General features: G+C 38.0%; 1 protein-coding gene across 2 annotated transcripts; it reads left to right on the top strand.

The window, feature by feature from the left end:
• The first annotated feature begins 14,246 nt into the window (after positions 1 to 14,246).
• Positions 14,247 to 65,147, top strand: ccdc85a (coiled-coil domain containing 85A). 2 transcript variants are annotated; one of them, XM_034003110.3, is made up of 5 exons: positions 14,247 to 14,365; positions 14,665 to 14,873; positions 22,072 to 22,984; positions 62,516 to 62,573; positions 63,436 to 65,147. In XM_034003110.3, the coding sequence occupies exons 1-5, from the start codon at positions 14,302 to 14,304 to the stop codon at positions 63,449 to 63,451; spliced, it is 1,260 nt and encodes a 419-aa protein (XP_033859001.2). In that variant the 5' UTR covers positions 14,247 to 14,301; the 3' UTR covers positions 63,452 to 65,147. The 2 variants fall into 2 exon arrangements, with proteins under 2 accessions (XP_033859001.2, XP_033858999.1); XM_034003108.3 differs by having other exon boundaries at positions 14,247 to 14,873.
• The last annotated feature ends 6,942 nt before the right edge of the window (positions 65,148 to 72,089 follow it).

Here is a 72,089-nt window from a genome sequence, read left to right as displayed (position 1 = left end):
CTGTTGATGTTAATACTGTATACTGTAATGACCATGGCAGAAATGATAAGGGTTAACGGTGGCATTATAGTAATTTGGGAGTCCTGAGCCAAATAATGTGGGATTAATTTATATTGCCATTGTAAATAAGAACATATGTGGTTGATTAGTTGTTTATTGAGTGACACAACTGACAAACCTATTTTAATGCATTAAGCAATGGTAGATTAAGCATTATATAGAATAAGACTCATGGAATTAGATTTTTTTAAATCTTGCAATGTTGCCGTAACATTGGTTTTAATACTATCCAACTAGTCACATATATTTAATGTAGTCAAAGCTCACAATGGAGTAAGCAAATGTTATCTGTGGTTGCTGGCAATCATTTTCTTCAACATCTGCAGTCAATTGTTTATACACTGACAGCTTGAAATTCAACAGATGCTGGTTTTATTTTTAGACTTGTCTAAAAATGGAGAGTGACGTTACAAATTATTTGTTTTCCATAAAATTGAAAAGAATCAGGTTAGTTTTAGTTTGGATCCCTGCTTATACTTTAAATGTCATTCTGCTTCTACTTCAACAGCTAATATTTCATTAACCTTTCAGTGTTATGGAAGCTCCTTTGGAGAAATGTAACGGCACTGTTTACTTTGACATGTGACCTGAGAGGGATGGCATTATTGTGATGATGTTTTTGGTTTCCATGAGGAAGACCTAACTTTGAGGTATTGTCTTCATACTCGGTACACAACTATGTTCTGTGATTCTCTCAGTGAGCTTCGATGGTGGCAGTAATTTTACAAAGCTGTACATTTAAGTTTCTGGGGAGACAGAACACCTAGTAATTGTCTTAAATAATTGGTATGAAGCTGAATTCTATGATTGTCTCAATTAATTTCCATTGCTAGTGTTGTCCAGTAAAAAATTACCTTTTCACTGCCACACTGTTTTAACGTCTGACCATATCAATGATACAGACCACACACTTTGAGAAACTGGCTTTACTGTTGGTACATAGCTGTTTTCTATGATTTTCTTCAGTTAAGTACCTTTTACTTGTGCTAACCATTCTTTTAACCACTGGCCCTAATAATGCAGATATTTCATCTATTTTACTTCATGTTTGTAAATAACTCTATCAAAGATGTCATTTAGTCACCAAAATAAATAGTGTATATATATATATATATATATATATATATATATATATATATATATATATATTAATCTAGCTTCTTATTAACCTGGGGTTATTAGCCACTGTACCAATTGTATGGGCTTTGTGAAACTTTGCAAGAAGACAAGTGAAATCAGTAGCAACTGCACTACTGGTTGTTCTTTTAGAGCCGCTGTATAGAAAGCACTCTTCAAGTGCACATGCAACTGAACACTTTTATCAATAAGGAAGGAAAGCAAATGAATGTGATTTAAAACAATAATATTTTAAAATACTAGTATTACTATTTTTAAAAGAAAGACAAATGTTACGACTAAATACATTATAATGCAGTAGCTTTAATCAACAGACTGAATTATGAATTTAATTGTCCAGTTTGTGATAAGCTAGGGTTTAAAGAGTAAGGGGTTCCAAAAAATATAGCGTTACACGTCCCCACATGTTGCTACAACTGTTTAAATAACGTACCTGTAATTTTTCTTTTCATTGTTAACATCCTGACAACATTTTACACTTATAACTTTAAAGTCTGTTTCAAAGCTCTTTTCAAAATGTCTGCTCTAGTGCACTGATGGTGTAAGGATTATTTCCCACATTGTCAAACAGGTAACACAGCAAAAAACGATCCATGATGTGCAACGGAACAGAAAAGTTAGAGCTAGAGCTTTTCTGCAGTGATTTAGAGGACAGCTCTCAAACCCCTGTGCAGTAGAGCGGACATTTTGAAAAGAGCTTTGAAACAGACTTTAAATTTATAAGTGTAAAAAGTTGTCAGGATGTTAACAATGAAAAGAATAATTACAGGTATGTTATTTAAACAGTTGTAGCAACACGTGGAACCCCGCTACTTACTCTTTAAATCTCTGCTCCTTATAGCCATCCCTACAGTGGCTTTGAAAAAAGGAGTACAAAACAAATCAAACAAACAACTGTGATAAAGACAAAGCATGTTTTTTTGGGGCATTTTAGCAGTGTTATTTCTGTCATTTGATTTTCCTAAAAGACACTTTTAGGATGGCAACACCATAACTAAAATGCAACTCAGGATAATGCCAAAAACATTGTTCACCTAGCTCAATTCACTTCTTTCCTTTCTTATGACCTCCAGGCTCCAGGTGCTGCAGGCAGGTCAAGCCATCAAACCTGGCCCTCTTCACTCTGGAAAGCTCAGTCATCACAACTCTAGACACTGCCCTGCACTTGCGTGCTGCCCCCTACTGGAGACAAAGTGGATATTCAGATTGCTGCCGCCACTGAAACGCAATAAAACATTACTCCCACTATAAAAGTACTGCTATCAAATTTATAGATAGCAAAAAGTTTGTCCAAAACTATAACTGTAGGGAACAGGATTTTAATTTAAATACTGGGATTTGTGTTTTATTGCACACTGTGCAATACAAAAGGTGTGCTGTTTGTTCATTATAGCTAAAATTAATTGCGTGCAATTTTGAATTTCTTAGAAATCACTAAACAAAAAGTGTGAATGTCCAAATGCACAGCAAAGCTTTAATTTTGTATAAAATGAGAACGTATCTGTTATACTGAACAATATGAAATTAGATTTTAATTAACTGGCGTTTAGTGCATTTGTTGTTGCCTATGCTCTGCTTTTGTAAACCAACCTGACTTTGATTAAAAATAGGCATGAAATAAACCAAACACAAGACTGGAGTTTCGTCTTTCTTTCTATTTTGTTGTTTAATCATATTTTTGACTTATTTATTTATTTTTTTTACCAGGTTGACCTATAAAAAATGTAAACATCATAGACTATCTCAAATCGACTTTTCTCTGCAGCGATAATGGAACCACACTGGCAAAAACACTTTGCTGCAGCTGTCTCACTCAAAGTTACTATAATCTGAGGTCTGGCTGACTAAACACTTGTGCCTCTGCATGAAACAGTTTCAGGGCTGCATGTGCTTCACAGCTAGTGGACAGATAATTGATAGGCATTAATAAATTATACAGCAATAAAAATGTCTCTAAAGACCCTGGTGCATAACTCAGTATTCACCGTGTTTATGGAAGAGGTATATTTTAAATATCAGTTTTACCTGATATTTTACTGAGCAAATATAAAAACAACCTCCCAATATGTGCAGTTCCAGCGCAACTTCTGGTCAGAATGATAAATGTATCTCATTAACAAGCCCCTAATAAGAAGCCTCCACTAATAATTAACCAGAAACAGTGCTTTTGTTTAATTTGTGTTTGAAAATAAATACATATACAGTACACATCAAACCCTGATAACAATGGAGTTTCGTCTTTCTTTCTATTTTGTTGTTTTATCATATTTCTGACTTTTTTTTTTTTACCAGGTTGACCTATAAAAAATGTAAACATCATAGACTATCTCAAATCGACTTTTCTCCGCAGTGGTAATGGAACCACACTGGCAAAAACACTTTGCTGCAGGATTACAACTTCAAGCTGTACACTACTTTGGTCCTTTTGTAAAAAAAAATAAACTGCTCCATCTAGTGGACCATTTTTAAATAACCATTGAATAAAACATACCAGTATATTATTATACTTTTTATTAATAAACTGCTCAAGCACTATTTAAGACAAGCCCTAAACAACAACTCCAGAGGCCTAGTTCACCTGCCAGACATGCCTGCTATTCCTACTCTCCCAGAGCTAAAGTCTGCTCTGTGTATTTCTGCAGCTTGAACTGTGCAATGAGCAGCCTTACTTTAACCCTAACTCTAACTGAAATCCTAAACTCAACCCTAATCCCTAACTGTAACCCTGACCCAACCCCTAACATAAACCGTAAGTCTTGCCCTTATCTACCTTCTAGTGAGGCAGAACTATGCAAACCCTTTAACGCTATATTTATTTTATCCTTTCCATAATCTAACGCTGTCTCTCATTCTACCGCTCAACTCTATCTCTATCCATGTACCTCTTTTTGTAAGTGACCTATATTACCTAAGGAATTTACATTTTGCTTTGCAAAATTGACTCCAAACCTTCCCGCTGCTGACCTTAGCTGTGTTCCAGAAGACCTGTCCATGAACCTTGCAGTCATACCTAACAATCTGAAGGCTAATGATAGGATGCTCGTTTTATTGTTTACTGTCCATTTCATATTTCCTTTCACATACATTGTTTTACATGTGTAAAACATTCATCCTTACAAGTTAATTTCACAGGGTGAGAGCCAGGATACCTGCAGAGATGTCGCCTGACTTCTTGGAGAGCCGCCCACCGTTAGGACCAAGCCCTCAGCAGGACGAGGGATGAGAGGACTGTGTCGTAATGTGGCTAATTCCAAGGCTGGGTGCACGGCACCCTCAGGGTCATAGAGTTAGTAAAGATTGAAAACATATAAGAGAGGGCCCAACATATAGAAGGGGGGTCCCCGCCGTTTGGGGGACCAGACACATAGGGGCGATCCCCTGCACATGATAGGGGCCTGAGAACCTAAAAGGAAGAAGGTGGAACTCGTTGAGAGCTGCCCTCGATTAGGTGAATTTTAGACTTCCAAAGCTGGGGCGGAGACGCACCCCCAGAGAACCTAAGACGAGAAGAGAGCCTCGTGTTACGAAGGAAGAGCTCCTTCTGCGAGATTAGCTAAAATAAGCTTAGATTCTCAGATTGCGAGGGGAGCGATAGTGCATGAGATGCTATAAAGGTTGGGTTTGGCCGGGGGTCCCCTCTGACTCACTGAGAGAACCTCTCTCGTGTAGTTAAGGAAGCGTAGCTTGCACAAAGGTCAGGGAAGTGCGACTCACTAACCCCCAAAAGGATAGACCCACGGCTCCCCACTAAAGATCTATATGAGTGCAGACAGACAAAAGAACCGCCAATGCACATACAAAGAAAGAAAGAAAGAAAGAAAGAAAACATTTAACAGAACAAAGAAGGTTAGTAACTGGCTCCCTACTGACTATGTGAAGACTCTCCAGTCGTCCCCACTCCGGACATACTAGCAATAGACTGATGTGCAGAAGATATTTCACATGGGGAAGAATGTATAAATGATTCAACTGCTGATGAGGTCCAGTGCCCCATATTTTTAATTAGATGCTGTTTAATCTTTGCTCTTGCTGCTGATGTGGCTGAATGAGGAGTATAGAATTGAGGGGGAAGTCCTGCTCTGGAAACCAAGGTAGACAGATGAGATGAAAACCAATGTCTGGATATAACGGTCCAGCTTGATGAACAGGGGGTCAGAATTTGAAATAGGTTTGTGTTCTGCGATATATTTCTGCATGGAAGCATATGGGCATAAAGGAGAGTCAATTTTTGATAGCTGAATAAATTGACCTTGCCGAAACTGATCCATTTTGGAAATGCGCAGGAAGAGGATACAGTGTGAATCTAAGATGAGTGTGAGATCACTGCAGTGAATATCCAGCATAGGAAAGCTGGCAATAGAAGGAACTGCATATTCTGAGCATCTTAAAAAAAACCAAAAATGCAGTTAGACATATAGTTTCCATTGTTAGGTCATCAAATATAGAGAAGCAGCCTTGATGGAGAATTGAAATCAAATTGCTCAGAATATCTATAGAGATAGGTAGGCAAAGGAGAAGCGGTCAGAGAGCGAGGAGTCAGACAGCTGATATTGATAGGAGAGCTGGGGAGGTAATGGACATCATGCGAAATTGGTATGGTATTCCTGACAGATAGGATTTGATTGTAGTTGGTGCAAGATGTAAAGAGTCCTTTGTGTGCACTATAAAAGACATAATCCAGTCCTGGTTGAATGGGGTTGGATTCATCCTGCTTTGGGAGCAGAAAATCAAATCGGTGGTCCAGCCGGTGGAATAAGAGGATCTGGTGGAAGGCACGAGTGCTGCCGCCATGTATGCTTGCGCTGTATTGAGTTGTCCGCTGATAGTTGGAATTAGTTGAAAATTAGCTGGTTGAACTGGGGTGTCACTGCTGGAGTTGGCAGAGCTGTAGGGACAGTTAAATCTGTAAACGAAAAAGAGCGTCAGCTGCATTATTATAAATGCCCGGTAGATGGCAGGCTTCGATTAGAAAATTATTTGATACTGAAATCCATATTAGTCGCCACAGTAGTTGCATAATAAGAGGTGAACTGGAACAGCCTTTATTGATAATGTGAACTGTAGATTTGTTGTCCCAAAAGAACAGTATTGATTTCTTTGACCAAAGACCACATAGATATGCTGCCGTGTCTATTGGGTAAATTTCAAGAAGAGCTGTGGATTTTAGATGCAGTGATTTCTAGTGGCCAAGCACTAGAGAACCATTGATTATTTAAAAGACCTCTGAATCCTGTGAATGAAGCGTCCATAAATAAAGCCATGTTGTGAGGTGCTGAAATGAAATCATCATAGAATATAGACAGGCTGTTCCAATGCTGTATGAGAGCAGACCACATTTTAATGTCTTTCCTAGCTGCTGATGAAATATTGATGTAGGAGTCCAAGTTTTTTGCTGTCGATGAAAGAGTAAGTAATCGAGATATAAATGTCCATCCCTGGGGGGATAATGTGAATCGCAAAATTGAAATGTCCCAGCAAAGAGGGCAGTACACGTTTCCTGACTGTTTTACTGATCTGAAAGTTCCGAATAAGAGAATGAATATGGTCGAGTTTAGATACGGGAAGGCTGGCTTAAAACTGTCCAGTATGATTCCTAGAAATTCCAGTGAATGAAGTGGGATGATTGTTTTTTCTTCTGAAAACGGGAAGCCAACCTCTGAAAATGAACTTTTAAGATTGGTGATCGCTTCTGCTGGCGGATCTGAGGAAGGAGAGATCAATAGGCAGTGTGGTCCAGTGGTTAAAGTCCAGGGCTTGTAACCAGAAGATCACCGGTTCAAATCCCACCTCTGTCACTGACTGACTCACTGTGTGACCCTGAGCAAGTCACTTAACCTCCTTGAGCTCCATCCTGTGGATAAGATGTTAAATCAATGTCCTATTGTAAGTGACTCTGCATATAATGCACAGTTCACAGCCTACCTCTGTAAAGCAATTTGTGAGGGTGGTCCACTATGAAAGGCGCTATATAAAGAAAAAAAGAGAAAATCATCAAGTAGGTGTAGCAAAAATGGAACATGATATGAATTGAGAAGTATCCAGCATAAAGCCTCTGAAACAGTATCAAATATTTTTGGGCTGCTGCGGCAGCTGAAAGTTAACTGAGTAGAAAAATAGAATTGCTAACCAGGAGCTGCGACCTGCCTATTTAATTGAATGAATTGCATCCAATATGTTAATGTACTGTAAAGAAAACTGATCGTGAGGAATGAGCGAATGATGAGACGCTTTTTTCCTTACATTTTCCGAGTGCCAATGCCGATGGGGTTAATCCTGAAGATTGGAAACGGGGGAGCTGCAAAAGGGCCAACCATAAATACTTTTTAAATCTCTTTTTGAATAAGAGACTGTACTTTCTTGGGCTCTTGAATAGCAGAATTGAGGTTTTTGCTTTGGAAGGAGGAGAGAGGGATTTGACTGACTCCAGTTGAAAAAATGTTCTCTAGTCCATCGATTAAATAAATAATGAAGATCTTGTCTGGATGATTCAGAAGTTTTTGTTTTAAAATGGAAATATTTATGGGAGTGGAGACTTTAAGTGTTGGAGAGAATCACTTTGGAGCTAATGGGCAGATGGCTTTAGAATGGGTGTCCCTGCAGAAACTGCACATATGGATGTTTATGCACTGTCTGAAAGAGCATATACTGGAATTGAAATTATTACAGATTTGCTTTCCTCCTGCGAATCTGATTCTTCACCCAAATTTGTCTTCCCTTGTAGATTGCTCAGGTGGGGCTGAAGAATGGATGGGCTTAGAGATCGAGATTCTGTTAGAGAAACAGGGAGGAGTAGTGCAGACTGCTGATCTGGAGGAAGTTGATGCTATGGCAGCTTTCATGCAGAGATAGTTTGAGAGGCCAGTGGAACCACAGACCCCACATGCGTTGGCTCTGAAAATCCTGTTGAATAGGTCTAAATCAGGTTGTGCCCAGTCGATGATGTGATTATCTGTTGCCTAAATAGCTGCTGCTTTTGCTGAAAATGATTTGTGGTAATTGAAAAACGTGGTCCCTCCATATCTGACAGATGGCTCTACTATGTAGAATTCGTAAGAATCCAGTTCTTGTCTGTGGTTTGGGTATGCTGAACATAACACATCTCTTTATATAGCGAAGGCAAGGATGAATTCCCCCAGATTTTTCAGTAATCTGGGTTCTCTGGATTTTAGCGTGACTGATAAATCTCCACAATCCACCACTCTATGGTCCAGAAGCTTGGATGTAGCCATCAATTTGAGAAACCAGATTAACGTCCTTCAATTATGCTTCGCTGAATCTGCTGGGATATTGAGTCATGACTAGCAGTGGTTGAGGCGGCGGAACCATATGCTGTGGCAGTTGCAAGGTTGTAGATCGGAGGCTCAACTGTAGGGACCGGGGTTGATATCAAACTGGAAGTAACTGTAGCTGCTACAGAGGTGGCTGCAGGAGTTTACTGCAGGAATGGAGGAAAGCACTGTAACTGCAGAACCTTGCTTCTCTTGTTCGATGTTGGACACCCATTTATCCAAGTTGGTATTGACTGAGGATAAGGTATCCGCGAATGGTTGCATGAATGCTTTTATTTCGTTAAAAATCAGACAGTGTTCCTGCTAAGTTTCATTGACTGGAGCGGCTGCCTGCTGGCCTGATGTGCTGACTGCGGGAGTGGCTTGCTCTGAGACAGTCTACCAGCTGTCTGACCTGGGCCGCTGAACAGCCGAGTGCGGCTGGGGAGTTTTCTTGGGTGGAAAAATGGGTTCTGCCGAGATGGAATTACAATACAAAATGAAAAGAGATTCCCGATTGCTCCCTGCTGCGATCTCGCTGCCGTTTTTGAGGAGGGTCTTTATGAGTTTGTTGAGTCCAGTCCTTAAAGTACAGTCGCTGTGGAGGTGTATCCTGGGCCCGGATCCTCTTAGATCAACAGGGATTGACTCCTTCAACAGTGGGTCGTGGTATGCTGTCCTACTCGGGAGACACGTGTTCGGATGTTGCAGAGACACCTGATAGAGGGAAGAGTGGTGGGGTGATCAGCCCCTGGATTGACGCTGTTGGAGAATGCTCTGATACGGACATGAAGTTATCTTCGAAACCAAAAAACAAAAAAAGCAAAACGGAAGTATAGGGTGTGACTAATGGTTTAAATAGGAAGTAGATATGATTGATGATAGGAGACCAAAAGGTAGGGAGGAGCCTAGCTCCCACCCCCCAAACCAGCCTAATAGGTTAACATGTAATGCTTGTTGAAAACAACCACAAGCAATTTTTTTTTTTTTAATCGCTCCACCTAGTGGACCATTTGTAAATCACCATTTGATAAAAACAATTCCACCAGAAAATGTATTTATTAGGGCTGCAACAAAGGGTACATTTTGACCTTCGAAGGTTCGGAACACACTACTGAAGGAATGTTCGAACCTTCAATGATACTCATTTGATGTCACCATAGCTACTTGTTTATATTTGATTGAAAATCCTATTATTTTACAGGGAATCTATATAAATGGAATAAAACATTCACATGTAGTTTAAAAATATGTTATGTAGAACAGTAATCATGTTTTTATAATTTAAATGAAAATAAAAATACATGTTTATTTACATGGAATTGAGCCTGCTTGCGATATATACAGTACGCTTGCATTGCAGCAGCACCAACTGCAGCGGACAAAGCTTTATTTAACAGTCACCGTTCCAAGCAGGTTATCAGTTAAATTTTACTACTACTAAAAATATTAATAATACTAATAATAATATGAACTTACGCTTGTCAAGTGACCCCAGAGATTGGTTATGCCTCCATGATACGAGTCGCTTGCACAGTTTGCATTCATGTTTCAAACATATTCTACCATAGCACCTCTCTACACTGTCTTGTACACTAGGTATTCATTACATTTTTTTTTTTTTTTTTTTTTTTTAAATAATTTAGTCGTTGCCAATTAGTTTTTATTATTTTCTCCCCAATTTGAAATGCCCAATTATTTTTTAGGCTCAGCTCACCGCTACCACCCCTGCGCTGACTCGGGAGGGGCGAAGATGAACACACGCTGTCCTCCGAAGCGTGTGCCGTCAGCTGCCCGCTTCTTTACACACTGCAAACTCACCGTGCAGCCGCCTCAGAGCTACAGCGTCGGAGGACAACGCAGCTCTGGGCAGCTTACAGGCAAGCCCGCAGGCGCCCGGCCAGACTACAGGGGTCGCTGCTGCGCGGTGAGCCGAGGACACCCTGGCCGACCTAACCCTCCCTCCCCCCGGGCGACGCTCGGCCAATTGAGTGCCGCCCCCTGGGAGCTCCCGTCCACGGTCGGCTGTGGAATAGTCTGGACTCGAACCGGCGACGTCCAGGCTATAGAGCGCATCCTGCACTCTTGCGAGTGCTTTTACTGGATGCGCCACTCGGGAGCCCCCCATTCATTACATATTTTACTGAAGCAATACAATCACTAGAGGTATGAACCCACTGCTTTGGATACTTGGATATCATGCACGGCAGCGGTGCCATGTAGAGTTGCTACTTATATGATTTGGTAGCGGATTTTAATAACAACTTTTGTTTACTTAATATGCATTATACAAATCAAAAGATCGAATTTTCTGGTCTGATGCCACCACTGCAAGCCATCCTGTTCACAATCCCCTAATCACTAATGCATTTAATAACTGTAAGTAAACTATTTTTGGAAAAATATGCAGACAAACTATGGTAAAATCTACCTTTTCTACTGATAAAATCAAAATAAACAATGGTATATTTTCATGTTTTATGCATGAGATTTTATTTGATATTTTTGTTTTTTTAATCCAGTGAGCCTAACTAGTCGCAGTTCGGTGCTAAATGCTTTGGGAACTATACAGTGCTTTTGGAAAATCTATTTAGCATTCTGATAGTGATTGTAAGGTTAGGATTAGGTTAAATATTTGGGGTAAAACTGTGATTGAAGGTTAGGATTAGGTTATTATGTAGATGTTTCTGGAAGCATGGATGTTACTTGGTTAGAAGAACAAACAATGTACTTATTAGCCCCAATTGTGTCTTTTTTAATCTGCCCATTTAAAAAAATAAAATAATGCAATGTTACTTTAATTTTTTTTTTAACTAAATGGCTAACATTTTTTTTTATTTGAATGATAAAAAAATACTTTCAATTACCAATGTTAGGAAATACCACCACTAGATGGCACTTAGGGCCAAAATAAAGCCCAGAGCTTGCAGTAAAACAAAATCAGGATCCTCAATAAAATCTAGCCATTATTATTTTTTAAATGGTAGGGTTTTATTTCCATTCTTGGGCAAAGTGAAATTTATGTGAAATATGCAGTTTAAAAGAGAAACGGACATGTATAATCAAGTGTTGGTTGCAATTAATGTTTTAGTAAACATTTCTCTCTATTTTTTTTGTTTGTTTTACAGTGCACATGGTAGCCGTTATATAGTAGAGATGCCAACATACTAACATCGAAACCTCCTTACTTTTACATTTTGTGCTTGGCTGTAGCAATGTTACACTGCTGCAGCAGTTGCTCTCCTTCCCAGATACTATCTCCTGAGAGGATTATCCAAGCATCCTGTGGATACCTGTTTTACCTCCTGTGCAGCAGTAGATTGCTCTGAGATTCATAATACAGTAAAACAGCCCAGGATTACAACGGGGGGGTGAAATGCTTTGTTGAACAACAATGTTTTAATCTTTTGTTTGAAACTAAAAAGGTGTTCAGAACCCTTGATCTTGTTAGAGAGAGCAATCCAGTGATTAGATGAATAGCAACCCAAGCACAGCCTCTGAGAGTGTATGCTGTGTACGACTGGACCAGATCCTTAAACACCTAGGTAGTGGAGGCTAGACAATATTGTACAAGTACCACCATTTAAATATATATACAGTATATATACAGGTAGTGGACAAGAAAATGGAAACACCTGGGTAAATAAGGGACACCAAGTATACTGAAAGCAAGGGCTTCCACACATGTGTGGCTCATGCGTTAATTAAGCAAATAACATCCCAGCATGCTTAGGGTCATGTATAAAAATGCTGGGAAGGTCTGGTTGCCTATGGCTAGCATGGCTGCAAGAGGAGACCTCAGTGACTTTGAAAGAGGGGTGATTGTTGGTGTGCGTTTGGCAAGAGCTTCAGTGACCAAGACAGCTCAACTTGCTGATGTTTCAAGAGCAACGGTGTCTAAGGTGATGTCGGCATGGTACTCCGAGGGAAAGACATCATCAGCAAAGGGCAACAGTGGGCGGAAGCGCATACACCAGGATTGTGATATCCATGCATTAATTTGAAGTGCAAGGCAAAACAGGCGAGCAACTGCAGATCAATTGACTGCATATTTCAACCTGGGGCGCGAGCAGCCAGTTTCATCAAAAACGGTCCGCCGAGAACTCCACAGAGCGGAATACCATAGTGGCCCAACGCCCTATTAAGTGACTTTACATTGGTGTTTCCATTTTTTTGTCCACTACCTGTATATATATATATATATATATATATATATATATATATATATATATATATATATATATATATACTGTATATATATATACCTGTATATAAAACAAAAATACAATAAAGGTTAAACTCGCTGTTGTAGATGCTGATTTGTACACAAATGGTTTAATTTAATTTATTTTTATATATTTAACCAGGAGATTTAGCCGTCAAGACTGGGGCCTCATTTACAAGGGGGGGGGGGGGGTCTAATTCAATCATCACAAAATTAGACCCCAATGTCATTTTTATAACAGTTTTATAACTTTTATAAGCTATGGCCAAATATTTTGCATCACCAGGATTGAGACATAATAAAAAAAAAAAAAAAAAAAAGAAATTTTATGAACATAATTTAGATATTTTATTTAACATCATGTAATCAAAGAAACGACACAATGATATTGCAAAAGTCTACCAGAAGCCAAAATAGTATTTCATGCTAGGTTTCGAAATGTCACATTTTCAATTTTTGTCAGTTTTTCGTTAAGTATATGGAAAACTACAAAGCGGTATGTAATTCAATATGTTAACATAACATTATTCAGTAGGTTTCATTAGACTTTATGAAGCAAGATGTCTTAATTCTATAAGGTGATGCAAAATGTTTGGCCATACCTATATATATGTGGGTGTTGTTGATTTACCTTTACATAAATATTATGAATACAGTAATGTGGGTCTCTCAATCAAAACTCTGTTGCATTCTGAAACAAATCTCCATATAGAGGTACAGTAACTGAGGTTGGGTTGCGTTATTTGCACATCAAGCCCTGGAGGACCATCGCTGTATTAAACTATATGACTTAGAGGTGGTTATTTTTGCTGGAAAACTACTGATTAACATCAGACATGTTATACTCTACTGGGAGATGTTAATGTTAACCGATGCTAAAAAATGTATTTTCCTCATAATAGCTTAAAACTATTACTCTTTAACTTTTATTGGGCTGAGAAAATACAATACAATACAATTGATAAACTTTGCATCCTGGTACCTTTGAAATATAATATATGCATATCTACATATTCCAAATTGTGTAAAGTATAAAATGCAACCAAGAAGCTCAAAGATATTCAACTGAAGAAAAGGGTGACTCGTGATAATATTACTTGTGCTAATAAGGCTTTAAAAACCTTAAATGACACTCCTTTAAAGTCATTGAAGCTAATAAAATGTTTTCAATAAATACATCCACTATGCACATCTTTTCAATATATAGGTCTCAAATGTGCAGTTTTGGATAGCAAACATGTATTTTCATTTTAAAACCTGATATCTGGTACTACACTAGGTTAAATAAATGTATGTTTGCAATCCATGCTTTTATACAATCTTCTTCTTGGGTGATTTCACCTGGAGCGTGAAATTATCCCCACTATATTAGCATTGGTATACTGAATCATTGACACTGCTTACCAAAAACATGAATGCAGAATGTGTCCTGCATGAATTCACCAGGTGGCGCTTGCTAACCATAAAACTTTCCCGAGTTGAGATGTATATGAATGTGTTCTCTCCGTGAGAGAAAAAAAAAGAGCAATGCCTCAGGCTTGTGTGCCAGTCTGCTGTGTCTCTCACTGCAGTCACGCTGTCTCTTGCTGTTGCGGCCAATCGACTAACCCAATGCATTTGCAGAGCACTCTGCCGGCACACAGTAGGAAAGGAGGCATGATTAGCTCGCCAGCTGGTATGGCTTTCACATTCTCAGTAATCACATTTGACTTCCTAAAAATCAGAATTAGCCACGTGAATTAAACATATGTTTTTTGGGGGTTTGGACGTTTTCTGTTTTTTTTTGTTTGTTTGTTTTTTTTCTTATACATGTGCTGCAGCAGGTAGTTTGGAGACTATTTTATAACACAACTGGCATGTGGACTTCAGCGAAACGCTTGAGAAATAATAACTAACAGGATCAGTGAAGGCATTTGTTGTAATTTTGTAATATTTCCATGGAACGTTTTTTTTTTATTTCTTCAACATCATAAGTAACAATGTCGAAGAGCACAGAAGGTCCAGCAGAAGACCTCTCCAAGGTGTCGGACGAGGAGCTGATGAAGTGGGGTAAGGAAGAGTTGATACGCAGGCTCCGACGCTCAGAAGCCGAGAAAATGGGGATTATGTTGGACCACGGCAACTTGATCAAGGAGATCAACCGGAGGCTGCAGCTTCATCTGAACGAGATTCGGGGACTCAAGGTACGGCATGGACTGTATATAACTTCTTATTATTTAGACATCTTAATACTGTACATTAAACCTCAACGGCACAGTTAATAACGAGTAGGAGGCTCTTAAGCTAAATAAAAAGAAAGAAAGAAAGAAAGAAAGAAAGAAAAGAAACGTCCTTGTTTGGCAGATAGGATGGCATAATCACTTATAGCAGTTCGGTTGAAATAAAATGCAATCAAACGAATAAAAACACTTTAGGATCGTGAAAACATCAACAACACACACAAAAATTGAATGGTTGCCTGGAACAAATTAAATAGGCGGTGGTTAGAGCACTGCGATTGAGGAGGTAGGGGGCGACTGTGGTAGAACCTTAAATGGAAGACTTTGTTATTATAATTTAAGATGCTATTATTTAAATAAAATCATGTAATACAATAATTTAAAAAACTGTATAACACACAATCAAATAAAAAAGAGGCTTTGAAAGTTAACTGAATGATATATTGGCGTATAAAAGTCAATATTTTTATTTTGTCAGCCAAAAAGCTTACAGGGTGAATAAGGTTAAGGTTATTTGCATATTATTATTATTATTATTATTATTATTATTATTATTATTATTATTATTATTATTTATTTCTTAGCAGACGCCCTTACACTTTCTTGAGTCCCATCACGTTGGTACTGGTATAATTCTTGTGAAAATATGCATTTGGAACTAGTGTTTCTGGGATGACATTCCCCAATACAGGTCAATGGTCCATCTTTTGTGACATTTTGCATAGTATAAATCACTTGCAGTGTGTAAGGACTATAGTTATAGCAAATGCCCCTGCACAGCTGTTTTTTTATTTCAACATTCGACAACATTCTATCAAATTGTAATCTTTTTCACATACTGTTCATTGTTATTAAAATATGTATTTGTTGCATTTGATTTTATTCTAATATTATGGGTAGTTGGGACAAATAATTTGGAGTAGCCTGTTTATTGAAACCTTAAAAGTTCAAGTTAAGGTCAAAATCATCTTCTATTAAGAACTGCATTTGCAACAGATATATTGTGAACGCTGTTAACCAGGTTACTGTGTTAAATATTTCAGTTTATTTTACACGTCTGGCACTTACAGTGCACCTGAAGCCCAACTACTTCAGTGTGCAGATCACATTAGACTAGAAGTAGGTTATTTTTTTCCCCAGCTTAAAAAAAAACAAAACAAAAAACAAACCCTTAGCAGTTTGTTGTAGGATGTAGTTAATTCACGCGACAACCCATTTGAATGAACCTCTGCAGTTGGGCAGCCTTTTTATAACACAGTGGAGTATTCTAAAATAGCACACAGAAGTGTAGCGACTCCTAGGTACAGGGGCCTGCCATTGGGAATTACACCAACAACATTACAGTTAAATAATGGATCTTACAGCAGCACTGGATCTTTAGAAATAGGGTAGACGAGGTCAGGTAATTCAAAGAGGCAAAACATAGTGTCTCATCAAATTCAACAATTTATTTAGCCAACACATAACATGTGTTAAACAATCATTAGTGGTACAAATTACTAGTCAGATGTGGCTTCATGGGTTAAGCAACATTACATAGTACTTTTAAGGCATTGCTTCACAAGCTATGCTATATAGTACTTGTCAGATATTCCTTTGCAGCTATACAGCATTATATAGTACTTGTGAAATATTCCTTCACAAATTACAGTGCTACTGTATATAGTTATTGCAACCAAAATACAATTCTATATAATAAAGTAAACAGAGCAAGGCTAAATGTTTAATAGAATACAAAACAACTCAATATAAGTGCAAATCAATTTCCTTGTTACAAAAAAAATAAATAAACTTACATCTTTAGCCACAGCTCTGCTAGGATTGTGATGCATAGAAAATCACATTTTAAAATACACGAAACACATACCTGCATTGGACAAGAATCCCTGTACATAATTAAAATATCATCAGTTCAGTCTGCCTATAAAATCTGACATTTCTCTCAGATTTGATAGTTCTGATCTCTTTTAAAGTAACTTGTGCTTCCCAGACAAGGCAGTCTTGGTATACATGTAACCTGTCATAAAAGCAGTCCCACATTTTGTTTCATTTTATCCTCCCCACCCCCAGCAAATTACAGCAGGATCATACCCCTGTTAGCTTTCACAAGCAGGTTTAAATATCCCTGGCTTCCTGTTCCTGAGAACAATACTAGAAGCCCATTGGCCAAACTATCCTGCAGGTAATTAATTACCTAAGATTTCATACTCCTTTGTCATGGCTTCAACATGTAATTTTTAAAGTGACAGTGCAACAGACTAAATTAAAATAAAATAAAAAAGTGTGCAAGCAATTACCTTATAAATATTCATAAGATAAAATACATAAATAAGGATAAAATACATAAATAAGGGCGTCTGTTAAGAAATAAATAAAATAATAATAAATAAATAAAACAAGTGGGTGCAAATACATTATTCACACTTGTTAGAGAAGGGAGGGCAGGAACGGTATGGTTAGTGTGGGCAAAATGAACCTCTCCAGTGGAATCTGGGTGATTGTAAGGGCGTTGTTTTACCTGCCTGGTTATAAAAGATAAAAGCACTCTGGAAAGTTTGTCAGGCCCCAAAATGCTGTTTAGATAGTTAGCCAGCTTGAGACTGAAGAGTAGAGTCTGAGTGTGAATAAAGCTGAGAGCACATGAAAGAAAATGGAGGTGCAATGAACTGACATAAGGTAGAGTCTGACCCCAAAGGTCTTTATTCTCAGATTTCCAGCGCTGTTGCTACACACAGTCACACATTTAACCCATTAAGTACCAAGTCAACTTGCAGGTATGCTCCAAAAAATTACAAAGTAGCCTGTCTTCAAATGAGGACAATGGCACTTAATGGTTAAGACAACTGAAAAAGAGAAATTGTCTTTGAGTTTGGTTGAAAATAACAACCCTCACAATCTTTAAACCATTGCTCAATATAAGATTTTCAATCTCCAAGAGAAAAAAATAACATGCTGCAGAACTGAACCCTGCATGTTCTGCAAGCCCAGATTTAACCAACACAATACAAATGTATATAATGAACTGGTTAGTAGTGGTTAATCCAATGGAAATGCTAACTGTTTTCACATATTTTCTTTCCCGTTGAATTTATATTTGTATTTTTACCTCCATTTTCATTCTCACTTTTACCAGCAGCTGATGTGGAAATAACATAATATATATAAAAAAGACATGACCCTCAACACAGCATATTACTGTAAAAAGTGACAAAACAAAATGTTGGGCCAAATTAAAAAATATGTCTGCTTCGGGTTACCCGACCGTCCTTATTTTTTTCTACCCTAAATATTTTTCGCTGATAACGGGCTACATTTTTTTCGATATTAATCTGAAAAATTGTGCGCAGCCTCGTTTTCACTCATGCGATTTTCCAGAAACCTCGTGCAAACAAGATCTTCAGTTTCATATAAATTGTTGGCATCCGAGTACCACCAAGTACCGGTAGTTGTTTTGCACTATGTTTGAAAAATGCGACCACATCACGATTTGCCACAAGTCATTATGGATTGTCTTGTAAATACTGTATTCCGAAATTATTACAAAATGTTCAGATCAGCTGGATAACTTTGAAAAGTCCTCACGGTTGTCATAAATAATTTTCCTGGATTGAAAGCACTTAGATGTATGTGTGTGAACTGTAAAAGAATACTTTAGCATCAAAACCATTTCAGATGCCTTTCAAATACTGTTCCATGAAAAAAGTTAAGCCGGTAGGTAATTTATTTTAAAGTTCCCTAACAATCTAATTAACATACACACATTTTAACGTCCATTTAACTGCTGTCAGCTACTTTTGTACTTGTCCAACTACTAAAATGTACAGAAATATCTGAAAGTGAAAGTAACTCATTTCTTACTGGTAGGCCATACTGTATTACTGTGATAACAACTACGTGTTTTTTTTATGTTGTCATCTCAAAACATGTTAAATGTACACAAAGCCAAATATATATATATATAGATCAGCTATGTGTTGTCATTTAACGTGATAAAACACACAATCAGAATGATTAAACAAACATCCATTTAAAAAAAAAAAAAAAAGACTGCTATTATTATGTTTCAGTTTTGTACTCATAAAAAGCCCTTACAGGAGCAGCCTGTCAGCCAGTCTATCATTAGGGTGGGCGAACAGAGCGTGATCAAGTTCATCCTCTCATTCTACCACTAATACAGTGGAATAGTTGTATGCCTTTGTGTTATGTAGGTATTCACTTCAATTCAGGCCACTAGATTTCAGTTTACAAAAGCTTCCTTATTTTGAAAACTAAACACTGACAGGTATGCAAACCCACTTTCGCAGTCAGCTATGCTCGCTGGAAGTATTTTTTGGTTTAGTTTTTCAGCGTCTTCATGCACTGAATCAAGGATTATAATCCTTGCACTGAATAATAAACTAATGTTATGGAACAACCACCCCTAATGTTACCATGGCGACCACCCCTAAGTAACGTGAACAGGATCTAAATTAAGTTCTGAGTTATTTGGTTTAAACATCAGTATTAGTAACCGGACAACAAAGAAGAAGCCGGGAGGTGGGAACGTAATTAAAATACAAAAAAACAATTATGTAGCCTAAAATATAAAATTACCTTGACAAACTGTTTTCCCAGTACGCAGAAATATCATTAAAATAGCCCTTTCACCCTTTGCAGGAAATTAAATCACTGTGAACACATTTTCAGAAATTCGCTCATATCACTAACATGCCTGTATGTAGACATGTCACAAGGACGGCCGGAGTGGGTGGCGTCAGACCAGAAACAGGAAGTAATACACACAGAGACTTGGGGTTTTGGTGAAGCTGAGCACGTGATCGCACTCAGCATTTAATAATTAACAGACAGAACAGAAAATAAAAAGGTTGTAACACAAAACAGGATACGGCACTTCACGCCAAAATAAAAGAGACAAACAAAACGGACAGACACTAATAAACAGGGACGAACAAACACGGTGAGAAACACTTATTATTATTATTATTTTTATTCCTTTTACCTTCTCTCTCTCTCTCCCGTTCTTTCGCCCTGAACACCCAACCCCGAGTGAGTGCTACGTGTCTCTATATATACTATTGTGCTGGGATTCAATTATTAATTAATTATTCACTTGAATCCCAGCACGTGAATGAATTACGTGCAACCCCGTGCTCACATATTATTACATACTTTAAATGCACGTGAAGTGATAGTGCAATCCTGTGCCTAACTACAATTATACATTTTCAATCACACGTGAAACACAGACCCGTTTATATCCCGTGTACCAATGCCTATACAACAACATTTACACACAACACGTAACATACAACACAGAAATGCACAGAAATGCACAGGGGCGGAGCACATTGCCACAAGACATTATTCTTGAAAATGTTTCTTTGTTATGGCTTATCCCAGAAGGTTGAGATGCAATGTTGGGTTTATTTACAAAGATACATATTCAATATAGAACACAGTAAAACTTTGCAATCCAAACGTGGGAAACAGCGTCTTGGGAAACAAGAACCATTTATTAAATACCAGCATCCAAGTTACTTCTGCCTGTAACAGATGTATTTTGCAGAATGCTTTAATTCAGCTCTACAGGCAGTGTTCTGCAGCGCCCAGTGCTGTGCTGGGAAATCACGGGGGGGGGGGGGGGGGGGGGCGGGGTTTCAATTTATTGACTTTCGGATTTGCAATGTTTTTTAATGTGTACTGTATGAATACTAGTTCACTTTAACCTGGTTAATCCAACCATTTTCATTTGTCAAAATTGAAATATGACAGATTTCAGATATTAATGTTGCAAACACATCATTGCAAATCATGTTTGTTTAAGATAAATAAGGATGCATTCTTTGAAAAAAAAAAGCTGTTTAGAGTCCAAACACATGTACCATGATAATATTAAAGCTAAAACTCTGACTTGTTTCACTTAAATGTTAATTGCCACATCTATTTTGTTATTTTCTGAATTCCATTAAGGTTACAATTATTGCAGATTTGTTATTTTTAATAGGAGACTCATCTTTCTTTTTTTTCCCTCTACTACAAAAATTACTTTATTTACAGCAGACTTTTTACGGCAGTGTTTTTTCACAGTGTAGAAAAGAATGTACTGACAGTGTCGCAGTAATGATGCTGCTATATTTTAGTCCCAGTGGTTTCATTCCTTAGAGCTACCTGCCTATAGCATAAAACAAGGCAGGTGGAAAGTTTGAAGATGCACCCTCAAAATGAGACTGAGCCAGCTGTGAGGTGGAGAAAGGGGAGATGGTGGGAGAATGAAGCAAGATGACAGTGTAACTAATGAAAGTACAACAGGGTTATTAACAATGTACTGTAAAATAGCACTTGCCACTTTTATCATGCTCACACTGCTTATTCAGGAAATAAAAAAAAAAAAAAAAAAGTTTTACCTTCCTACCTACCTACCTACCTACACTATTTTTTTTTCCAGCGTAACCCGAACCACACATATTTTTTTCTTTGGCCTTGGTAAAATAAAAGAGAACATGAATATTGCAATATTGTGGCTTCATGTGTATTTCTTTTAGTCCACATGGTAGTTCAAATATGAAGTGAAGTGGGTCTGTAAGTGATAATATAGTCATGTCAAAAGGCTGGGCATATTGATTCTGTTGACGCCACTGGCTGCTCGTTGTCTCCAGGGCATTACTGTCAATGAGATTGTGCGTCTTGGTACTGTAGTGTTTTCCAAGATATAAGTCCAGTAAAACATATACCAGACGTTTCAAAAAAGAGTTTCCTGTTGTGACTGGTGGTAAAAGTATTTAACTAATCTTTCAGTATTTAACTAGTCTTTTGTCGATATTCAAGGAATTCACAAAAGAAATGCAAGTCAGGCCACATTTATCAGTGCGCTGCTTTATATTATGGTGGGTTGTTTCTTGCTGCAGAATGTTGTTGGTAAAATGGAAAGCTCCAGAAAAAAACATCCTAATGTTTGGTGCTATATGCAATACTGTCATTTTTTCTCTAGCTGTCACAAGCTGTTTATTCTTAAATATGAAAATGTAAATAGTCCTTTTTTTTATGAACCCGTTATTGATATTGTGACAATATTATGGAAACAGCTTATTGCACAATGTTTACTTAAAATGGTTTATTATATTAATATTTTTTTTCCCTGTTTTTTTTCTTTCTGGATCTGAAGGACATAAACCAGAAGCTGCAGGAGGACAACCATGAGCTGAGGGACCTCTGCTGCTTCTTGGATGATGACAGACAAAAGGGGAAAAAAGTGTCAAGGGAGTGGCAAAGACTGGGGAGGTATAGTGCTGGGGTGATGCGAAAAGAAGTGACCTTGTATTTGCAAAAACTGAAGGAGCTTGAGGTGAAGCAAGAGGAGGTGATAAAGGAAAACCTGGAACTGAAAGAACTTTGCTTGATGTTGGATGAGGAAAAGAGTGCTGGTGCGTGTAGCCGCAGTTCAATAGACAGCCAGAATAGCCTGTGCCAGATATCAGCAACAGGCACTGGTCTACTGAGGGATGTGGGAGATGGGAGCAGTACCTCCAGCACAGGAAGCACAGACAGTCCAGACAACCTCCATCACAAACATCTAGCAACTGGCAGTCCAGAACACCTCCAGAAATCACGAAGCGAGGGAAGCCCAGAGCACCAGCAAAAAACTAAATGTAGCAGTAGCCCTGATCAGAAACATCTGAGAGGGGCAAGCCCAGAACAGCACAAGGGCCTGGGCAGAGGGAGTCCCGAGCATCAAAAGCTTACCACCAGTGCCAGCCCTGAAAATCTGCAGAAACACCTTCTGAGCAGTACCAATAGCCCAGAGCACTTCCAAAAGCACAGAGGAGGTGGCAGCCCCGAACATCAAAAGCACAGCAGTGTTAGCCCAGAGCATCTGCAGAAACAAGTGGTGACTGGTACGCCAGAACATCTACAGAAAGCCAGGGGAGGAAGCCCGGAACAGCTCAGACATCAGTACAGTGGGAGCCTGGAGCACCTAAAATACCCAGGTGGAAGTACCAGCAGGGAAGGGATGCAGCGAAGGCAAGCCCCAGACGAAATGTCGCCTCATCACAGGAGTATATACAATGGGATGAATGGTGGGTTGCTAGACCTACTGAAACCTCATTTGCAAAGACTACAGGCACACAAAACACAAAACACTAAACAGTGACAGTATTTCATTTTAACATGTCTGGCTTTGAACCCTGGAACTGCCAGCCCTCAAATGGGGTCTGGTATTTCTTGGGTTTCTTAAAGACTGCAGGAATTATTGTTTGAACTGCAGCAATAACATTAAAATAGTACCTCAGACCAAGTAGATATGGGATGAATAGCTGTATACTAGGGTGCTGTCACTTCTTTCTTTATTTTATTTTATTTTATTTTATTTTATTTTATTTTATTTATTTATTTTTTTAAGACATACGGCAGAGAGTTTGATAGCCGGGCAATTTTAATATGTTATGGGGATTTTACAGAACTAAAAATCCCATGAGCTGTAATTAACATATGTGAAGTGGACTATTACATACCGATAAATTAAATCTCTTAAGTTTCATAAATGTATTTATGGGATTTTAATCATAAGTCTATCATTTTTTAAGGGAGTAAGAATCAGTTGTAAATGAAAATCCTAAGAGGTGAATTCATTTGATATTGCTGTTTTAGATAGCTGGCTTAAGTAAGAGTGCCTTACCAATTTTAGTTATGGTGCTTAGATTTAATGCAGTTTTGCATTGTATATTTAAAGATACACTGTTTAAAAAGAACAGTTAAAAAGCTTCTCTAATTATTTACTGCTAATTATGTGCCTCGTTTATACAGCTGCACTTGTTCTTTTTTCTATATGCACCTTCATTTTTAGTGTTCAGAATACTTTGAAGGTTACTTCAGATGTTTTGCTGGACATCATTGCTATGTTAACAGCATAGTCTACTGATCTGAAGCTAGAGCAGTGGTGGATTGTGTTTTCTTTCTGATTCATTATCCCGCCTGATTCTGGTTATTATACATTTCATGTAAACTGGATTAACAGGGGATCTAGAATCTGTGCTATAAAAAGTTACCCCCATTGCAGTGGGAAAAAAAATAATATAGAATAAAGTATTTGATAATGCTGTGTAATTTAATTGTTCACAATGTTTATTGCTTCACTTTGTACTAACGTAGCCTTTGATTAGTAAGCTAGAGTAAAAAATATTAACGCACAAACTGGGCTTGCTTCTCATCCCCTACTGAGGTTAATAACGATTTTGAAAGGAAAAGTGTAGAGTAGAAAGAAAGAAATGGATTACCGGTACAGCATTTTTATTTATTTTTTATATTACTTTTGCCTTAATTATCATAATAAGGTGATTTAGATAAGTTGGCCGTATTATATTATCAAGGTTAGGCTATAGCACTGTTTACAATTTTATTATAATACAGTAGATAATTTATAAACAAGGAGGCCATTTGGCCCATCAATGCTTGCTTGGCTCCTTGTAGCTGATTTATCTTAAAACTTGAATCTCCATTACTCAGCATCAACAACATGGCTAGGTAACCCATTCCATACCTTCACCACTCTCTGTGTAAAGAAGTGTCCCCTATCCTCTGTTCTTCACTTTAGAGTTTCCAAATGTGTCCTCTGGTTCTGGTTGCCATGCAGAGAGTATCTACCATGGTTAAAGATTTTAAATACTTCAAATCAAGTTATTTTTCATGGAGTCTTTGCCATGTGACATCAAAGTATTTTAAAAAGTTTGCTGTTTTTTAAATCAGTGTAACACCAATTTTTCTGCTCAGTTTGAAATTCCCAATTTGAAAGTTGCATCAACCAGCAACCCACTTATCAATCATGAAAACTGAAGATCAACTGGTGACCTCTGTCAAGCCAAGTGCTTATTTTCCCATCTTGAGCCCAAGCAATGGGTGTTACCAAAGCTAATGAAGCCTGGAGTCAAGTGTCCAGCATACAAAGTCTCCACCTTGACATCTGACCAGTAAGGGTCGCTAAAGCCCAATGAAGTGACTTATTCCCAGACAATGTGATTCCCTAACCCTGCTGGAGTCCAAAGGCCAATGCAGCGCTTTAACTTGGTGATACCCTAACGGTACATGCTATTTTTATATATATATATATATATATATATATATATACACACATACACATATACATATACATAACAGGAAACATACATAATACAGTATGTAGGTTTAGACACATAACAGACGTGTACAGTTTCTTCATTTAGAATATCAATTCTAAACTTGTACGTGCTATTTTTTTAATACTTTGACGGAAAAATAAATCTGCAACTTGGTTTGTATTCTGTAATGTTTAAACATTTGTAAGTAGCCAAACTGCAAAGTTTTTGTGTTGATTGAAATAATAATGAACACAAAGTAAGGAAGATACATTGAAAGAATATGAACCTGCATTAACTGGATAGTATGCTGTTGCTCAGTAGTGATAACCTCAAAATGGCTGGTCTTTTCAGAAGAGCTGCAGAAGCATTTGTACAAAATATAACAGTTCCTAAAATGCATAATAAAAAACACACTCTAAAATGTTGAACTTGAAATCCTTTACATACAGTACAGTAAAACTCCTGCTAGTTTGTGGTGCTTTGGGGTAGGATATGTGTTGCTGTTTTACACCATTCAGGGTTAAAAAAACAAAACAAAACAGTTAGGGACATGTGAAATTAAGTTAATGTCATTTAGGAGTTCAGTCAGGAAAACTCATGCGATAGAGAACAATACTTATTAAAGCGTAGACAACAAATACTACATTGTACATATGTCATTACATCTTTGGCTTTTGGCTGGCCCTTTGAGGTACCCCTGCCCATAATTTAGTTTGCTGATAGTGGAGAGGCTGACTGTAGGGACGTTATGGGCAGGGGAGCAGGATAGCTGCCCTCCCCCTAAGAGGAAGCCGAAAAACAGGTGGAGAGTGAAGTATGGTTAGACTAAAGATAGATTCAGCTGATCAAAGGTTGTTCAGTTTTTTTTTATCCTTCAGCATTTCTTCATGATGAGAACTCTAGAAAGAAAGAGTCAATAGAAACTGCATGTACCAGGCACATCTGTCGGTTCTTGATGATGTATAAGCGAATCAATTACTTCCCAGAACTGTTGTACAGTCTACAGTAGGAAAGGGGACAGTGGTTTGTAATGCCAGTTTCTGTTGAATGGCAACAGTGTTTAGATTTGCTAAGAAATATTTGTTTGGTAATTTCTGTAAATTGTTTAACTTGAGTTTCCTATGGTTCCGTTTTAATGTGTTACAGTACATTGTCTTATGCCTTTAGAAGTTTTGTGTAAGTATTTGAAATGGGAGTAATATGATGGGATGTTGATTTTTTATACCAGCGCAGATATACTTTATTGGCACTTCAAGTACAGAGACAATAAAGATAGCTGCATCCTGTTCCTTTGGTGGTTGAACACAAACAACTTTGACCTAGCTTTACTTTATTCCATTTGTAGGTTCTGTAACACATTTCAGCCTTCACTCGTCATTACAGGCTGACATTCACTCTGTGCAGTGTTATCCAAGAAGCTGGAATTACATAAAAATATGAACCAGTACAGTGTTCAATATAATCAAAGGTGTTTATTCTGTAATTCTCATTCATAGAATAACCGCTGTACTTGTTGAATGTTAACAAATAGTAAACTAGTATGGCAGCAGCAGTACATTGCAAAAAAAAGGTAGGTAATTTAATATATCCAAGGTCTAGCTTCAATTTAAATAGATAGGGTTGTTTACAACAATGTTTGACAAGCAGGGAGTGTTGGATGACTTATGCAGCAGTACAATGATTATTGTTTTCAGTAGGTTTCATTACAGATTGTTTTAGTTAAAACAAAGCTGTGGCAGACTGTTACTTCTGAATGGCTGTGTTGGATAGAATATAAAGCTCTGTGTGAAACTACTAAATGGTATGTTAACTGTGGTCTGCAATCAAGTGAATCCTCTTATACTGTAAATTACACATGTTAAAATAAAAATACATGTTCATGGTGGATCCCTTGTACCATTTTTTTAGTTGCTCTTTTTTACTGTGAATAAAGTTTGTTTGAGGGATGGATCTAAAAAAAAAAAAAAAAAATACTTCAAACTTAATTTATTAAATTAAATTACCAATGAGCAGTATAAAAGACAATCCACCACGATTTAAACAAAATCAATGACCCGTTTTGAATAAAATATTTATTTTTATTTGGAAATAAATTCTGTAGACTCTTGGCAATCCAAACCAGTTTAAATTAGAGATGTATTTTGAAGGATTTATCATAATCTGTACCATAAAAAATGCCTTATCTAGTCTTTGTTTGAGATTTTTGATGCTGGCATTTCATTAAAAAAAAACCAGTAATAACCATTTGAAAAAAAAAAAAACACTACATTTTTTATCATATAATTATTATATTGTGTTCTTATTGTAATTTATAAGAGTTTATCTTTATGAAGAAACTTCAGTAGCAGTGTTAGATTCTAAAGATATCACTTGGATCTATGTGCTTACAAAGCTGATTTTTTGACACCTATAGGGTTCAGTTGGGTCAGTTTACATGAGTGCTTTTTCTCACGGGAATCGGCAATGTGTGTGCACGTTTGCTGGAAACTTGTGAAACTGGCCCAAAACAACAGACCAAGTATTTAAGGGAGAGTCTCGTGTGATTCCAGGAAATGCTTGTGAAATCAACGCCCACTTACACATGTAAACACAAGTTTCTCGTGAAAATGTTAATTAGCTTGTTCAAGTCCTTTCCTAAAGCCGCTATAAAAGTCACATAGGGATACTTAAGTTAATATGGTCCAAAGATGGGAGCAGAGAAGTTAATTTTTTGTTTACAGTATCAGATTGATGTTGCAGAGAACCCCACTTTTTTCTCTGTCTTCCCTAAAACATTGCATAATGCTAATCATACATGGATCTAAATGTGTTTGTAAAGTATCATAGAGATTGTATTTACCAAGTTTCTGTTTAAAAGTATTACTAAAAATGTTTGATAAATTGCATCGTGGGCTTGTGAATTCAGGTGGTTACAGCTACTGTACAGTACTTCAGAATACACTTGCAAATAGCTTTCCAAACAACTGTCAAAACATCTTTATTGTAAAGTACTACTAAATACTATGTTTAAATGTGTATAACTATACTCCCATGTAGTTCCTCTGAGTTATGTCTGAGCAAAACCCATGTCCATCCTCCGCTTACGTCCGTTGGAGCGATGAAGAGACTCAGGTGTTAATGATGATATGATGAGGCAGCTTGATACAATGCACAACACGAACATTGTTTAACCCACTCAAAATAAAATGTGGTGTGGAATTTTTGTGACTTATTTCTCAGGGAATCAACAATACTACTCAAAATTCCAATTCTTTATTTAGCAGAAGCAGTCAAACAAGTACACCACAAATGAGGATGCTGTATTTGATATAAGCTAATGAAACAAAAATGTGATACAAAATAAAAGTACAGTCGGGTTACAAAAGTAAAGATAGTCGTGCATCTCTAATAGCAGGATCCTCTTCATACCGCTTTTGTGCAATTCTTGCTGGCAGCTGGGGTAGCTGTTCCACTTACCTGAACACCTCCTTACGGTCCTCGCACAGATTATGCAGCAGGCTGTAATAATTTGGGGAACGAGCTCATGGTTCACTTCAGTACGCTTCAGTAGTATCCGCCCCCTCCCTTGCAATAGCCCAAACACCAGTTCAATGACCACTTGGATTTGGCCCAGTTTATTATTAATAAAGATCTAACCCCCCCTTCCCCCCACCACAGATGATGTGTGAAAAGCAGTGTGGGCGACAACACTAAAACAAAGTATTAAAAAAGCAGGCACTATCCATCAGCAAATCAGATCTTTAATAACCATTTACATCACTCACGATGACACTTGGATTGTTTCTCGTGAAACTGTTCTCTGCTAATGTAAACAGTATTTTGGGGACTTTCACGGTTAACAGCACGAGACTCTAAATGGGCCGTCAGCATGGCTAATTTAAATCTGACCCCCCTCCCCCTCTCCTTCATTTGCATAGCGATCGGGGAAAAGTAGATGTTCCGAGGAAAATGAAATGCTTTACATGTAAACGCAAAAACGTACCAAGTCCACGTTTATTTCGCGAGTCATACATGTCTCGAGAAACAGAAAACATCGGCCCATTGAGGAAGTTTCCACATGGGTTCTAATTTTACTCGAGACATTGTGCTGAGCCAAATGAAAAATGGCCCTTTACATTTCGAGTTTCCATTGGCTCAGCTTATTTTACTCGAAGACCCTGTTTTCACCCGATGTCATCCAAATGAAGGGGAAAGGATGAGGTCAATATGCAAATTATCTATGCATAGCGTTCTTGTGCTGTTTTCGCAGGCGGCTCGTGAAAATTTGAATCCATGCACAGAGAACAGATGCATGAGAGAATCTCACCTGGAAATCCACGGTTGTCAGGTATCATCTTTTTTGAGTGAACCTGTTTAAAGCACAGTGTTAAGCTCATGTAATAAAGCTGTGATCTGTAAATGCCTTGTGCCTGGTTGTTTAATAATATGTTTTACTGCTCTTGCCCAAATTGTTTTTCAAATGTCCATTGGTTGGGTGGCATATCGTTAGTAGTGAATAATATTTCAACTAATTTATCACACAACTTATTAATTAAAGAAAAAATAAAATAATTAACCCAGAGTTGTATAATGAAACTGTCCAACCCAGCTATTGCAAACCGGTGGAGTCATAGGATTATAGAGATCTTTGCCAGACACATTCCACGTATGCTCCAAGGCTGTCTGGATTGGGAGCAGTGGACATTTTTATGTGAAATGCGGGCTTCCATGTGAAAATGGGTGTGAATTTCCTGTGTTTTACGTCATGCTTACGAGAAAATGGGGCAGTTTCCTTGCGGGGCTATTTACACGTGAAGTGGCGATGCGCGTGCATGTTTGGGAGAATGACTTATGTGAATCAGATTTGTGGCAGAAAAAAACCTGCCAAAGACAAGGATAGGGTAAATCTCATTTACTTGTGTAAATGACGAAAAACCATGCCCATTTTCACATGGAAACCTGTATTTAACATGAAAATGTAAATGAAGTGGTGTATTTCACCTTAATGATAATGCTGGCAGTTTTCTTTTTATTGTTGTTTTTTGCTGTGTGTCTGTCCTGTCGTGCTGTATATCTCAAGTGGGTTTACAGTTCTGTATAAAACCACTTACAAATATACCATAAACTGTGGTGTACACTTGTTATAGTATTAAAGCAGCTGTTTGAGAATACCCTTGCTGTAAAAAATACGCTAAAGTTAAACACGAAGAGCAAGTGAGCTGCTTAAATGTCTGTAACTGAATTAATTCCCATCCTTTTTTTGATCCTAGCTATGTCCAAAGACAACGCCTGTCCCCCCTCCACGTTAATAAATATAATTGGTGAACTGGATGTCATGAGCCAGCTCGATCGCCCCAAAACAGCACAACAAACATACAGTATATACCAACACGTTGTTGACGCTCTCTCAGAACTAATCAAATAAAATCGTAAATGAACCTATTGATTTTGTTTTATTTGTTTGCATCATTAATATTTAACACACCGGTAAATCCAACACAACTTAAAAGAAAGGAGAGAATCTCTGACAGCACGAGTCTCCTCAGATCGCTGGTGTCCAATTGAAATGAAAGTGGCAGCTGAGGTAACCATCCTCCTGTCTGTCTCACAGGCAGCCACTGATTCCTGAACACCTTGTTTTGTTTTTGAGTTTGTGCAGGATACAGCAGGCAGAGGCAATTTTGGCAATTAACTCATGCTGCACGTCAGTCTGTTTCATCAGTATCCACCACCTCCCTTTCAAGTGCCCGCTACCTGTATTTGCCCAAGCGTGGTGTTGAATGCTTCCTCAGCAAGTGTTTAAGTAGGATTATCCTGTTATCGTTCTAGTCAATTTATCTATTTTTTTTTATTATTCTATCATATGAAGTCCAGTGGTGTATTCTATAATGAAGTAATATATTCTTTCTTTTGTAGTATGTTTTGTAATTCATTTTCTCAGGTCACAGAATCGTCGTTCAGCAATTTTTTCATTCAGCCATTTTATCTTGTTGTTTAGGAATGGAGGTGGAGGGAGTTCCTTTGAAAAGGGACGGGACTGACAGTGATGTGAACCAATCACATGACAGACGGAGACTATTGCCCGGTGGTGTAAGGATGTGAGGGCAATAGTTAAATCTATTTTTGCTCCTATATCTAGCATGCAATACATTTTTGTTATTCCACTTAAGTGGGATAACATAAGTGGAATAACGTCACAAGTGGGATAGCATGCTTACCGGGACTAGTTTTGAATGTGTCTTTGCTTACATTCCAATCCAGTGGTGTTCTGCTGAAATTCACATTCACAGGACAGATCTGAGGTAGTTCAAACAATATGTGTTTTATAACAACTTTAAAATATCTAAAATAATTTCAGATTTTTATTGTTGTTTTGATTTGGACACTGATTTCCTTGACAACAAGTTTATTCAAGAAATGCCAGTTACCGATCTGCCAGCGTGACTTATCTGAACAGCCTGTTGCCCCTTTATTACCACCGGTAATGATAAGAAACAACAGAGAGGCTGCAAAGTGACAGACTGAACTCAAGGTTCTATCTAAAAAGACAAAAAGACCAAAACAGGGTTCAAAATTAATCCGCGTCAAAGCATAGTCTGTTGACAGTGAAAGTAAAGATCTGCCAGGTAAAATAATCCTGTATAATTTAATATAAAAATGTACACATTTTATTGCTGTTTATTTTAAAACATAAACTGAATGAACGTTCATGGTATACGGTTCTGATCTCTGTACATTATATGGTTTTGATCTCCATACATTATTTTTATCTGTTTACTTGGCATGGGATCAAAAGCCAATTAATCACACATTTCATAACATTTGTGCATGTCATTTACTGTAATACAAGACTAGTGAAGCTTAGAATAAAGCTAAGAGTTGGATTTTAAGGAGCAGAAGTACAACTGTTAAAGTCATTGAGGTAGACTTAAGAATTAATTATAGTTGTGTCAGCCAATCACATTCTTCATTCAGTTACTAAAGTAAATAAATAAACTGTAACTTTATGTGGGTATGGGTCATCATATAGAGAAGGTGAAAAATTAAAACGTGTATTCTCAATAAATTAGGGGCATGCTGTAGCTGGTACTCAGATTGAAAGTTCTGTTATCACACTCTGAACACTTTTTGGGGAAAGTTGAGGCAAATATTATTATTTATTATTATTTGTCGGACGCCTTTATCCAAGGCAACTTACAGAGACTAGGGTGTGTAAACTATGCATCAGCTGCAGAGTCACTTACAACTACGTCTCATCTGAAAGATGGAGCACAAGGAGGTTAAGTGACTTGCTCAAGGTCACACAATGAGTCAGTGGCTGAGGTGGGATTTAAACCGAGGACCTCCTGGTTACAAGCCCATTTCTTTAACCACTGGACCACACAGCCTCGCAGAATATGTTGGGTCAGCACAAAAGTCATTTTTAGCAACACTGTTAGCTAAGGGAAGGACTGTTGTTCATAGAGGATAACTAACTCTTGGTTTCTGCCTTGTGATTATAAGTAAGTAGCTTTGTTTTGTATTGTCCTTTGTATGATGTTTGCAATATTTGTGAGTGGGTCTTATTACAATTTCTCTCTTGCTGTGTTTTTTGTTTCTTTTTTGGTAAGTTTGTGTTATGGTGCTTTGACCTCAGGTTTGGAACTGCTTGTTAGTTCTAGCTGCCTGCCATAGACACAAAATAACAACAAAAACATTTGTTGTTCAGATGTTATTTCTATGCAATCCTTACAAACGTATATGAATTTGCGGCTGTTGTTTTAAAGTGTTCCCCACATTATCTATTGCAGACAGCTGGAACTGAAGAGCAGTCCCTGAATCACCTTTTTTTTCTTTTATGTAAGTCACCTTGGATAAAGGTGTCTACCAAATAAATTAATAATAATAATAATAATAATAATAATAATATACTAGGGGTGCACCGATAAATGTTTTCTTGGCTGATACCGATAGCTGATGATTATCTACCTATATTGGGCGATAATGATAGGATACTGATAATAATAGACAGTGCAGGTAAGCTCTTGTAAACGACTAGAACAAGACATAGGGCCTATATCTATAATTATAGATTGGCATTGAATTATATTTATAATTATAAATGTTAAAAAATGAACAGATACAATTTACGTGTTGTATTTATGACTAAAACGAACAGGTATTGTTTACCTGTTGCATTTACTTCAGAAAATTAATACAAAGAATAACATAGTATTATATTGTGTGCTTGACAGCAATTTATACATTTGTTTTACAACACAGTCACACAAAAATAACATTTTGCATTTGTACTAGTAAAAACACTTCTGTAGAAAAAAATATGTGAAGTGACAATAACTTGTATAGCCACTTGCTGTCAAGCATTGCGTATTATAACATCTACCTATACTGTACAATAGAAAAGAAAAATGTAGCCTAGACAATGTCAACTACAACAACATTTGTTAAATTTGTATTTTAAGCATAAACTGCTTAAAAATGCAGCACAACTTAAATTGTTCACTTAATACAAAAACAAAAAAAACAAAACATTACATTTCCGGTAACTAAATTCAGTCAAACTTGAATTTGTTACTTAACAAAAGACGGCACAGTAATCAATTTCTGCTTCAAAATGTCGCCGAATACACCCGCAACCAATGCAGATTAAGCAAGATAAAAAAAAAAATTACAAAAGGTCATTTTGAAGTACACTGTATAATAATAATAATAATAATAATAATAATAATAATAATAATAACGTAACGACCCGGCAGTCTGCGCTAACTAAGAGGACTTGTTTTGCTGTTCGGACGCGGAGACAGTGTTGAGCAGCATGGGGCAGACGAACACTCCAGAGTCTTAAATATTCAAAAATATTTTTAAAAAAAGCATCAGAATAATATTCTACTCACAGTTCATTGTTGGATTTAATGTAGCATCAAGTCTGTTCTGCTGCACACAACTCGCTATCCTGTTGTTGTCTTCAGATATTTTTTAAAAAAAAATCCAAACGCTGCTCTTTTGAGACATATTAACTGCAGGTTGATTGTACTTTACACAGCACTGCGTCATGATTAGTATAGTAAGCATGCCTGACCAAACATTAAATTATGTGCTGGAAGAAATTCAAGCATGAATATCGGTGTACATTATCGGATAAAGTAACAAAAACTGCCGATCGCTGATTGCGTTTTTTTTCCTGATATCGGTGCCATGCCAACAGGCTACCGATTATCGCTGCACCACTATATTATATGTTTTTGAGTAATTTTAACTACAACCAGTGGGATTGCAAACATTATAAAAAGCAAGAGAACAATAAAACAAACCTGAAGAAAATGAAAAATAGCAAACTCATTTTCGAGGAAAAATTCCTCGAAAATGAACTAAGCACTGGCAGATTGAGTAGCACAAGATAACAGTCGTAGAAGTTTCAGCCTCCCAGTGGAGGTGAAAACGCATAATATTTTATTACTTATTATAAAAGGGCGATACGTGGGTCGTCACTGAATAATACTGAATACAGTGAGCATTGGGTGTTGACACGCCGCACAGGCGCACAGATTCAATTACAACACAGGTCCTGATGTACCAACCATAGTAATCCTAGCGCCGGATTTAATAAAGAAAAGAAAACAAACTTAAATATAAAAGTTTGCTATGCAAGGTGAGCACTAGTCACACCCAAAGGAACGTCCCGCTACAGGAACCTACTACACTACGCAAATGTTCTCTATACTGTTTGGGATCAACATCCCCTAAACTGACCTACTTCTGGGCTCCCAGAGTCTCGGCATCCTCATGGGAACTCGGGCCTCTTCAAATGGCCTTTTCAATCGGCTTCAGCTGGGCAATGCCTTCACAAGCACCGTCTTGGATTGGAAGGGTTTTGTGTAGTAGTTCTCTCTATGGAGCAGACACTCTCCTCCTCTATGTCAACACGGCAAGCCTTCGCTCAGCGCCCGTCGGTATGGCTGTGGCTGTGCAGTAACCTCGAGCTGTGGTGCAGATGCCTTTTGAGCTGTGCACAGCCTCCCCTGGCATGCCCCCCAAGCCAATCAGGACCTCTTGATCAGCTCAGCGGCAGACAAGCCTACCTGCTCGATTAGTTGCCTAGCAACGCGTCTCCTGTTCCGTGTTCCAGTTGCACCCATCCACACAAGAACCAGCGACAGGGCTCTCCCTGTCACATACCCCCCCCCCCCCTCTCAGAATGGCACCACCAGTACATTCGATTTTTTTCAGCTGGTTCCTCTTCTGTTTGGGGGGGACAACGGGTGATGGGAGGTCCAGACACGATGGTGGGGTGCCTGGAAGCACGGGCCAAGGGAGCTGACCAGATTGCAGCACAGGCTTCTCTCCTTCCTCGCTCTCTGGGACAGCAGTTCTTCCTTCTTTGGCCCTCGGGATGGCCGTTACTCCTCCTCTGGCCTTTGAGGACAGTAGCTCCTCCTAATTTTGCCTTTGAGGCATCCTCACGACAACTCCAGCCTCTTCAAAAGGCCTCGGCTGAGCAATGTCTTCATGAGCACCGTCTCCTCCTCGATGCCAACGCAGCAAGTTTTCGCTCAGCGCCAGTCTGTATGGCTATGGCCATGCAGTAGCCTCCAACTGTGGCGCAGACACTTTTTGAGCTGCACGCAGGCTCCCCGGGCACGCCTACCTGCTCAATTAGTTGCCTAGCAACGCGTCTCCTGTTCCGCGTCCCAGCTACACCCATCCGCACAAGAACCAGCGACAGGTCTCTCCCTGTCACACTTACACAGTCAGATTTTCAAATACAGAATTAGCTTGTGGTGTAGTATTAATCTCTGACAATTTGAAATTATGAAACTACTGCTGATTTCAACACCAGTTACCCACAGAAATAGTTTTTGCAGTGGAACCAGGAATGCTGGATCTCTAGCACTGTAGCTTTCTCAGTTAGGTGTAGAGTGGGAGGTGACGGTTGGTATGTAAGACTGCTGATGGTAGGCGATTTTTAATTGCAGTTTTTAAACAACTGTATACAGCTACTAGCCTTGAGAGTTTTACAGGCACTGGAAGTTACATTTATTTCACCAAAAAGGACAGTGCGGTACCTTTGCTGCAGTATGAATAAATGTTTGTTTAAAGTACTGTAGTAAATGTAGGCCAGCAAAAATAAACAATCCTGACTGGAGGAAGGTTTTTTTTTAATATATTTATATACATATTGTACAGAAGCCAAAAAAAACCAACCGTTCACTCTATAGGAATATTTATCAGCATAAGTCTATCTTCATTTGATTTGTGCTGGTTAAAAGGCTGAATTGAAGAAGCACAACATTTTTTAACCCCTTTGTCTGCCTATAACTAATTGCCTACAGCGGGGGTCCTGGTGGGTCATTCCACTATTGGTTTCTATAGGTATAATGAAATTAACTTCTTATAATAATGAACTTACTGATATTGACAATGGTTATTATCCTGGCATTACTACAGGACTTGAGAAGAGATCTGAAGTTACATACTATACAGATCTGCACAGCATTCCTTAGGAAATTGTAGGTGGAATCAGCTAATTCTAAACAGGCAACCCAAATGGTAGCTCGGGCTATTGTTGTCCCAAGGGCTTTGATAAAGAAATCTACATTAAAGTATATTGAAAGATAATGACTGAAGTTTTGACGGTAATTGTGAAAAATAAAACTTGTGACAACTGCTTCTGTAGTAGATTTAATAGATTATTTTCTTCTCAGTCTACAGGCTATGAGAAAGGGAAGCCGAAAGAAATTTGAATTTGAAGTAGTATACTGTATACTTGTGACCTGGGAAAACAAGAGGAATGGAGACGTAGCTTTTGAGAATTAGAGGGGGAAAGGATGGCTTGAAATAAGTATTAGATTTAGCCGAAATGCCATTAAAAATGGAATTGCGTATAACAAAGTATTTTTTTTTTTTTTAAAAAAGGGAAATATACAATAAGATGATAAGCTTGAAAAGTATTTAAGAGCATCTTAGTACAACTCTTAATTGATTGACCATTATACTGGACGAAATACAACACCATAGTCATTGTATTTATCTTGCTCTTATTGTATTATTACTTGTACTGTAACACTTGAAATGTATTTGCTTACGATTGTAAGTCGCCCTGGATAAGGGCGTCTGCTAAGAAATAAATAATAATAATAACACATGGTTAAGCAGAGATATGTTCAAAAGTAGTATCTTCCATATGAATCCAATAATTACATGATTCATATCAGCAGTTTCAAGGTCAATAACTATATAGTGCTAAAATAATGTACAGTAATTAAAACAGTTACAATTTTGATATGCCAATCATGATACAGTAAAAAAAAAAGAAAAAAAAAAAGAAAATATTTTAAATACCTTGGATCTATACTTTAACCTGACATGCTCTAAATTCCGAAATTTTGCATTTAATTGACTGAATGGTTTCATACCTGAACAGGGAATTCCAAATGAGGTCAGATGAACTTTAATGTGAAGTTTTGCCTTTTAAAGCTGCAGCTGGATTGAAAGTGCCGACTGCTTGTGATAAGTCTCTCTTTAAAAGGCAGGGGGATCTGAGGATATATAGCAATTGAGTTTAAGGTTAACTGACTTCTTCAAGGTAATTAACAAAAAACATGAGGGATGGAGTTAGTTCATATCAAGTCAGTTTCTGCAAGTTGATGAGCTTCTTTGCCTGGTTTTCTTTGAATAATGCAGTTTACGTGTTTGAAGATATCATGTAAAGTTTGAGTTTTAGCTAATAATGTGATGCACCATATATTTTCAAAAACATCCAGATGGTTTCATTCTAGCTCACAACCTGCTGCTCTTTCAGCATTTCAAAGCTGCTTAAAAGCTCAGCAGTGCATAAGCAAGCAATGCATAACCGAGTGATTTATCAGGTTACTGACAGGACACCTTTCTATAGCCAGAAACTAGGCTTGTATCAACTGTGGTTCACTTTGTTTTGAAGGAATGCTTTCCAATGCTTTGAATTGGTAATGCTTTCCTACCTTTTCTTACCCATATCACCATTATTACGGGTCTCCCTTTAATTGTTTTTTTAAATGTTAATTCATGATCTGCTAATAATTCAGACAGAACACTAAATATAATGCTGTAGCCTGTGTTCTATGTCACATGATCTGATTGCAGTTGATTTGGAGTGAGTTTGAGCTACTGCACACATAGATCGATTAGGTTCCAGGACACAGCAACTTTGTATCTATAGCATTGCCTGCCCAATTAAAATTGATTTATAAAATACCACAACCAAAAGATCTTCAACAAAAGACAATAGGGACCAATGAGCTTATTTCTAGTTCTGATAACAGATACAAGTTTTTGTTTTTGTTTTACTTGTAAGCATAGTAAGCGGTTACTTTATGTGTGCAATACAAGATCTCCTAGTAACAGCAGGAGTAACATTCATTGAAAATATGGAACTTTACTCTTTTCATTCCTGTTCAACATTATACTAAGCGATCCTCAGGTGGTCCAGTTCCATGGATATGTATTTTTGCAGTGCTAGCTAACGTGTTGAAGACAAAGAAACAATTGTTGGCACAGCAACAGCAGCTTGGGTTGCCTGAAAGAACAAATGAAAGAGTAACAGCCTTTTTGTACCTATAGACCTTGTTTAGCAAACCACTGGGGGGTTTAGATCATGAAAAAGTGTTTTTCAGACACAGAAACAAAGTCAGCCTGACTTTCCTGGACTCTGGTTTGTTTTGATTTCAAAGGCCTCTGGAATACGTTTTATTTGGGTACTGCAGAAAGTGTATGGGAAGCAAACAAGGTCACCGAACAAACACAGTTTTTTTCATTTTGTTTCTGATTCACAAGTAGACAGTCATGGCAAACAGGAACACATAAGACATTGTCGAAGTGTCAAGTCACACTACAGTGTCCAGTGTAGAAAACTGCCCATATGCCAGGCCAATGGCAAAACTTAATTTCAATATCTTCGAATAATGTAACAGGTTTTTTTGTTTTTTTTTTAAATATGCTGTATTTATACACAAATACACAGTTTTATGAATTCCATACTGTAGGTTCAGAGAATTGTGAAGGGTTGTCCATTTATTGGGTTTCAGGGCGTGATGAAAGAAATTTATCACCAGTTCCCCACTAACACAATGCAAGGGAATTGGCTACAGTTGAACAGTGCATATGAGCATTGATCTGCGCACTGAATCCCATAACTGAATCCTGTGCAGCGTTGATATGTTTCCCCACATTCAGCCTTGTGGAGTCTTGTCAGAAGCACATTAGTATGGCAAATAATCATCTAAGCAGAAACAGCAGGGAATCATACTGAACACACACCATAGGATATTCTCTTCAAACCTGCATGTCGAGGATTCAGACCACACGGAAACATCGCCCCTTCCTAACTTTTTGTCTTCGTAAGTCGTTTTGGATAAAAGTGTCTGCTAAATTACTAAAATTCAGTAAGGGATAAACCACGGTAAGTGTTGAATTGGTAAAATAATCCACCGTTTCAAGTGCCGTTAGACACGAGACGCTGTGGATTATTTTACCGATTCAACACTTACCGTGGTTTATCCCATTTAAAACATTTCTTCCTAATTGACAATTGTTCAATAATGAGAGTAATTGAACTCTAATTTGGTCATTGACATTTATATTAATAGGCTACATTGTGTATGAGTTTGCTGGTGTGCCGTCATGAGTTCCGAGTCTGAACCTGAAATCGCGCAAAATGTAAATGGGCTGTGAATCTGTTTGAAGTTTGGTTAAATGAAAGGAATTCAAAAGCTGACTTTAAATCTGAGATACGTGTAATCAGTGGAGATTTAGTCAATATGGATAATGCTACTTTGTCATACAGCCTTAGCTGTTTTGTGACATAAGTAAGAAAATGTAACGGAGAGGAGTACTGTGGTAATTCATACGAACTTGTAATGTTTATACAGCATTTTCTAAGACTGCAGGGACGCATTTTAAGTTTGTTAAATGACCCAGAGTTTGAAAGTTTTCGAAGTGTTCTTGATGGGAAAATGAAACTTTTGGCCAAATCAGGAGTTGGTTTGCATAAAAAGAAAGCTAAAGTTATTTCCGAAGCACAAGAAAATATATTGTACTGTACTGTGTGCTGAAATTGGAAATCAATTATGTTTAAACAGTATAAAAGTATAGCTAATTGTTATTATAATTGCTGCTTATTAAAAAGACGCTTTTTTTTGTGAATTGTTTGTGACTGTGGTTTGTTAACGAACGTGTAGCTCAAAGTGTGGATTCGTTTATCAACAATACATCTGCCCCGCACTCCCTTTCTCTTCAAAGCCACACTGCCACTTTAGTTAGACGATTCGTAGATATAATCCACTGAAAGATCAAAGGGTAATGTCACAGAAATGTTTTAATAATAAATAATAATAATTAATAATATTTATCTGGTTAGAAAGCAATACATTTAATATGTCAATGATGTAAAGTATCTGTTTTGCTATCATATTTGCTACATGTTAAAAGTCAAACCCCTTGTCTGTTGCCATACCATTTTGTAGTCTGATCTCTAGCTCACTGAAACAAAGTGAGGTTGGACCTGGTCAGTACTTGGGTGGGTGACCTCCAATTGAGGTATTGGTGCTGGTGCTGGACCTGAACAAAATTGGTGTGGTGAGACTTCTACAGCTGATGTCCATTTCAAACTGTGGACATTATTATTTTCATTAAATGAATGAAAAAAATGTACAGTAAAACTGAGCAAATAGGACTGCACTTATTTTGCTGTACTTGCACCATCATGTTGACCTGAAGCTATGTGACTAGACAAGTGGTCTTGGGGGGGGGGGGGGGGGGGGGGAATATGTCTCAGATTTGTTGTGTAAAAGTAAAATGAACTCAAAGCACCCCACTTCTAGGAAGAAATATGGGAATGAGTTTGATGGAAGGTCATTGTCTGATTGTAGCAGACAGGGGGCTATGTTACTTGGTGTGAGGCAACACAAGGAGAGAAACAAATTAAATTAAATTCAAGATTAGAAAGTCATCAATTCTGAGCCCCTTGTGTGGTCGTGGTGTTTTGTGTGCTTGAATTATAGCCTTTTACAGGGAACAGAGTGATAGTGATATGTGTTTGAAAGCAGCATAATATGAGTAGGTCATGTAGCACTGATAAACACTGACTGTGTTTATACTAGAGGAAAAAACATTACTCAACTACCAGTTGGTGGTTCTTAAACGGACAATGTTTCCTTAAAATATTTTAAAAAGCTAACCCACTTAATCCAGTTACTTCTGTATTCTTACTGAAGTGTACCTCAAGCTGCATATTAATTATCTGTACATCTCAATTACAGTGTTGTATGCTCATTGCCTCCTTTTGCTGAGTGAAGTAACAACCCGAAGGATATTAAGTAGTAATGTTTTTTCAATTCAATTGGCTTTGAATCCTACTGAAAGGTCCTAATAAAAGAAAACAGGTACATTCTACAACAGCCCTGTGTTTACCAGCATTGTTCAGCATGTCAAGGCAATACTTTATGTATATTATTCCATGGATGTTCATTCTGTAAGGGTAGCTGGATCCTAATGAAAGCCTTTACCTGTATTGTGCTGGGGAACTGCTTGAACGTGAATTGAATAAGAATCTGTTTACAGTCTCCGTCCTAGACACTCCCTGAAAGTGCCCATCTCCAGGTATATGGGAACTGTAAGATACAAGCTTTCACATATATGAATAAATGACACAGTAATGTTATGTTTACCTTATTGCAGTTCTAACCAAGAATCCTTTTTGTTAAAAATGAAGGTTTGTAAATCGGATCAAGATTGCTGGTGGCTACAGCTGTGCCATGTATGTTTCTTCTGCTTTAGCTATATTTTTTAAAACCACATTCAGTACGGCAGTTAAATTATAGTTATAAACCCTATGTGGTCATTTCTACAACAGAAATCAGCCCCTATTATAGAACTACAGAGTCTTACAATGTAGTTTACTTGGACTTGGGTGTGTTGTATGATGGCAGTGAATGTGTTATTGTCTTTCACGGTCTACATTTTAATTTAAATGTGCCAGATTTATTTAGTACTGTACAGTGGAATGATGTCTACAGTAGAGAGATTTCTATTTCTATGGGCAAAAGTCAACCTAAAAATAGTACAATCCATCCCAAATTAAATGATAAACCTTTAATTATGTCAGTTCACAATATTTGGTGATGCTGGATTAGACAGGTTTTACAGTAATGCTACTACCTTTTTAAACATTTTCTGTGGTGCCAGTATATACCAGTGTAAAATCATAGCAAAGTGTAGTAAAACATAGTAATGTTATAGTCAAATCACAATGAAGTATGCTAAAGAATTAGAAATCTATAGTAATACTTGGGAAAAGTACAATAACTTACACAATTAAGGCCGCTACACACCAGACGCGATGCAATTTTTCATCGGGCGACAAGATACTTTCACAGCGACATGACCATGCACACCTGATGCGACACAGACGTGATGCGACAGATTTGAAAACTGCCAGATCTATAAAACTATTAAAAACTATGATCAAGTCGTCAACATGATGTGGAAATTATGAGTGTCTTCTCTGACGGTATTTCAACATATGACAATAAATCATTCGTACCAGGTTTATCCATTTCCTTCCAAATGGACTCCCTTATATTATCTTTCATATCTGTATCTTTATAATTGTGACTATCTGTGCCATAAAGCTGTGGGTATTTTTCAACGGCAAGTGTTATTTTTTCTTCCATCATTTTGGAGAGGCTTCAGCCTGGTTGACACTGCATTGAACCTGTTTTGTAATTACTCAATTCCCTAGCTGTTGCGCGAAGAAATTGCAAATAATAGGATTCAGCTCTATTTTTTACACGTCACCCCCGCATCGCCTGTCGTGTGAAAGATACTTATCAAAAGTATAGGTTAATTAATTTTGTCGAATCGTTGCACATTTTCACTTATCGGATCGTGTCTGGTGTATTGCGGCCTTTACTCTGCAAATGTACGTTTAACATATGTAAGCAGAAGCTACATTTTTATCTGAGTCTATGAGAATACAATATTGCAATATTTAATACAGAAAAAGCCTTTAAATTAATGAACAAGCAGCATTGTAGCATTGTGTAAAAAGAAATTATTTTGTGAATGTAGCCTAGTAGTTTTTAAACCTAAGCACATACATGTAGAAAAATCAAAATCATATACAGACTATGAATGCATGTTTAATGAAAAGTGCAATGAGAAATGTAAAGCATTTTTTCCCCAAACGGTTTATTTTATTTTAATAGAACGCTATCTATTACTATGTAAATATGTTCAGAATTTTGTCTTGATTTTTTTTCTTTTTGTATTATGTTCGTCTAATTATGGGCCACTGACATGTGGCTTTTTTTTTTATAGAACATCAAATATTTAAATATATGCTAAATGAAAATGAAGTTATAAAACATGGTTAGATACAATTAATTGTACTTTGATTGCAAATATGGTAATTTCTAAAATATTCCTGGATTACACACACTACACATTTCTTTCTTTTTTTTTTTGTAAATACCCATTATAGATGGTCCAATACCATCATGTGATGAACCTTGTCATGTGATGAACAAACATACAAAAAATCTGACCCAAAAAACAAAGTTAAGCAGTAACAGGACTTAACATTAAGCCTAATCTTTTCCAAATATTTGGAGCAATTGTAGTCTGAAATCTTGCCAGAATTTGCAAAGGACAGCGTGTAACAATATGGCAAGTTTCTGCTGTACAGTAGCTAGATATGTGAAAGAATTGCAGAGAGGAAATAGCTTAACACAGAAACCGAGCATCTCGAAATTAAACTTTTGAGCAGCCAGACTTGCATTAAAAGAGAAATGAGTTGGTGATCCGCAAGAAATATGGAAACAATCACAATTAATTGGTAGGGCCATTAAAAAAGAATATGCAAATCACACTGTAAAGGAAGGGAGTGAAAACTATTACTAATTATATTACAGTAATGACTTTGTTGAATACCAGCGCTTATTCATGGGAGAGAGGACTGCTTCACATGGCTGTCTACAGGTCACATCAGACATTGTCATTTGTTCAGTCTAAACATCACTGGAAAACATTTGACTAAAATGTACTTACTGTTGTAAAAACACTCTTGTACTTTATGTTTTAAATCAATAGAGTAAGCAATCTCTCTGTGGTTTTGTAACTACTCTGCATTTGAAATACTTTGTAATATTGTACTTATCATTAGGTTACGGATGTAACCCGGGTTCCCTGAAAGAGAAGATGACCACCAACAATATTTTTGGGATATGCCACATGTCAGGTATTCACTGAACGTTTTATATCAGAGCTGTCGATAGGCCCCTCCGTGCAGTGATGTCCTTGCTCCCGCCTTCCGATGGAACAAATAGTCACTCAACGGAGCTCACTTCCTGGTTTGCATCGAACTCGTGAAGGCGACCAATGCGGCCTCGCAGGTTGGTGGTCGTCTTCTCTTTCAGGGAACCAGGGTTACATCATAAACCGAATGTTCCCTTTCAATTCGAAGACAACCATTAACAATACTTTTGGGTTATACCAAAGCCGTCGGGGGGAGCGTGAGCGGAAACAGCAGACGAGGGACTTCCTGAAACCGCAAAACCATGGTTAGCAGTGCGAGCGTGCAACCTCAAGGACTCTTGTGCTTAATGAAGGCATAGAGGGATCTACCACATTAAGTAGGTAGAACCTGGTGAAAGTATGCGGGGTAGCTCAGCTAGCTGCAGTACATATGTCAGATAATGAGGCTCCTCTAAAGAGGGCCCATGATGTAGCCACTTCTCGGATAGAGTGCGCGGCCACCTGCCCAGGTGGGGGTAGGTCGGCATTAGTACATACAGTCGAAATCTGTGTCCACAATCCAGTGAGACAGCTGCTGCTTTGAGAGGTCCTGACCCAGGTTCCTTACACTATGACAGACGAAGAGCTGGTCAGACTGATGCAAAGATCTCATCCTGTCAAAATAACATCTCAGTGTCCGAACTGGACAGAGGAAGTTTAGTTTTTGATCCTCCTCTGAAGAAAAAGGAGGGGGATGGAAAGCCTGTAGCTCCACTGACTGATTTAAGTGGAAAGCCGTAACCACCTTAGGGAGGAATGCAGGGTTCGTACGTAACAATACCCTGTTTCCATCGTCCCAGACGTGCATATAGGAGCTGTGCACAGACAGAGCCTGTAGCTCACTGACCCGCTTGGCAGAGATGATGGCTAACAAAAAGGCTGCCTTCATAGAGAGATATTTCAACTCTGAGAGCAACATCTAGACTCCACTCAGGGATGACATCCCTTCTAGGTGAACGTAACCGCTAAGCGCCCTTCAGAAAACGGGTCGCCAGGAAATGGGCGCCTGGGGACACCGAGTCAACAGGGATATGGCATGCAGATATGGCTGCCAGGTTCACTTTCAGTGTAGAAGGTGCTCTTTCTGCTTCCAGCAGTTTTCCTTGCAGGAAATGCAGAATAGTTGCTATAGGGTCATGACCCCAGGTATTGGCGGGAATGTGTACAAGAGTGTCCTGGGCCACTCGTGGGCTAGGGCATCGATGCCTAGTGGACCGCCAAAGCGGTGGAGGGAGAACCATAGGGGGCAGTGAGTCATTTCCGCCGTGGCGAAGAGATTGACTCGGGCCTTGCCAAACCACTCCCAAATGCACTCCACTACCTGAGGGTGGAGCTGCCATTCTGATGGGTGAGGACCCTCCCTCGAGAGGAGGTCCACTGCCCGATTCACTACTCCGTGAAGGTGAACAACCCGGAGGGATAGCAGGTTTTGTTTTGCCCACGTCAATAGTCGGAAGGCTATGCAATGTAACCCCGAGGACCGAAGTCTTCCCTGGCGGTTGACATATGCCACAACCGACATGTTGTCCATTCGGACCAGGACATGTCTCCCTTGGAGTGCCAGCAGAAAATGCTGGAGAGCGAGTTGAACCGTTCACAGTTCCAGCTCATTTATATGCATGGATGTCCAACTTCCTGCCCAGACTGCTCCCCATGGTTGCGTCTGTCGTCACACCACCTGATGGCTGTGGATCGCCCCCATCCTTACACCTTTGCGCAGATGAGAGGCTTGTCTCCACCAGCGCAGGGCTTCTCAACGGCCGTGAGACACAGTCAGTCGATGGTTCTTGTCGTGTTTGGGTTGTAGCCAGAAGATATTTAGCCATGCCTGAAGAGGGCGCATATAGAGTAATACCAGCTGGAGGACTGATGAGGATGCGGCCATCAGACCCAGCAACTTTTGGCACAACACCAGAGGTACTATCGATCCTTGTTGAAACAGGGATAGACAATTCTGTATGGTGGTCACTCTGTTGTCTGACAGGTAGGCTAGCATTGCAAGGGAGTCGCAATTAAACCATACTTTGCACTGGTACTGATTGGCTTGTGGCATTGTTGAGGGTGATACCCAGCCTCGACTGATGCTCCATCACGACCGCTGTGTGGGCCACTGCTCCTTTCTGGGAACAGATCAACCAGTCATCCAGGTAGTTCAACACCCTGATCTCTTGCAGCTGCAAGGGGGCCAGGATGGCATCCACGCACTTTGAGAACATGTGGGGAGCTAAGGAGAGGCTGAATGGCAGCACAGAAAACTCAAAGACACTTCTCTGAAAGGCGAAGCGGAGATACTTCCTGTGCGTGGGACAAATAGGGACGTGAAAATACGCATCCTTTAAGTGCACAGTGATAAACCAGTCACTCGGCTGGACAGACTGCAGAATATGACGGTGTGTGACCATCTGGAACCTCTTCTCCCTCAAGAACCCTTTGAGGTGTCTCAGGTCCAGGGTGGGGTGAAGGCTGCCATCCTTCTTTGGCAACCGAAAATACCTCGAGTAGAACCCCTCCTCTTGGGAGGTGGGTTCTACGAGGTGGATGGCTCGTTTGAGAAGTGATGTAGCTACTTCTTGTTTGAGGGTCGAGACTTGGAGAGGGTCGCTCACGGATGTAACGGAACTGAAGCACATAACAAGTGTGTACGGTGGCAAGCACCTAAGTGTCTGAGGAGGACCCTGGAACATGTGAAGGGAGCATCAAGGCTACCTGTCGAGACTCCTCACATTCTCAGTGGGAGCTTTGTAGTATCTCCTCCACCGCTGGCCCGATGGTATGGCTGGGAGATATCGGCACATCTAGCAAGGCTGATTTTTCTGCATCAGGGACCCTTGCTTGGGACAGCCAAAGCTGCCTGCAAGCTACTGCCAGGCTTGCCAGGCTCCGGCCCAGTGCCTGCCCTTGGAAACCGGAAATCTGGAGCAGTGTGCCTGATTCTAGGCGCAGCTCCGAAGCCACCGGTTCAGGGAGGGGCGCCGACTGCAGTATGCCATACAGGTAAGCCATAAGGAGGCCTGCCGTGTTGGCCGGGCGCATGACTTGGGCCTCTGTTACCCAGCATTTCCTCTTCCAGGAAATCAGGGAACACCGGGAAGGGCTGAAGGCGGGGCAATGCAGCCTGCCTCCTGAAGACAGACCGGCACGGTGCGGGCGCTGCCATCCTCTATAAGCGCCGGGATCAAGGTTGGAAGAGGGGAAAGCCCAGCATCCGAGGTTGTCTCGGAGCTGGGAACCGTCTCTAAGGTAAAAAACCAGGCCACCGGTGGAGGAAGCACATGTTGTTTAAAAAGCAGCCTGCAATGCAAGCAATGCAGATTGGTGAAAAAGAGAGACATATTAACAAAGCGCAGTTGCGCAACGATTATAGCTCAGTTCACAGAAGCTGAGTTACTGATTCCAGGGAAGTGGCAAGCCAACTTCCAGCAATATTTTTCAAAAATAAAGCAGGGGAACTCCAGTAAAACTCAAGTGAGAACTCTCTCATACAGACTCAATCACAGGAACTGGACAGGGTAGTACCTTACCTTACTGCGGTGAGAAGCAAAAGAAGAGAGCTCAGTGGAGTGACTATTTGTTCCCTCGGAAGGCAGGACCGAGGACGTCACTCCCCGGAGGGGCCTATCGGCAGCTCCGATATACAATGCTTAGTGAATACCTGAATACCTGTGGTAGACATATCCGAAAAGTATTGTTGGTGATCGTCTTCGAATTGAAAGGGAACTGCACCTGCAGGTTTGTTATATATCCATTAACAGGGACGAAATACCAGAATACAGTGTATATGTTCTTAATTAAGTCACATCTTCATCAAAAAGTGACCTTACCACTAGAACCACATGCCAAGTGGGCTTGTTGCAGTTTTTTAACTTTTTTTTTTTTAATATAATGTATACTGCACTCCATTAGCTTTGGTTTCATTTCATACAGTAGTGTTCAAAAGTTTGGAAACAACAAATGATTTACAGCAAGACAAGTAGTGGGGATTCCTCTTTCAGACCCCTTACCCTGGTATCTCTGAACAAACAATGGTCTCCTCTTTAGACATATGCTAAATATTTGAATGAGCAAGACATCTCACAAGTAGAGTGGTACCCAGAAATGTTCTCCTTTTTCATGGAAAGCAGTACAACTGGGGATGGGAAGTTTTTTGCTGGATAACTTCACTCAGACTACTTGCTCATATCTTGGTATCCCTGAATAGATAATGGTCTCTTTTAAAAACATGCTAAGAATTATAAGCAATCCGTCTCACAAATTCAATGGTAGCATAAATATGATTATTTTACTAGCAATGCTGAATTGCAATGTATGAAGTGCAGTTGGCAAATGGGGGTGGGGGGGGTGGGGGGGGGGGGTAGATGTTACTGTTGTTTTGTAAAACTATCATACACAAATAATATCCACGTTTTTGAAATCTTTCGAATGATGTATTGAAATCGCCAAATAACTGCATTTATAACAACGAATGCAGTACACTAAGTTAACTTTATTAATTTCCCCCCATCTCTGCATGTCATCCACTGTTGTATGACCTAACTTACATTCCAAAAATAATAATAATAATTGAGGGTGCATGACAGATTGAGCTTATTCTGTATAGCATATACAGTAGACACGGCTCTGCTGTACAACACAAGCTCCCAGTGATGTAGTGGGACCGGACTGGAGCACCAGTATTTTTTAATTTGGGGTGCGGCGCTGCTCCTCCACTTATTTATTACCTGAAATCATTTAATTTTGGTACAGTAGTCTCCAGCTAAGAGAACATGCCTTGGGAAGCAAGCAAAGTGCTCTTATAGCCAAAGTGTTCTCTTAGACGGCGTTAGCCACCAGACATAATATGAATCAATCAATCAATAAATAAATAAATAAATACTTGTCATGACACATGTGCATCAACATATGAAATTAACTGAATAAGTAAAAGAAAAGCATCAGGCAAGTGTATGTTAATAAACTATAATAATAAAGTAACAGACAAACTTAATTAACACAGCACACCTACACATGTTAAAAAATGCAGCAGCAATATAGAAGACATGCACATTATTTAACAGAATGGTGAAGCAACTCACCACAACAGGAAACACCAAATTGCTCGGTGACTGTGTGTCTGATTCAGGTTTTTTTTCAAGAGCTCGAACAATTTCCAACTTTTTGTAGCAAAAGAAACAGCATTTTGCCATTTGTTTACACGCCATTTTGTAGCGATGAGGTACACACAGAATCAGAGTCAGAATACAAAATGAGGCAATGGTGTGACGGCAATTCTGGAAAGATTTAATAAACCAATCAGTGTGCCTCAAGACACACTCGTGATGACAAGTCACATTTGAAAAGACTGAATAAACCATTTTAATTTAAGTTTGATGATGATGAGTTATCAGATTACAAAACAGTACTGTATCGGTTGTGAATGAATCACTATTGGTGCCAAGCAGGTGTTCTTTAAAGCGAAGTTCCTGTTCCATTTACAATAGGAAAAATCATTTTCACCACAAGGGTGTTCTCTTAGGCAAAGTGTTCTCTTAGGATGTATTTCTAAACACGGAGACTGCTGTATTTGTATTGTATTAATACAGACACTTTTTTATGGATCCTGGTCTATTAACTACTGTCACTCACTATCATGTGTATGCACTGGCTAGTACACAAGGTTTTTTTTTTTTTCTAACATATGTGAAAATGACTTAATTCAAAACACCTCCTTTCACTATATGACTGTGAAGAAGCCTTAGTATGTGTATTGGTTGACTCGGTTGGTATTTAATTTAATTAAACATGAAATGTAGTAAAGGGTAACTGTTTACAGGATAAAGGCGTCTGCTAAATAAAAATAAATAAATAAATAAATTAAAAAATGTACCATTATTGATTTTTAGGACAGATAAAGCACTTTGTTTTGCCTGTGCACACCTGTTACTGGCTTCATTAAACTTTAGTGCTGATCTAAAATATTTAAGGTTTCTCAAAAATAAAAACACTTTTTCTAAAATAAAGCCTATATTTAATACCTGTGTGCAGTAATTTATCCCAGATCATATTTTTAAATGCACATTTTCTTTGTTTGCCAAACATATACATGGATATTTGGAAGACTGACAAGAAAATATTACATTCATATTTACATTTTCATCAAGTTGGACTAAATTCCTTCCAGAAATTATGAAGTGTGAGGTTTAGGCCTTTGTATTTAAAAAAAAAATAAAAATGTCCTACACATTTTTATTTCTCAAAGCAGCATTAAAGTTAATGCAGCCATGTTTCAAATCACAGTTCCCATATACATCTTAAATATGCTCTTTATTACAAAGGCTGGAAGTATACAAATAATTCATATTTATGAATGAAACGAAACACTGCAGTAACATATGCCAAAATTGTTAAATTGTTCATGTAAATAATTATAAATACTTTATTAACAAATGGTACTATGGCAATATAAAATTGCCTTTTGTTAATCAAAATCACAGCAAAGGCAATCATAGGGCTATCATTTTCTTAAAGGGAATGTCAGTTGCTCCTGATTTGCTAGCCGCTTCTGACTCCCACTTCTTCATTAGTCAGCACTAACAGAATTCTGCCAGTGGCCAGTTCAAACTCACAACATGAAGGGGATCCAGCACAATCGTAAAGTACTTTGCTCTCACGTTTGCATTTTACCACATTTCTTCCAAATTATTCAAGATTTGTAATTATACAAAAATTCTGTGGATGGTGACATGATTATTAGAATAGAACATTCATTCCCAGAGGTTCCAAAGTTCCCAGTTTGAAGATAAACTCTCGTTCCTTTTGTTTCCGAGCAACATTTGTTCCATAGCACTGATTGATCACGCAGACTGTGTTGTCTTCAGCAGTGTGATCATCACTGTTGAAGTGATGGGCTACTGGAAATGCAGTGGTGTTAATGTGAATGCTTCTTAAGTGTTCTACAAACCGGTCTGCTAAATGCCTTTTAGTTTCCCCAATATACAATTGTTGCATTTCTTGTAGATAATGCAGTAGACTATTCCTTTAGAGGTACTATACATGTAAAATGTTCATGAATGTTGAATGAAGATTTAATGCCTCTCATCTCTGTTTCAGAATGAATGTATTTACAGGTATTACATCATGGTCAATTTACATGGATATGTGCCTTTCAAAGGTTTCCCAGAAGGACGAATATCACTGTAGCAAATATTCTGTTATATTCTTGTCTCTTCTATATGACATCAGAGGAGGGGAGTCTTGAAAATAGGCGCTGTAGATGGGTCTTGTTGTAAAATTGTAAAGTTTCTTTGCACAGTTGTCTGTATCTTTCTGTTGGTAGGGTAGTAAGTGAGGACCCGAGGGATTCTATCATCTGTGTGTTGTATATTGTTATTATATAAAAGCTTTTTTTCTATTTATATTTGAAATGCAGGATTTAGCTTTAGTGATGATCTTGTCCGGAAAGCCACAATTTCCAGAAAATACACACATTTCCTCACTTTTGGCGAATAAATCTTTCCTTAGCAATTGTGAATAGGGACTCGAGTCATGACAAGCCAATCGAGTCATACTGCAGATATGAATGAGAATCAGTTGGTTTGTAGTAGACAGTGGTGTTAATAGTGGAATTCAAAACAGTGATGGAAATGTCTAAGAAAGATATACTATTTTATTTTGTGTTTGAAAAGTTTGTTTATTATTTGTGTTACTTTTATTTAGTGTTAAATAAATATATATGTATTTGTTTCTGTTATTTGGATTTTGCTATTGTTTGTTTTGGATCGGCAGGGAATGAGAATGAGGCTGGAGTCTTAATTAGGTAATTGTTAATTATTGCTAAAGTGGGCTCCAGCCACATACTATAAAAGCCATGAGAAATCCTTTGTCTGGGTGGAGAGTTGAAGGGTACAGGAGACTGGTTGGAGAAGAAAAGACAAACAAAAGCTACTGGTGTGTTTTTGAAAGGCACTCGTTTGGTTTATTGTGGTTGTGTTTATTTTGGCCCTTGTGCCCTTTTATTTAGTGTTTGAAAGGTTTATTGTTTTTGTTACTTTTATTTAGTGTTTAATAAATATAAGCGCAGTAGCACAGTTGTGCCCCACACTACTTGTGTTGATGAGTACTTCTTCCTGGTCTGACGTCACCCACACGAGCCAACCTGTCACAGTGGCAAAATCAATAAACTCATACACTGGGTCAAATGATACAGCTATTCGTCGAGTTTGTAATATGAAAACATCAATTGTCCAGAGATCCTTTGAACATTGTGCTCCAGTTGTCTTCCTATTTCACTTCGGTCAACACCGATAATGCCAAGGTTTTAAAGTACTCATGTTCTAAATATGTTTTATTCCCACAGGAATAAAACATACGATATGCCACCTTTAGATACATCTTGACAATTGTGATGAAAGTTGTTGTAGGCACTGCTTAGCACTCATTCTAGGTGCTGCTTGTGCTACTGAAATGTATCATCAGAGCTTACATTTGATTCAAACTATGCCTTCCATATACCAGCGATGTGAATGTAAGTCATGGTTGCACTTTTTCAAGCAAGGTTGTGCCTGTTAGTGCTTGGATGGAGGACCAGAAAGGGAGGTTTGTGGCTCAGTAGGGAGCACTCGGAGAAAAAATTCAACCAATGTTAAATCATAGTGTCAGGGGCCCTGTCCTGTTGTAGGTGCCTCCCTTCTGATGAGATGTTAGCCAGGTCCTGTCTGCTCTGTATTTGGACATCAGAGATCCCATTAACATCTTTCCCAGAAGAGCAAGATTTTAACCTTGGTGTCATGGATAAATAGTTTTACAGGTCAACTAAATTCTGGCTTGGCTAAATTCCTCAATATATTTTAATAAATACATTATTGTTCACTAAGATATTTGACAAACACATACTTGTTCATTTTGCTTATTCAATATAAAATGTTGCAAGCCTTGTGTTGTCAGATATTGAAACATGATGCATGTTCAAAACATGTTATGTACTAAATGCTATCTATTTTGTTCAAAATGACTACCTACTTCTTCTTTAACCTGGATAAATAAATCATATTAAATTACATGAAATATAAGCATGCACTTCAAAGTCCTGACTTCTGATATGGAGGAACTGCATTACTTGGAAATGTCTATAAATAGCACACTCTGATACAAACTATCAATTAGGGAGATGAAAACAACAGGATGCATACAGTACATATTATGGAAGCACTCCAGTTATAATTGCAGAGAGTGTACTTTAAATTCTTTTCAGATTTAAATGATACAGCACTTTTGCTATTTTGCTGTCTGACTTGCTCATCAAAAAACCCTTATACAGTAAAACATAGTATACAGAATATACAATTTACTGTCAATGGCCTAATAAATCATGAAGTGTCTTATCGAGAAGTACTACATAGTATAAAAGGTGTGTGAACAAGTTGATTTGTTTCTCAGATTACCCTATAAGGTTTCACTAACGTAAATAAAGCACTGATATTTTGCAGCTCTGGATTTAATTACCTTAGTGTAGTACTTCATGGTCGTGCGACGTGAGTAAATTGATTTGCCTTATAGGGTTGATTACCGGTATTCAGCAGCAGTGAGCATAATACTGTACAAGATTTCATTACTGCTTTTTCCAATTGAAACTTAATTGAATATACATTTAATTACATTTTTGTCTTAAAATAGTGATACCTTTATTGTTTTCTTTGCAAGAGCACCAATACTTTATTTGGTTAAAAGTCTATATTTGACCTTTGACATTTATTTTGTTAAAAAAACTGCTCTCACTAAAATTAGCTGCTATATAAAGGGCACGTAGAACAAACAACATAATAATGTGCAAAAAAATGCATGTTCAGAACTCTCCAGTTTGTAGTCATTTATTAGATCTATTAAAGATGTATTAGAGTTTTAAACTTGGTGACCAATGCATGTAATGGCTTGTATAAATGTGATTTAACATATCACATGGAACAAAAATGACTTGTGGCTGACAGCTGTACTGTAATTGCCATCAGTTTTTTGTCACACCCTAGAATAGTTTTTTTTTTTGTGATCAAAATTTTAGTTGAAAATGAGAAATACAATACAGTAATTCAAAACAACAGAACATTCCCATTCCCCCCCCCCCCCCCCCCCCCCACAAAGGACCCTGAGAATCCACATCAGACATTGACAGCTGAGGACTGGTTTATCAGCAATGGTATCTGCAGCTCCCCCAGGCCTGTACAGTCCCCTCCCTGGCCCCATGAACTTGAGCGACACCCATAGAATACAGAGCATATTTGTAATGTGTCCTTTTTATACTATATTTCATTTTTTAAATATAAAAAAAGAAAAGAAAATACTAAAGGTGAAATATACTGGTCTGTGTATGTAGGCTATATTATGTGCAATGGATCTAGTCCTTGTCCTCTTTTTTCCTTCTATCGTGGTAACGGTTCCCTATTCTCCAGTTGCCAAGGAAACAGTTCAGAATGCAGGGAGGACAAGTACATTTCAGATGTCACATCCTGTACAGATACCAAGAGCCAGATTTTGAAGTGACTGCATTTTTTTCACTGAAATGTAAAGAACAACATGAATATGATAATGGGAAGTGTTGTGTGATGCACTGTCGTCACAGATTCTGCCCCCTGTTGGTGAGATGAGATGAAGTTAAAAGCTGTAAAACCAACTTTGTTGCAGTGATGAGCATTTTAATACCTGTTTTGAGCTGTTTGTTACAAAATAAATAAAAGTTTACTGTGGTGGTGAAAGAGTAGCAAAGTGTTTTAAAGCACTGTGCAATCATGGTTTCAGCACAGTAAGGCAAAATGAATCACAAACATACATTGTAAAGCATTGTAGAAACCACGGTTAGCGACGGGAAAAAGCATGGCAAACTTGTGAATCAGTGTGCACATTTATCATGGTCCTTTTTTAAAGTTAACTTTATAAATTTAGCGAGTTAGAATGCTATGAAAAGGAAACAATCAAAATAATGTAAAAACAAGACAAAAAAGCTCAAACAAAAGAAACACACAAACTTGGATAAGAGGAGTGGCCAATAGAAATACAGCCAGAATGACACCTGCTGTGTGTCATCATTAACGATATTAACATATAATTAACACCAGTGTGGTAATTATAAACAAACTCCTCAGTGAAAGCAAGAATGCTGTTGAATGCTCCTAATAAATCCTGTGCTTATTTTTCATAATAAAAATTTTATTTGTGAAAAAAATGGAAAAACAATACATTCAGAGGTCACAGGCAACCTATTTATAAACACCATTATTTATCAGATGATCACTTTGAATTGTTTTAGTATTTACTGAGTAGTATTTATGTAGTCGTGATATACCCCATGAGTTACAGTTTGGTTAGGGTTAGGGATACTTTGTGTGTGTTTGTAAACTACTATGTTATGTTTGTTTTTTAATACCATTTATTTTTTAATTAAATAATGTCTGTGGTAATTATTTATATAAGTATATACAATGTCCAATCGTAGTTTTACTGTTGTATCTTGTATACTGTACTTGTTTTTATATTTTTTTGTGACTTGGTTAAAGGTTCATTGACATTCTATAATCTTTTCTCGTTTATAACATTCACGGTAGATAATCCTGTGAATGCTGAGCATTGGTTCCGAAGTGTACATAGTAAGGTTGTTTTTTATTTAGTTATCGGTATTTAATATATTTGTAGAGAAAATGTCCAGTGAGAGCTGTAAATGAACGTCACAAACTGAGCTGTTCAATCCCCATTTATTTGTGTTACCAGAGCAAAACCCATGTTACAGACATAGAGTTAAGCAATTCGTTTGTAGAGAGGGACATTCTACTGTATGTAAATTCAACCAGTCCCCCATGCATGACCTTCTCGGGTGTTGTTTAATTTAGGATTAAAATCCTTTTAAATCAGCACACATGCAAAACCTAATGTGGGCAATATTTATTTCTACTTTGCTAGGCAAGAAGATCCACCTTCCAAAATCTACTTGAAATTATAGCCCATAGTTAACAATCTACACCTGTACTAAAACTAGTGCAAATATCTTCTGTTATTAATCGTGAATGATCAATTTGCTTATCTAAGCACCCCCTAGGTTCCATAGTATGAAAAAAATTGGGTCATATTTTATGAAACCAGGGCTGTGAGTAGATCTAATTACCTATTCAATATCTGATAGAAAATGTGTAGAAATTGTTAGTTGTTTATTGGATTAGGAGTAATGAACATTAAGAGATTTGATTTCGTTATAACAGCAAATGTAGATATGATTTAACACTAGTTTAACTAGAAAGATTTACAAAAACTATATTTGGAGGTCAGCGTATAATAATAATAATAATAATAATAATAATAATAATAATAATAATAATAATAATAATGTATTTTGAGAGTTATTAAGGTTTTACCCTAATAGTTATATTTAGAAAACTTATTAACTGTTTGTTTCGACAGGGAATGAATTCCAAAATGCATACTGGACCGGGGATAATGGTATATCAGGTTTGAAATGCTTTGAAGAAGCCATTCATAGTATAAACAGATTATTTAAAGTATCCCCTATACTGTATGTTGTGCATTTATTGTCAACATTACTTTTGGTCCTGTGTTGAAAACCATTACATACTTTTCATACAGAGAAAGGCTAAGTAGGCCAACAGCTGCTCTGAAGACTCAATTTCCATTTTACTTTGAAGTTTATATTTGTAGGGTAGAATATTTCACATTTAACTGGTGAAAGCCTGACCATTTCTAGCTACAGCATGTAACCTCATGTTCTCAAACCCTTCTACTGTAAGATATTTCTATTTATAACATGACATGCTCACTTTTTTTCAGTGTAACTTACAAACATTGAATACAGCATATATCATATCTAGTGGAAGCCAAGAGTTAAGAAACAAACCATCCCCACATCTATATATAATCCTTTATAGCATGAACAAATTGCAACAAATACTCCTTAAAGGGCTGAGGAATGAGCAACTGGTGACGCACCTCCCCCGTCTGGGGTAACATTTCAACACAGGTACAACAGATCTCGATTCATTTCAAAAGTGAGGGTACGTGGCAGTGCATCTGGGCTCAACCACACGACCTTTAACCACAGCTGCTTGGTCAAAGAGCCTGCCCAGCACGTCGTCACGCCCTTGCTCGAGTATGAAGTCACGGGACCGAGCTAAAAAATCAGCTCCCATGGTTTCTAGCTCGGGAGAGGGTCGTTCCTGAGCGGAGGCAGCTGAGCCAGAAACCTGCGCTGACTCCGCAGCCTCCCCCCCAGACTCTAAACCAATCGCCCCCACCTGAAACTTCTCGGACTCCCTCCATTGCCAGCCCTCAATCTCAGCGGCCCGGCATTCCTGTTTAGTTTTTCGGGATCTAAATCTATGGCAATACCATGTCAGGTCGCAAAAGGAGAAGATCTCTCCAATTACTTCCTCCTTCTTAGCCAATAGGGTGGACGGCAACAAACCAATCTTTGAACTGCTCGCAGTCCCGCCCCAGAACTATAGGCACTGGCAACCGAGGACACAAAACCAGTTGCGGTTGCGTCACCTGCTGGCCAATTTTTTAATTCACATAAATTTTAGGATAAGTGCGCACATCCCCATGAATACATTTAATATGCACCTGTCCCATTATTTGCTTATGCCCTGGTGAGATTAAGCTCTCTTGTATTAGGGACTGAGTACACCCTGAATCTAAGAGAGCCTGGGTTTGTGTATCATCCACTGACACAGGAATAACAAAATCTGTCTGCTGGAGTGACTGATGAAATGGAACAGTCTTACCTGGTCGGATGAGGTCACATCCCATAGCGGGGCAATCCCGGTCGATGTGGCTCACCTCCCAGCTTGTTCCACACATCAGTTAACTGGTTTCTCGCCATGAAGCGTCAGCAGGAAGTTGAAACAAAGGCACCGTCAAAGGCCTCGACAGTAGGGTGACCCCATGCTGCCCCGGTTCTCGGGCCGGGAGCTCCCGCCACCACACTCCGTCCAAAGGCCTGGCTACCCCTCCCCCCAAGTCCCTTCGCCATTCCTGGGGCCATTAGAGGGGGTGATGCTGGAATAGAACTGTTTCCAGGCAGCTTAGCAGGTGTTGGTTCTGCTGCCTGGTACTGCTCTGCCAATTGGATCGTACAATCCAGGGTGGCGGGTGCCTGTCGTTGCACCCATAAGCGCGGCCCCGAAGCCAAGCACTCCAGGAACCGCTCGACTACAATCACTTCCACCAACCTGGCAGTGGTGGTCACTCCTGGACTCGGCCATCCCCGGGCGTAATCCTGCAAGCGGTGAGCAATGGCCCTGGGGTGATCTTTCGCAGAAAATCTCTCCTGGAATTTGCGGTGGTAGCCCTCTGGAGTCGCTTTCAGCGTGGGCTAGTCCATCATTGCCACCGGATCCAAGGTCCTCACCGCCGCCTGCACCTCCCCCGTCAGCTATGGCTAGCCCACTGTGCTTCAGCCCACCCGGTAGAGATCGCCATAGCTTCGAAAAGCTCCAGGTAGGCGTCAGGTCGATCCTCGGCCATCATTTTTGTCAGCTGCTGTAATCCTGGGTTGGGTCCCGCATGTCTGGCACCCGCCTGCATGACCTCCATTAGTGTTTGGGGATCCATTCTGTCTCCCTCGGTTCTTGCACTGCTGTATGGGCAACAAAGTGTTATTTTATAGGCCCAGCAATCCCCCAACCATTCAGAGAGAGGGAGAGACCACACACCCTCGTCCCACCTCTCCGTGTCATTGTCATGACTGACAGGCGGATCTTACGGGTTGCTGTCCAAACAGTCAGCACAGACCTCCCCTGTTACAGACCCACCCTGACGCTACACCACAAAGTAAATCATGCAGTTAAAATAATTAAACAGTGCCATAACAAGATTAAAACAAGAAAAACAAAAGGCCAGTAATGAATGACATCTGGAAACAGCAACGAGTCAGACCATTTGATTTGATGCTGGTCATCATTCAGGCCTCTTGTTTCAGGTAGCCATATGCCGCAAATTAGCAAGATGCTTGAGATTGATATCAGAAATCCCTATTTTGGCCATTAACAGCAAATCATTTCTCATCTTTGAAAAAAAAATCCTGTATATTTTCTAAATGAAATACTGAAAATACAAATGAACATTATTTAAATGCACCGTTTTATTAGGGTGTGACATTCTCTCTTTGAACTGCAGAAGTCACAATCAGACTGAACATCCGCCGAGATGACAGCAGGACTAGAGGGCTCAAGCATCAGGGAGTCAGTTGTAGCGCTTATAAATTTATGAGCTGTGTCAGAATTTTGTGTCTAGAGATATAAAAACAGCATCCCTGCGGGCAGCTTATATATATATATATATATATATATATATGGTTCATGATAAATGCTGTTGGTGGGTCTCCCAGGGTGAGCATTTTTATGCAGGCACCTGTTTACACCACATATTTATAGGATATTTATTAATCAAGCCTGCTGCTCAGACTTGGCCCCAAATGATCGCATCTATATGCAGAATCTCAAGGACTACCTAAGAGGGCAAACATTCTGTAAGGGCTTAAGTAGGGCAGTTGATCTCCAATTCCATATGTTTCCCCCAACCGATGTATAATGTTTACTTACATGGAATTTCAAGAAAGAAGACATACATACTATACAGTATGTGATAAGTTTTAAGACCATAAAAGTGGCCAGGTTGTCGGAATTCCACTGTTACATAGTTGTTCAAGATGAAAACATAGAAACCCAAATAAAAATTCTAAAGCCTATATTAAAACAACACTTTAAGGGCATAAATCAAATATTTTTTTTTTCCTTTCTGAATAATGACTGTTTGGATTAAAGAGCTTTATAAATCTTTCCCTAAGTGAAGATGATTCCATGTGTATATTCAATGTGGGTTCAAGTCTGGGTACTGTGAAGGACAGGATAGTCATTGCAACTGTGCTTGTGTTCATGAATAAAAGCCCAATGCAGGCTAATACTTTTACACCCTGCAAGTTTGGGTGGCAGGATAACAGAGGAAGCTGTCACACAGCCAGAAAGACCAAAGCATAGAAGGCACAGCCACGAATGTATTGCACTTCATAGTTTTACAGAAATTATGTTTGAACATTTGGCTTAGAATATGAAATTCATTTCTCTTGATTTACACTGTGTGTATCAGTGTTGGTACAGTTTTTAGCACATTTGCAAGCTAAATTAAATGTGTGGCTTTTTATTTCAGGCTTGTGGTGTTGGAGAATATTGAAGATATTGCTTAATAACAGATATTATAATGCATACGAAGGGTGCTGATACGTTTGCTTAATATATACAACAAATACATTTGTAAAATTCGAAAGTAAATGACGTTATCCATGAAAAGCAGGGGGAAGTGGCCACATACATGTTATGCAGTCTATTTAGTTTTCTATTCCCATAGAAGACGAGTGGAACATTATTGGGGCGAGTTTTGTTCAGGCTTTATGATTGATGGTTGATAGATTGGACGTCTGGGGATTTTCCTCTTTTAACAAGATTTGGAACGCAGGTTACCACTGATGTTAGGACTTCTTACTGATAATGACACTGTGGTGGTGTTGACCAATAGGGCTTGGCAGATTACTTATTTTTATGACCTACTATATTACTGTGGTGGCTTTTTCCCACACAACGTGCATTTAAGGGAAATTGTAAAAGCAATGATTTGTGTACCTCTTGAAAATGTCAGCCATTATACTAGTCGTGATATCCACCACAGTCTTTTTCCCTCAAGGTTTAAGTGGATAATAGATAGTATCCACTTTTGGACTGGCATACCAGGTACTTCTACATTATAAGGGTATTGATTTTGAGTACCAACCAGGTAAAAAATAAAACAGTATTAAAGCTCCCTAGTAAACCAAGTAAATATAAACTGAAATTAGGGGTTTTGTATTATACAATCCAACAATGATTCCCAAAGTTATTACTACTAAACAACACACACAACAGGGAAGCTGTGCTACACATATGAGTGTATCTGTGTCCAGCAGTAATTCCCACTATGGGTAATACTATTTCTGTTTTTTGGGGTTTTTTTGGAAGTAAAAAAAAGAGTAGTACTTTAGTGTTCCTCATAGTCATAGCAGTATCAGCTGGGCTTCAAATTCAGTTTACCAATGCCTTGAGCAAACACATACAATTACGGTCAAATACGTTATTTTGTTTGACAGTTATGCTTAAAATCTGACTGACTAATTATATAAATATTATAATGCCTTGTTAACAAAGCTTTTTTTCCCAGTGCTCCGTTTGCCTTTGTAAAAGGAGTAACAAACTGCTGAGTTATTTATTTAAGGCTTTAGTTTAGGGTAGTACTGTGGTAAACTGTTTGTGAATATTGCTGCACACTGAGTATCGACTCAAATGTATTTCAAGAGTAACTGATAACATGATAAATAATAATTGCATGAGAAAGCAAGAATACAGAAAGGCAGCATTATCTTAAGTGTCATAATTATCATGTGTTACACAGACACTGTGGCTGATTAGTTATAGTTTATTTACAATTTAACAACATGTGTGTTTACCAAGTGAAAGTTTGTTATTGCTTTTTGTAACATTTATTGAACTAATAATAAAGCATTACTGACAAGATATATAAATACAAGAGGAGGAGAAATACAGTTTGTTCTCTCTCAAATCATTAGTAAAACTGTTTGGCAATATATACATTTTGATCTTTGCATATGGTGCAGAGATTAGCATTTTTTTTTTTTTAATGAAAAAATACTGTATCAGCTGTGGCCTATTTGAATAATGGATGTATAACTAAAAAATGAACTAATTGTCATTCCTATGGCACATATTAATTATGAATGAAGTGCACTTTTAGGAGAATATGTGTTTGATTTTTAAAAGCAAAATTGTTTAGAAAAAATAATTCACACCTGTGTGAAAAACTTGTGACAAGCTGGAAAAAAACATGGGGACAGGCTGTTGAATTGGAAGGTTCAGTAAAGGTCCCATAAATAATAGGCATCTCTGACTGAGTTCTTGGAAAAAGGTATATATATATATATATATATATATATATATATATATATATATATATATATACATATTCTGCTCGAGAATCAAAAAAAAAGAAAAAGCACTCAAACAGTTCTGTAACCAAGACTTTGAGACTAGCATGGTAACCACTGGCCTCTTTTATTCTTCGAAGCAGTCTTGTCGTTCTTATTCTGACCTTTTTGATTGCTTTCTATCTTGTTATTTTTAGCGCTCATATCAGCTGGCTGTTGCACAACTACCTGCAGAAGTGTCAAGCTCTGGGACAGGTAAGGATCTGAAATTCATGTGCATACTGTAGTATGCATACAGGCTGCACTACCTTTATGCTATTCTTGAATGATTTTTCTGGCATATAGGACTATGGTACGGGACCAGTGCATCTAGTGAAGGCCAGATCTTTAATTATCAAGTTAAAACTAATGTAGGGAATTTGTAAAATGTCACACGTTAGTCTCAATTGAAAATGAGAAAAAAAGAGACTCCCCTGGGATGACAAAACTGTATATTATAGCCTAAGTATGATATTTAGTTCAATGGTTTCTGTGCTTCCCAACAGAGAAAGAAGGTAAGTCTATTTATCACATTTGTCTTAAATGTGCCTCCATGGGGAATGTCCTTTTTTGGATGATAATTTGATCTAAGCAGGGTGTAGGATTGATTTCTTAATATTTAATGTGATATGGAGATGCAAAATAAGCAATCTTCCACTGCAGACTGTGAAAAGTGAACCTAAAAAAAAGAAAGAGGGTGTTATGGATGAATTGAAACAAATACAATGGTAACAATGGGAGATTTGTGTCTGAAAGACAGAGCTTTTTTTACAGTTTCCTAACAGTAATGTTCTGATGAAAAACAAGATGAGACTGAAATCAAATAACAAAGGGCTCAGTCTTTTATATTGACAAGGAAGGAAGACAAGGGATATGGTTGACAAGTTCCTCCCTCCTGAGAGAAACTGATAAGGCACCAGAAAATTGATTGGAGGGCTGAGTGACAGAAATTAAAAGTCCACACAAAGCCTGTTTGGTCTGATTTATCACAATTAACATCAAATGTCTTTCTTTTTCACAATGAACCTACACAAATAACCCTACTGTTCCTAACCATCAGTTTCATACTTTCTTGCAGTTTTGATGCCTCTTGACTAGAACCTTCTGTGAATGATGACCACTAGTACCCAGGTCCCAACTGGATGTGGTCTCTATAGACAAGCATGTAGTGGGAGAGATGGGATTTCAAAGATGCACTAAGAATGTTTTGATCTTTTTTCTTTAAAAAAAAATAAAAATAAATGATGAAGCCTTTAGAACTACATCCGTGATATGAAGATTATTTAAACAGGTCAGGTGTGCTTAGACAACCTACTGTACATTCAGATATACATTGACACTTAAAATTGATTCTCTCTGTACAAACTATCACAAAGATTCAACTAAGGAGATGCAGCCTACATGATGAAAATGATGTCCTACCTCCCGGAAAAAAAAAAAAAAAAAATTAATTGGACGGATGAACATGGAAAGACTAGATCTGGGGATATTCTGATTCAAGGAGATTTGCTATCCTACTTTCAGTTCCATTGAGTTTTTCTTCATTTTCAGTTTGGATGATACAAAAAAAAAAAGTATTCTGCTGCTTCCTTTGGACTATTCACCCTACAGCACAACATCCCAATTCTGTTTTAAACTGTGTGTCAACATTAATCTACACTGGGGATATTGGGAAGACCTTTTTTACTGTACTGTTCTTAATATAAATATTGGGTTTCTGCCTCTGTATTAAGCTGAACAGTTACTTTGTAACCTTTTATTTTCATGTGTAACCCCTTTTATGTTGAAAATACAATAAACTTTCAAGTCTATGACATAAATGAAAGTGCATTTTTAATGAATGGCTTTCTATATTGGAATGCACATATTTAGATCATGTAATATGCTTAAATAATAGGAAGAAGGTTAATAACGTAATGCCAATATAACTTCACAACAGGACTGGCCTAGCATGCCAACATTTAAAAGTTCAAGGCAGTATTTCCATAAATTGTCATTAATGAAGGTAATATCTGTGTAAAAAACTGTGATTTATTAGAGATGTTTTCCATACTAACTCAGTTGTAGAGAGATAAGAAATTACATTTGCACATCCCTTGTGGCAATTTCTAGCACCCCATTGGTTGAGAAAGTTAGTAAGTCTGATAAATAATGACCAAAGCAGAAACAGCAATAGATAATTATCCAAAACACAATATAGGGTTGGTGTTTACAAAAAAAGCATTTCTTGCATTTTTATCATGTTTTATGTATCAAAGTGATATATTTGTCAACAGTCTTGATTGTTATGATTATTTATTTATTTTATTTAAAAAAAAAGTGTTTCTCAATACTTCAGCATACCAAACACGTTTATGTGTAGCCGTTATGTGAACAACTGCTGAGGAATGTTGAATTAAAAAGATACTCTAAGTCTAATTGTCCTTACTTATCATAAGGTAAAACCTAAGAGAAACTAAGTGGTAGGTGTACTAAGTCGCAGCGCAAACATACCGCATTTGCATTTTCGTTGCGACACTTAGCAAAGTATACATTTTGTCGTATGTACTAAGAGAAAATATGTTAATGAAAACAGTGGCAAAAACTAATTTAAATATTTGTTGTGTCCTCTTAGCGAGATCTCTATTGCGAGAGTCATGCGACATTGTTCAAATGAATAGCGGGAGTTGAGTTGTGGTTTGCTGCAGCAGAGGGTGCACAAAGGATAACGTCTATACATGCAAGGGTCCAAGAATCAAAATAACATTGTTTTTGTTAAATGTAAACGTCATCTGTACAATGCATTCTGTTCCGTCATCATTTCACTTATTTTAATACTGTTATATATACTGTATATATATATATATATATATATATATATATATATATATATATATATATATATATATATATATATATATACACACATACACATATACAGTCAAACCTGCTCATGCGACCACCTTTATTTAGCGACCACCTGGTCTAAGTGACCACATTAAATTCCTCCCAATGATATTTGTGCTTTTATTGAACTGTATTTAAGCGACCTGTCTAATGCGACCAGCGACCACAATTCTCTTACCCAGCAATGGACTCAAACCTGTATTAAGCACCCTTAAACAAGACTATTGTTGTAAGGAAAATATGGTTTTAAATGGTACGTCCTAAATTCAAAGGAATACGGTAACCATTTTAGTGGTCTTTCATCCGTAATCAATAAAACAACAGCACTCTCTTGTAAAGGAGAATCTTTTTTCTTTTTGATCATATTGGTACAGAGCAATTTTCCTTTTTCTCAAACTATATATATATATATATATATATATATATATATATATATATATATATATATATATATATATATATAGTAACACATAGCCTACCGGCTGAGGCTTCCTTTTCACTCTATACACAACAGAGTCAGACACAGAACTGAGCCTAACTCCTTTTCGGAGCACTAACTAAACCTTTTCTTCTTCCTAGCTACGGCTGGATTGCCTGGCTTGTCCTTCGTCAGCCTTGCTGCCTCTAATTGTTTCTCCATTAGCCACACTCCTCCCGACTGCAGCGTTTCTCCTGCCTTTATGCAGGCCTTAATTGGGCTCGGTTGCCTCCTCTCCTGCAGTCCCAGGGCATTCTGTGAGTTGTAGTCCTGCAGCTCCCTCTTTGGACTACAACTTTTCTTCTTTTTACTCTGTCATCCCTGCCACAATATATATATATATATATATATATATATATATATATATATATATATATATATATATATAATCAACTCCTTATTTGCATATTGGATAATTGCACAAAGCTTAATTGCATAGCACGCAGCTTGTTCCGTTTTTTAGTGCATCATTTTCTATGATACTATGATATGGTTAAATGCATATTGTCTAAATGCATAATTTGCTTAATTGCATGAAGCTGCGTGGTCCTGAAGTCAATTGTACATTTCATTTTAATTTGGATAATTGCATAATGCAAAGAACGTACAAGTGTTTTTAAAAAAAATACATAAATAAATAAATAATTAAAGTTTCAGACATAGCAGTGACGTAGAGCCCATAGCAATTGCATGACAGCAGGAAAAGCCAGCAAGAAAGACACAGCAAATTGCAAAGCGAATCTGTAAAACCCGAGCCTCAGCACACTACGAACCTTCCTGGAGGCAAATGGTTGTCAGTATTATGACAGTTTTTTTGTTGTTGTTTATCAGCTCAATTGGCCAAATACTGTACATACTCCCATCAAAAATGTTTTTGCTATGTTGTACCTAGATCTATAGTAAGGTACTGTACATGCCTGTTTAACTTTTATGTTTAACTGTACTACAATAACTTAGTTTATGTCGGCTGTTATATACTGTACATATATTTACACGATTTTACTTTTCATATTGTGCTATGCCAGAGAATAGTGTTGTTTGTATTGAGCGTATAACATATTTCAAGTTGTTTTATTTTTCTGAACTTGTTCAGTATTTTCAGTTACTTGTAATAAAATATAAGTGAAAAATAAAGTTATGAATCTCATCAAAATGACTCATATATACATGTACACATATAGACCTATTAAGAACATACGGCCCTCGTTTGGTTGTAAGTAGCTTATTGATCCCAGAATCTCATCAAGCAGCTTCTTGAAGGATCCCAGGGTGTCAGCTTCAACAAAATTACTGGGGAGTTGGTTCCAGACCATCACAATTCTTTGTGTAAAAAAGTGCCTCCGATTTTCTGTTCTGAATGCCCCTTTATCTAATCTCCATTTGTGACCCCTGGTCCTTGTTTCTTTTTTCAAGTCGAAAGTCCCCTGGGTAGACATTGTCAATACCTTTTATTATTATTATTATTTTTTCTTAGCAGACGCCCTTATCCAGGGCGACTTACAATTGTTACAAGATATCACATTATTTTTACATACAATTACCCATTTATACAGGTGGGTTTTTACTGGAGCAATCTAGGTAAAGTACCTTGCTCAAGGGTACAGCAGCAGTGTCACCCACCAGGGATTGAACCCACAACCCTCCGGTCAAGAGTCCAGAGCCCTAACCACTACTCCACACTTGACCACGTGGTGATCTGCTTGAATCAGATCACCGCGTAGTCTTTTGTCTACATGAAGACATTTCCGAGAACATAAACTCCTAGGTCTTTTTCAGATTCCGTCTTCAATTTCAGTATCTCTTATATGATATTTATAATGCACATTTTTATTGCCTGTGTGCAGTGCCTTACACTTTTCTCTATTAAATGTAATTTGCCATGTGACTGTCCAGTTCTGAATGTTGTATAGATCATTTTGAATGACCTTTGCTGCTGCAACAGTGTTTGCCACTCCTCCTATTTTTGTGTCATCTGCAAATTTAACAAGTTTTCTTACTATACAAAAATCTAAGTCATTAATGTAGATTAGGAATAGCAGAGGACCTAATACTGATCCCTGTGGTACACCACTGGTTACCTCGCTCCAGTTTGAGGTTTCTCCTCTGATTAGTACTTTCTGTTTTCTTACATGTTAACTACTCCCTAATCCATGTGCTTGCATTTCCTTGAATCCCTACTGCATTGAGTTTGAGAATTAATCTTTTATGCGGGACTTTGTCAGAAGCTTTCTGGAAATCTGGGGCAGCAGTGTGGAGTAGTGGTTAGGGCTCTGGACTCTTGACCGGAGTGTTGTGGGTTCAATCCCCAGTGGGGGACACTGCTGTTGTACCCTTGAGCAAGGTACTTTACCTAGATTGTTCCAGTAAAAACCCAACTGTATAAATGGGTAATTGTATGTAAAATAATGTGATATCTGTATAATGTGAAATAATGTATAATGTGATATCTTGTAACAATTGTAAGTCGCCCTGGATAAGGGCGTCTGCTAAGAAAGAAATAAATAATAATAAATAAACCATGTCATATGCTTTGCAATTATCCAATGTTGATGTTGCATCCTCAAAAAAGTCAAGCAGGTTAGTTAGACACAATCTCCCTTTCCTAAAACCATGCTGACTGTCTCCCAGGATACTGTTCCCATATAGGTAATTTTCCATTTTGGATCTTATTATTGTTTCCATAAGTTTCCATATAAAAGAAGTCAGGCTTATTGGTCTGTAGTTACCTGGTTCGGTTTTGTTTCCCTTTTTGTGAATCAGTATTACGTTTGCAATTCTCCAGTCTATCGGTACAAACCCTGTGTCAAGAGACTGTTGCATGATCTTGGTTAGTGGTTTGTAAATAACTTCTTTCATTTCTTTGAGTACTATTGGGAGGATCTCATCCAGCCCAGGGGATTTGTTTATTTCAACACTTCTGCCTCTGTTATGCTAAAGTTAATCATTTAATGTATTTTCCATTTTTTTTTCTTCGTCTATGATTTTGCCATTTGTATCTTTTAGACATTTAACCTCCTCTTTGAATGTTGGGATTGGTTTTAGCCCCCTTAGCAATGTTCATTTCTATCTCTCTCCTGGGCTTTCTAACTTCCTTTTTGACTTGTGTTTGCAGTTCCAAGTACTCTTTCTGTGTACTTTGTTTTTGGTCCCTTTTAAACGCTCTGTAAAGTGCCTTTTTTCGCTGAATATTTTTTTTAAATTGATCTATTAAACCATTTGGGCCATTTTGTTTTAGATTTAGATTTGTCTACTTTTGGGATGTAATTGTTTTGCGCCTCTAGTACTACATTTTTAAAAAAACAGCCATACTTTTTCTGTGGATGTTTTCTCTCTTTTACTCCAATCTACTTCTATTAGTCTCTGTTTCATACCTTCATAGTTTGCCTTTCTAAAATTGTAAACCTTAGCTTTAGTCATTACTTTTGGGGTTTTAAAAATCACTTCAAATGAGACCATGTTGTGGTCTGAGTTTGCCAATGGTTCTCTGACCTTTGTTTTAGTTATTATGTCGTTATTTGAAAAGACTAAATCAAGGCATGCCTCCCCTCTAGTCGGTGCCTTGACAAATTGCGTTAGGAAGCAGTCATTTGTCATTTCTACCATTTATATTTTGTCCGTTGTGCTCCCCACCGGGTTTTCCCATTTTATATGGGGGAAGTTGAAATTCCCCATTAGTATGGCTTCTCCTTTGCTACATGCATTTCTAATGTCATTGTATAACAGATTATTTTGCTCGGCATCTAAATTTGATGGTCTATAGCATGCTTCTACTATTATGCCCTTTGAATTTTTGTCCATTATTCTGACCCATATTGATTCAGCGTTGTTTTCTTTGTCCAGATTTAACACCTGGGCTTCAAGACTATTTCTTATGTATAGCGCTACCTCTCTGCCTCTTCTGTCCTGCTTGTCATTTTGTTTCTGATACTGATACTAGCATTTAGATACATTTAATAGCTGTCTTAACTGAGTTGTTGCCCTTGTTTTGATGTGGTCTCCCTTCTGTTTTTTTATTGATTTCTCCCCCCTTCGTTTCTAGTTTAAATGCTTCTGAACCTCCTCAAGGATTCTTTCTCCGAGTAGATTGGTTCCCTTTTTATTTAAGTGCAGTCCGTCCCGCCTATATAGATAGTCCTTGTTGTAGAATGTGCTCCAATGTTCAAGAAAGGTGAAGCCTTCCTGTGTGCACCACGATTTCAGCCATGCATTTTGATTATGTAGCCCCTCGCTAAACCGGATATGTTTGTCCAACATTAGGAGGTGTCGGGTTTAAAAAAATACAATAAAATCGCACACACATACATTTATAGCGCTCAATGTATTTAAAATGTATAAACCATTGCGCTGAAATAACACAAATGTGTTTTGGGTAGGCTACACATTACATTATGAACAAAAATATAAATCTGTACAGTACGCCTATAGAGTATTAGTCATATCAAATGAACACCTAACGCACTTTCTTTTCACTTTAGCCTGTAGGCTACCAGTAACACAAAATAAACCATGCCGCTGCATTGTACTCATTGGTGTACAATGCGAATAAAAGATTATTTTAAATTTAAATTAAATGATTTTAGCGTTTTTTTCAATTATTAACTTGGCAGCAGTTGTGACATTGACAAGTTATGATACTTACAGGAGGAATTCTCGTTAATACGAATTTCAAAGGACCAGCAACAAATTTTGCATTATACCACTAATTCGTATTATCATTAGTAGCCTACAGGCCAAATGTATACTGTCTGTTTTTATTTAAGTTAGTCAGGGGTGCAGTGCTAAAATGTGCACATTAAAAACAACCTGCACATTATTGGAAAAGGTGTGTTTCCTTTTCCTTTACAGATGTTCAGAATGAGCTGGAGGGGTTAGTGGCACATGTGTGCAGTCTATTGCTCCCAACACGTTGGGGAAACCAGAAATGTAATGGACATTTGTTTTTAAGGCTTTAAGTACAGTACACCTTGCTTTTAGGGAAAAATAGGTATTTGGCTGCTCACCTCAAAAATGTATTGAGCACAACTGGCAAAGCACCAGAAAAAGCCAGTTACAATTGCAACTGATTAAAACGTGCTTTCAAAAGTTCTTAACAAATTGATGCAATTGTAAGTGCCGCAATTGCCTACAGCTTTCGTACATCTCATTGTAATATTTGAGAGCCCTCATTTGCACTATCGCCGACCTCTTTTTGCAAATTTATGCAGGCACTCCCATATACATCTATATTAATCTACGCTTGAACCGCAAACGGAAACTGCTGCCGCAAACCATTCCAAAAAAAGTTGCAAATAGCATTGTACATTGTTGAGTACATTTCACCCAAGACTTCTGACTCATTTGCAACTGGTTTGCAACTATTGCGACAGGCGCAACACTTTAGTACACCTACTTCTAAGTCATAGAAATGCAGCCATTGCCACTCTGTTTCTTTACACATTGATGTTCCCTGGGGCTTTGAATGTCAATGTATTATGAGATTTTTTTTTTTACTAAAATCAATGCTGCTGCGTTATCCTAATTAACTACCCTTTGACTTAGATTTCCTCAAGAAGACTCCACTCGCTGTAATGTATTTTATAGTTAAGACCCTTGTTTTTTTTTTTAATTAAATATAATATGTCCTGTTAAATTAAAAAAATAAAACAATGAAAGGGGTGAAAATCAGTGAAAGCAATTTGTTTCCCAGGTAAATATTGTTAAATGTGTAAAGCTGGTGAGGATAACCGGTATCAGTATTTGGATTTCCTTGGTATAAATCGGTCATTTCATATGCTTGAGTGGGCCAAATATCTGGTAAAAACCTGTAAAAACTGGTCCTTAATTTTAGTGTAGTATATTTCCTATAATAATAATGCAAAGCTCCTTTAGCATAGAGCACATAACCTTCATAAAACACCTTGGAGCTGTTTTTCAAGGGGCGTCATTATTATAACATGGAACATTATAATGTATACTTTTTATTAATGATAAGTAAGGACACTGCCAGACAGCTATCCGATTATTCAAATTCAGAATACCAGCCCCAGTCAGCTGTTGCAGTTTCTCTTTTACACACCAGACAGTTCCAATCTGTATATTTGTTCTGAATTTGGATTACAAAAATGACTGCTTAACAGTTTCAGATTTTCTGTCAAAATATGGCAGTTTTGTAAGTCAGAAGTGTTCGTTCTTTCTAGGTTGAATGTGTGTGTGTCTGTATAAAAGATATATATGGGACATGTATGTAGTCTGTTTTCAAGCAGCACACAGACATGGTGTAAGAAAAACAAATGGCTCAAGGCTGTGAAGCCTTGGTCTATGTAGTGAAATAGCCACCTATAACAACACCATCACAAGTGGTATGTGTGTGCGCAATTGCTGCCATTCTG

This window comes from Acipenser ruthenus, chromosome 5 (assembly GCF_902713425.1).
Source record: "Acipenser ruthenus chromosome 5, fAciRut3.2 maternal haplotype, whole genome shotgun sequence".
Classification (NCBI taxonomy): Eukaryota; Metazoa; Chordata; class Actinopteri; order Acipenseriformes; family Acipenseridae; genus Acipenser; species Acipenser ruthenus.
The sequence above is the reverse complement of the archived record's forward strand: the minus strand, read 5'-3'. Positions and strand labels throughout refer to the sequence as shown.

Bases quoted from the DNA above. Each gene is read 5' to 3' on its own strand.
- ccdc85a (XM_034003110.3), top strand. From the start codon at position 14,302: ATGCATTTGCAGAGCACTCTGCCGGCACACAGTAGGAAAGGAGGCATG. The intron at 14,366-14,664 runs GTATGGCTTTCA...CAACATCATAAG, and splicing joins CATGATTAGCTCGCCAGCTG to TAACAATGTCGAAGAGCACA. The intron at 14,874-22,071 runs GTACGGCATGGA...CTGGATCTGAAG, and splicing joins ACGAGATTCGGGGACTCAAG to GACATAAACCAGAAGCTGCA.